Source organism: Tarenaya hassleriana, unplaced genomic scaffold, assembly GCF_000463585.1.
Source record: "Tarenaya hassleriana unplaced genomic scaffold, ASM46358v1 Cleome1, whole genome shotgun sequence".
NCBI classification, from domain to species: Eukaryota; Viridiplantae; Streptophyta; class Magnoliopsida; order Brassicales; family Cleomaceae; genus Tarenaya; species Tarenaya hassleriana.
Window position 1 is genome coordinate 9,129,519 of NW_010960187.1, and position 57,392 is coordinate 9,186,910.

Below are 57,392 nucleotides of genomic sequence, written 5' to 3' on the forward strand. Positions count from 1 at the left end.
GGGAAAGATCTTTTGTGGTATGATCTTGCATTTGGATGTTCCTGCACCAATCAAGACGATTAAGTTATACATCTATTGAGATTTCTTAATGCACACAAGATGTCAGGCAGTACTACACCTTGATATACGCATCCCAGAGACAGTGATCAGCCAGTACCATTTGCCTTGCTTCATCCCAAAAAAACCCTGGCTGCTTTAGTAAAGTTTTCATGTCGTTGAATCTTTTCCTCAGAATCAAAAATCGACTCTTCAACATGTCTCTGTCATGTCGATGTCCAAACAGGGAGATGAATTTTGTGGCCATAGTATCCCAGGCTATTTTGTTGAAGTCTTTATCTAACTTATTGCCTTGACGCACTTGTTCTAGCATTAGATCGATGAAATATCTGTCCATAGGCGGTGTCCAGTCTGTCCTTTTTGCGTAGTCATTCTTATGTCTGGGAGCTACAAACGAGACAATATAATTTATACGAACCCAGAGTGTCAAAATTAATCATCACCATATGCATTTAACCATTACACTTGGATTACCTATAGCATGAGAGGCTGAATCCCCATAAATCAGGAAAAATTCATTATAGTTTGGATATCGCCGGCCTCTGTAACATTTTGCATCTGGGTAATCCTACACGGGCAACAAGTTGGGCACTCACAATAGAAAGTGAAGATTTTAAAACTGAAAAGGATAAACTAAATACCTTGAAGAGCACATCCCAAACATAGTTGTTGGCCTTAACCGTCTGCAATTTCTCATCCCACGAAAATCCTTTCCGACTAAGAAGGTTCTCTAAGTCATCATATATTCTCTTGAAATGTTTGTGACGGGTTTTCAAGGGAGCTTTTCTCTGAGGCAGACCAAATCTGTCTACAAATGACAAAGACATCTCTGCCCATGACTCATCACAAAAAGAGGAACCTATTCGATTGCCAAGATAAACTTGTTGCAACATGAGGTCTATAAGATGGCGATCCATTGGAGGAGTCCAGTGATCCACAAAACGATAACTTTGTGAAGGACATTCGGATGATTCCCCTGTAGCATAAGTTACACAGAATCACTCAAAGAACAAACAATTGAGAAAAGCAAAGTAAGACCATGTGGTGACTGCAAGTCGGCAATAGGGTTTAAAAGTCAAGCAAATGGAGCTAAACATTGGCAGAGTGGCAAGGGAGAGAGCTATACTCTCAAGGTCAGAAAAATTCTTTGGTACACATGCAAAGATACCTAGGACCATTTTTCTTTTATCTAAGGTGGATATAAATGCTTACTGTTAATTTGATCCGGCTCACCATACTCAAGATCTGCATCACCCAACTCACTGCATCTCCTATGAGAATTTTCATCGAAAAAAATGACACCCAGCTTGTGATAGCTGGAAATTGATTTGTTTCTATAAACCGCAGCCTCAGGATGTTCCTGAAAAATTCACTAATTACATACTAAACAACAACGAACGGACTTGATACTATATTATAGCACATAAATGCAATTTACCTTGATATAGTTCCCCCAAATATGATCTTCGGCAACTACTGTTTCTCGAGTGTCATCCCAATAGAACCTGCTCTGCTCCAGGAGAATATTGATGTCATTGTATTGTCTATGCAAGACTTTTAACTGTTGCTTTAAAGAAACATTGTCATAGAAAGCTCCAAATTGGCGTGTGAAAATTGTGGTCATTTCAGTCCAAGCCTCATCAGTGAATGTATCACCAATTTGATTCCCTCGTAAAGCTTGGTCAAGAAGCAAATCAATCAGATAACGGTCCATAGATGGAGTCCAGCTTACTTTCAGAATCTCACTTCCAGCAGAAAAATGACCTACAATATCTTCACCAACACAAATAATCATAACTATTCATCTCTTGAATGCTCAACCCTTAAGATCTAATCAATGCAACATTCTCAACGGCAGATAGAGATGCTCGTAATAGAATGTGAGGAAAAAAACACATGCTATTGCTAGGTTGGTTTCCAGGACAATAGAAGATCATCAGCATAATTTTTTGTATCAAATTCTATAGAAACTGTCAAGAACTTACAAACAAAGGATTCATACAAACATTTTTCCTCATTTTTAGAAGAAGAGATCAAGCTTCTACCTGTAAACTTTTAGAAAAAAAGAAAGAAAGAAAACATACCACTCCTTTCAGGTAAGAAAACATCCTCAGCGAATTTATCATGTTGTACAAGATTCCTTGGCCCGTTATTTTTCTTGTTGTCATATATCAAACACAAATCTCGATAGCCCAATAACGTCTCATTTCTCAAGGATTGAGCCTCTGGATTCACCTAAAACGATGATAATGAGCATACATGCAATGAAATCGATTACAACTATTAGATGATAGCAGCACAGTACCTTGATATAGCTATCCCATACATCATTTTCAGCCAGTATAATCTGTCTTTCCTCATCCCAGAAAAACCCATTTTGTTTCAGGAGATTTTGTATGTCACAGTAATACTCGGAGAGCTCCTTATGACGGAGTTTAAGATATCCAATGCTGTAGTGGGAACAAAATTTGGAGTTCAACATCTCGCACATGTCCTTCCATGCATGCTTGTGGAATGTGTCATTATTTCTGTTTCCACTTCTAGTTTGGTCCATCATAAGCTCTATGAAGTATCGGTCCATAGCCGCTGTCCATTCTGGTTCTGCATGTTCCATTTTCACAAGAGCAATGTCATCGTCAACAGAACCTGAAAAAAGGATGGAGGTAGATGGGTCATGTGAGAAGACAACAAAAACTTTCAGCAGAGGAAGAAGAAAACATTGAAACAGCAGAAACTGACAGGGTATAATAAAATACCTCTGCTTTGGTGATCCTTACTTTTACTGAGCAACCTAAACTATTACCCACAACAGAAAGAAAATAAACTACCTCACAAAATCCTCACCTTTCAGTAAAAATTCAAAGACTAAGCTCTGAAGCTACACAATAACGGAAACAAGAAAACTGGGTTTAAAATACGAGAAATTCTGGAACAAGATCATAAAACATACTGGCAATCAGCCCTTGGACTTCATCATCAAATTCCAGGTCATGACTAGAACGGCTGTATCTCCCGTCTGCTTTTGTATACGCATAAATCAAGCACAAATCATCAAAATGTGGCATGGATTTCCCTCTATAAATTGCAGCATCTGGCTGACCCTGAATGTTAACACAGGAATAGTTAACCGAAACCGCTTTAGAATACACAAGACAAGATGCAGTAAGCATAATAGGTAACAGAAACTAGCCAAAAGAACCTTGATATAATCATCCCAAGAACATGAATCAGAAACCACCATTTTATGGGCATCGTCCCACATGAAACCATCCCGCACTAGAAGCTCCTTAACGTCATGGTACTGCTTCCACAAAACACTGTAATGGGTTTTCAGCATATCTCTGTGGTATTTGCATCTGAATTTAGCGTTAAACATCGCTGACATCTCGGTCCAGGCTTGTCTACTGAATGTATGCCCTAATCTGGTCCCTTTGTTCATCTGATCCAACATAAGGTCGATGAAATACTGTTCCATTGTCGGATTCCAGTTTACCCTTTCTCGTTCACCATTATTACATCGTTGTTCGAAAGAATCTAAACCCATTTTCTTCTCCTAAGATATGGAGAACATGTTTTCAGCCAAAATCAATATAAAAAACGATAACCCAAACCAAAACCTAAATCGCTCAACCTCATATCATACTTCATTTGGCAGCAGGAAAAAAGTTGACATTAACATATCGAAACTTTTTCATATAAATTTGACCTAAAAAACCGACAATGTCGTCGATTTGACCACACAATTCGCCAAGCGACAGCAGAACACGCGGGAAAACCTTGGCCCATCGCCATAGCTTAGGCGGTGCGAACCAACTACTCGAAGGAAATGCGAAAAGAGAAGAAGCTGTTTACCATGAAGAATCGATAGTCGCCGGAAAATAGCCGCCGGCGAGAGTGGTCGAAACTCGCGACAAGACGGAGGAGGACCTGAGGAAGAGATAATCCGGCGGTTGGGTCGTGAAGACGAAAATAGAGCAAGGAGGGAAGTATCATTTTTTGCAGATTCACCCCATCATCTTCAAAAATTCATTTTTTTTTCTATAACTTTTTACTTATTTGGAGGAAAATATTGAGTCTTTTAGTACCTGACTATTCACTGTTTCTAAAAATAAAATGAAAAAATCACAGTCACGTAGTCAAGGGAAATTCCCAAAAAAAAAATCATCAATGACAAATAATTAGCAGATTTATCATGAATCTTTAAAATATTTATATTTATAATGAATTTGAAATATTTTTTTAAAAAATCATTCGAAATTTAAATTTTAACAAAATTTTGAACCGAATTAATTTTGCCACATAGACGCTTACGTGATACCTCACCACGTAGAATACACGTCATATTAATAATAAAAAAATTATAAAAAAAATTGTAAAAAAAATTGTAAAAAATTGCAAAAAATATTATAAAAATGTCCTCATATTGAGACGTTCGTGACTTGTGTCATGGGCGAAACTATGGACTAATTCAGATGCAATATTAGTAGATTTAGGGTTACAAAATGCTTGTCATAGAATCTGACGTAGAACCCCGGTCTCGAAACCCTAGATCGGGTTTGAACGGAAACCCTAGTTCTTTTTTTTTTCGATTCCTCTCGCGTGTTGAGGTTGGCATATTTCTCTCCTATTGCTTCTTTGTCCCTTCGTTCTTTTTTATCATGTGGAGTGCTAAAATGTCCTCTTCAAACTTCTCGAAAGATACAAAACATGAAAATGAAGACATGAAAGAGTTTGATTCCATGAATATAAACAAAATAGTTACAAACATATTAGAAGTTGACAACATTATGCTTCAAACAAAAGAAACCAAACCCAACAACAGGAAATGAAGAGTGGAAAAAAAAATATATAAAAAAGCAAGAGCCGAACTTATCATCCAAATCTTCAATAAGATATCCCCATCACTATCACTATCGTTTTCATTCCTCGTCAGACGATGCTCTTACTCATCATCCAAATCTTTTAAGACAGTTACACTGTATTTTGTTATGGTGCCATAATCACTGGATCTGAACTCAAACAACAAATCCTTGCGGGCGATTTCCACCGCTTCAGTGTCACCGTCTACGGCTGCACAGAACCAGAAATGATGCACAGATGATCCGTGATTAGGGTCCGACCATAATAATCCAGGTCACCTGGAATTTTCTTGACCACCTACTGAAGTTATCGATAACCATCATTCCCATCGCCAAGACGACACGAAATGCTGACCTGCAGTGATCTGAAGGCCATAAATTTATCTTTGGCAGCAAACCTTACGCAAGCATTGAATTTGAAGGATGCAGGAGTAGGGATTTTATCTGAAGGGATGGCTAGAGAACTTCCTCTAGCTTGATAAACAAAGTGGGTAGGCATTTCTTTCCCAGAGAGTAACATAACCGAGTTTTGGGTATTTTTCGACATCCATAGATTTGGCGAGATGACTTCCACCCACACTTCATTCAAATTTAGGGCCTTAACACTACGAGGAAAGCTTTCGTAAGTCCTCAGCTTTCTACAACTTGATATGCAAACAAGCATAAGACGTCTCCAATGTCGAATTGACGAAGGTACTCCTCCTATGGCGGTGCCATCCATATGGAGCCTTTCAATGTTTCTTGAAATCTCTGGAAAGGTGTACAGTGTTGAGCATTCGTTGAGATTGACATAACTGAGAGATTCCAAGTTGATATTGTCCGAAGGAAGAGCCTCAAGCCTTTCGCATTCCCGCATCATCAAGCTCTCGAGTTTGTTAAGCTCTCGAAGAGAAGAAGGAAGTGTGACCAAGCTTTTGCAACGATCAAGGCGCATAGACTTGAGATTCTTCAGATTCGAAATATCAGGAAGTTTGATCAAATAAGCGCAGTTAGTAAGATCCAACATTTCGAGATTCGTGGCTTTCTCGAGATCGGGAAGTGATCTCATATAATTCGCCGAGAAAGTCAGCTCCGCATGGATGAGATTCCCAAGAGGCTGAGATGCAAAGCAGACACTAATCAAAATTATCACACACAAAAAAAGATATATGAATGGACACATTTTCAAGATTATATAATGATATATATATATATATATATATATATATATGTTCGAAAAATGATTACGGCGAACATGAAAAAAAAAACAGAGGTTAGGGTAATATGTCTCACTTACTTGAGTTCTTTGCCATGTCTCAAGCATAGCGTTTCTCATGACGAGTTTTACTAGAAATCGAGGATGAAACTTGGAAGGCATAGTCTTCATTGGATAACCCAACCACTCTAGAAACTGGAGTTTGGGTGGCAGATAATCGATGTCGCCTGATACCTTTAGTGTCGGGCGGTCATGTATCTTTAGAAACTGGAGGTTGGGGAATTTTACGAAGGTCTTCCCACTAATGAAAAACTTTCCAAATAAATCACGTGTGGATAAAGAGATGCCTAAGACAACTCTAGCTTCACTACCCTGAAACATTCATTACGAAAAAGAAGCAATTATTAGATCACCAAATAGAATTTGATTGAGATATAAACGAGCATACATACGTAAGATGCTTGCCTTGTCATGGTCAAGTATATCGTAGAAATCCTTTGCATCCAATAGAAATTGACGTTTCCAAAGATCTTGTCCACGGACGATTTCTATACCTAGTTGTTGTAGCAAGCTGTGCATTTCTATATGCCCATTTCCGTTTATACGTAGAAAAAACCTCTGGACTAGGACTTTTAAGCCAAAATCCACGTCCAGGTCACTATGGGCTAGAAGTTGGGATAGTAAAGAAGCTTGTTCACCGTTGAACATGCATGTGATGCGAAGAAATATGGACTTGTCTTTATCTGATAAGCAATCGTAGCCAGCTTGCAGTGTTTTCTTTATGTCGCCATCGAGACTGCTTCTATATCTACGCAAAGCGAGTTCCCAATCTTCCTTGCTCATTCCACGCATAGATGAACCCAAAACACTCAGACCCAAAGGAAGATTACCGGCAAGATTTGTGATTTTAACGGCTAAGTTGTAAAAACCGTCGGGGGGAGAGCTTTGTCCAAAGGCATATCCACAGAAGATCTGAAGAGCTTCGCGACTGGACGGAAAAGGCACTTCGTACGTGGGGTTTATCTGATACGCCATTAGGAGCCGTCTGTTTTGTGTAGTGACGACAATCCTACTTCCAGAACCAAACCATGTTTCGTCTTTCGCCAAGGCTTCGAGTTGCTCGGTTTTGTCTATGTCATCGAGAACGAGAAAGACTTTGTCGTGCTTCAGCCTTTGCGGTGCCGTTGCTAAGTGGTTTACCTCGAGATCCCTTTGACCGGTGATTCCAGATAGAAGTTGCTTCTATAGATCCTTTTTCGTTTCATAACCATATAGGGCACTTCCCTCATGTATCCCCTTTATATTCGCCATGAAATATCTCATTTGGAAACCGGATGAGAACCTTTCGTACAAAGCCCTGGCGATGACAGACTTGCCGATTCCTGCGGGGCCCCATATCCCTACGAATATCACTTCGCTAGATCCCATTCGCAACAACCTTGTTATGTTTGCCATATGAGATTGCATTCCAACTAGGCCGGTGAAGTCTCTCGACGGCGTAAAGTTCAAGGCGTTAGAGACATCGACAGCAATCTTCTGAATCATGTCAGATTCATAGTCCCTAGCAAGGAAACGAAAAAAAGATCATACCTTCAATCATATATATATATATATATATATATATATATATATATAAATCGATAAATAGATTAAATATGGGCATTATAAAAAATATCATCAAATTCTACATTTGATTCACCGTTGAACTACCCAAATTTATGTAATGATCAACAGATTTAAAGGAACATATCATTTCTCTGAATGCTCACCAGCAATGTTTGCGACCTCATTAAGAGCATCCTTCCACCTTTGCTTCTCCTCGGGTGTCTTGCCCTTGCAAGTTCTTCTGAAAGTCTTTCCGAAGATTTCTGTCTGCTTCCGTACATGTGAAGGATATATATACTCTGTGGAAAACCGTCAAAACTATCTGTCCCTTCGTCTCCCTACACTTGATGATCTCCAACAACTCATCGAAGCACCAGGTCGAAGAAGCGTAGTTCTCGGAAAGCATGACGACTACGACCCTTGACTCTTGAATGGCTCTTATGACTTCCGGGCCGATGGTTCGGCCTCTATCGATTCCGTTGTCATTGAACGTAATGATCCCCATTCGTTTGAACTCCTTGTGAACGTGGGACAGTAAGTGTTTGCGAACATCTGCACCGCTGAAGCTCGGAAAGACATCGTGGTAATAAGAAGAAGAAGAAGAAGAAGAAGAAGAAGAAGAAGAAGAAGAAGAAGAAGAAGAAGAAGAAGCCATGTGAGAGGGTGAAGAGAAGGAAGATGTTCTGTGGACAGAGCATAACCCTCTATCTCGATTTAAAGATCCTCGTTCACTAAGGAGGAAGCTTCAAAGCAAATTCTGCATTTTTTTGTCTTTATTTTTTAAGGAAATTGCAAGGAAGGGGCATAGGGAGAGATGTAATTTCTGGATCAAAAGACCCATATACAAAGGGTGGTCCTGAACCAATAGATTTACTTAGTCAACACGATCGAAGGTAGCCCGTTATAAAAAAAATATGTGAAGTGAATACCCTTCTTCTCCAACTTGGAGAAGGAAACAAGAAGAAATATTCTAAACGCGCTGACCACAACATTCAATTAAAAATTTTAGAATAAAATATAGAATATGTATTTGTTATGTTAAATTTCATAGATCGCTCATTTAAAAAAAATTATATTTATCAACTATCAAATATTTTTATAAAATGATGACGCGGCGCTGACGTGTCAACTCAGTCAACGTCATATCAATAATATGTCGTGTCACATCAGCAATTTTTTTTATCAAACAAATCAAATGTTTTATATGGAAGAAAATGATAAGTTTATAATTTTTGTGAAAGTTTTTACCAAATTCAGAGTTTTTTGTGGGAGATTAAAAGTTTAAGGTTTTATATGAAACATTTTAACAAGTTTGGGATTTTTTTGTGGGATTAACCATATTATAATTCAGAGAAATAGGCTTATTTAAAACAACTGTCGTTAGAAAATGGATTTCCTAAACGCGTTGTCATAGAAAATGACATTATGATTTTACTTACTATAGAATAACAGTAAACTGTTTTATAATTACAACTTATCTTTTAATATTAATTTGAAAATTTCAGGTAAAAAAATAGAAGTTTGACGATTTCTCTGTTATAACGTTGGGCAAGTCGTATTGAAAAATAAAATACGGAAATTAAATTAGAAAAAAAAAACAAAAGATAAAAGAACGGAGACATTTTTATTGCTACATCTCTTCTTTCTTCTTGAATTACAATGAAAATAAATCCACTATAAAAAAAACTGCATATAGCGACGGAATTTGCGACGGAAATTTCCGTCGCACCGAAAATTGCGACGGAATGTGACGATTTTACGACAGAATGTGGAAAAAAATTAGCCGTCGCAAACAGTCGCAAAATCCATCGCAATTTGCTACGGTTTGCGACAGATAATTCTGTCACAACAAAGAAATAGATGATATGCGACGGAAAATAAAAATTGCGACGGATTGCGACGAAATTTTCCATCGCAATGTATTTGGTTTCGTTTTTCGACGAAATTTTTTGAATTTTGGACGCGTAAATTAATTTTATTTTGTGACGGATTGCGACGGAAAATTCCGTCGCAAAACGCAATATAAAACCACGAGTCGCCTTCTTCATCAGACTTCAAAGATTTTCGGGAAAAAAAAACGCCAATTTTTTTCTAAATCTCTCCAAAGATCGTCAAGTTTCTCCCATAAGGTAATATATATGTATTTATGTATATATATATGTGTGTGTTTGATGTGTTTGTGTGTGTTTATGTATGTGTATGTGTGTGTATGTGAATGTGTATATATATGTGTGAATGTGTATGTGTGTGTTTATATATGTGTAAGTGAATGTGTATGTATGTGTGAATGTGTATGTGTGTGTGTTTATGTATGTGGATGTGTATATATATGTGAATGTGAATATGTATGTGTATGTATATGTGATTGTATGTGTATATGAATATGTGTATATGTGTGTGTTTATATGTATGTGTATGTGTTTGTGAAATGTATATGTGTATGAGTATTTATGTATGTGTATATATGTGTATATGTGTATATATGTGGATGTGTATGTGTGTTTGTGTATATGAAAATATGTGTATATATATGTATATATGTGTATGTGTGTTTGTGTATATGAAAATATGTGTATATATATGTATGTACGTGTATGTATATTTGTATGTATGTAATGTATATGTATGAATATATGTGTATGTGAAAATGTATATATGTATGTGTATATATAGTATATAATTTTTTTATATTTTTTTTAAATTTTTTAAAACATTTGTGACGAAATGCGACGGATTTATCCATCACTTTCCGTCGCAAAACGCAGATTTTTTTCGTCACAAAAATGCGACGGATTAACGACCGTTATACGTTTGCGACAGCGTTATACCGACGGAAATAAGTCCGTTGCATTCCGTCGCAAATTCTTAATTGCGACGGATTTCTTTTATATTTGCGATGAATTTTTCCGTCACTATGTAAGTGTTTTTTTGTAGTGATCACATATTTATAGGAAAACTATGAGACGAAATAAAAAGTAAATAGAAATAAATAAGATCGATACACAATATTTGATATAATATTATGTCCATTATTATTTCTAATCATATCTTAAAATCAATATTTGCTTCAATCACATATTAATTTTCTTAATTCAACACGTCGTTGATAAAAGAATTGGGACACATTTCCACCAAATTATTATTATTATTATTATTTTTTTATACATTGGGGAACCCGTGACTACCTACCCTTACAAACGGAGACGAACTGGCCACCACCCGCGCCTAACAGTCCCCATGAACCTCAGTCCGCCGGACCTGGCCACCAGACGCGCCTAACGTTCGGGCCGTAGTTGGGCTTAGCTAGGCGCCTGCGGGTCAAACCTCAAGCCCACGAGCACGAGCCTGCAACACACGCGTAGGAGGTAAATCAGCCTATTATGATAGGCTGACAGACGAGCAGGTCAGGGGAAGGGAGACGGCAGAATTCGAACCCCCCATCTCAAGGAGTTGCCCCCTACTCCCAACCAACTGACCTGACCCGAAAGGCACCAAATTATTATGTTATGACCACCAAATCCAATAATTACAGTTATATGATTTTTAATCCAATACTAATATTATTTATTTTGGCCACGGGGCGATAAAATTGGTAATGTGTACACACACTTTTTGTCATATGGGATCATATTAGAATTGATCGAAATTTATATATTCGATTCATTTTATTGCATTGTAAATTGTAGAGAAATAACCATCCAAGATTTAATGCTTCCTGATTGTAATAAAAATGAAACATCATATTATTCCTTATGTCAACAGTAATTTATGACAAACTATTTATTATTTTATTTGAAATTACGATTGAAAAACATTATTTATTTGGATACTAAAATATAAAACCATGATTTTTTTGGATTTCTTTCTCTCTTTTTTTCATTCGATCAAAATTGTCATATCATTTGATGACTGGGATTACCTATTTAGATATTTAAATAGTCATCACAAATATTACCAAACTATCCTAAATTTGAATGCCGATGCCGAGTCTATGGTAAATATCAAATATATAACAGTTTTTCATGCTAAATATCAAATATATGTAAGAAACAAAAAAAAGAAAATATAAAATGTGCAAAAAAGAAGCATTCACTTCAGATTTTCAATAATCATCAAAGACACGTGTCCAATGTGTCCGAAGACCGACAAGAAGCATTCAAGATTTGGAGACCGCATCCCTTTACCTTGTAAGGAGTGCAACTAAACTCGAGAAGAATCTCGCTGTCAGTCACCGCTTCTTGTGTTCCGCCGTCTCTGTCAATGTCGTCTAGCCATACATAAGAGCTGAACATACAGAGATGATCCGTAGTTAGGAGCGTATGGACATGAACAAGAACGTCCGGAAATTCGTACGTCCTGACGGCCGCGCCTCTGGCGACGGCGCGATAAGATATAACGATCGTTTTGGATAACGACGTCTCGGAAATGGTTTCGGCAGCAAGAACGACACAAGCCTTGAACCTCAAGAACTCGGGGAAAAGCCTCTTTTCGTAACGGATGGTCAGCGAGCTTCCGCTCGCCCAGTGGGGGAAGTATCCGAACACTTTTCCGACTGGCAAGAACGCGTGCATGCAAACAGATTCTTGAACAAATCTTTGCGATTCTTGATTTAGATTCAAGCAGTTGATGAAGTTGAGAGTGATTCCGGGGTTAGAGAAAGGGCGAGACACTTTCTCGAGCGAGACGCATCCGAATGCTCGAAGGGTGCAGAGCGAATCCGGCAGATCGGGCAACGATGTCAGTCTTCTGCAATTGTCGAGGAACAAAGCGTGCAGGTGACAGAGATGCTTGATGTAATCCGGAATACTCACGAAATCGCTATTGGCTAACGATAACCTCGTGAGAGACGTGACGTGAATCTTCGCTACACCGAGCCTCGGAGTGTTTGAGAAGCAAGAGTTCTTGAAGATCTCGGTATGAACACTCGCGATATTTCTAGAACCCGAAAACACCAGCCTTTCAAGATGTTCGAGGTTAGAGATATTCGACGAGATCCTCTTCAGGTTCTTGCAATATCCCATCTCAAGTAGTTTGAGCCGAGATAGATTCTCGATCCACGGAGGAACTTCTTCTATTCCCGTCTTACTCAAAAACAGAAACCGAACAGAATGCGGAACATGCGGAAACATCTTGAGCTGTCCGCAGTCGTTCATGGAGAATTCGAAAAGGCGAGACCACTGTCTAATGGACGACGGGATCTCGTCTATCGCGGTATTGTTCAGTCGAAGATGCTCAATATTCGTCGAAATCTCCGGAAAACTCCTCAACCGCGAGCATCTATTCAGATCGAGGATGCTAAGAGATTCCAAGTCGACGTTGTCGGGAAACGCCTCGAAGTTTATGCATCCCTCCATGCTTAATCTCGTCAACTTGTTGAGTTCTCCGATGGACGAGGGAAGAGCGATCAAACTCTCGCAGCAATCAAGATACAGCTTCTCAAGATTCGTCGCGTTGGAGAGATCTGGAATTTCTCTCAAGCTCCTTGAGTAACTCAAATCCATCTCCTTGAGATTCCTAAGGGGCTGAATGCAATGCAACACGAAGAACCACGTTAATACGTCTTTTATTCTTCATTTTAAATAAAAACAATTCACGTAAAACGCATGCAAAACAAATAAGAAAAGAAAGTTTAAAAAGAAAAATAATATACGATGAAAATAAATAAATTAAGAGATATAAATGACACCATCAAGATTTGATTTCTTAATCTATTGATGTCTCTAATCATATCTACATAATCACTTCTAGTCTAATTCAGTTTATTAAGTTAATTATTTGTTTATATACGCAATAAAAATAGAAAACCCTAGATATGAAAATGAACTGACCTGTCTTCCATCCCAGAGCTTCTGGAGCTTGCTCCCTCGCAAATTGAGCTCAACGAGAAATTCAGGTCGAAACCCACGAGGCATCGTCGCCATCGGAAAGGCATCCCAATGCAATAGCCTAAGTTTACGTGACAGATAATCAAGACCTCCGGAGAAACGCAACATCCTCTCGCCGTCATCCATGGAGCTATTGCAGAATCTTAGGAACTGAAGATTCGGAAATCTTAAGAATATCTTTTGGCTTATGAACAACTTATCCGGCAATCTTGATGCGTCTAAGGATATGCCCAAAACATTTCCTGTGCCCTGAAATATAACAAATTGTTAGACTTATCGTCACGAGGATCGAGCCGAACTGTGTCGAAAGTGATCATGAAAGCCGTGAGGCTTACCGTATTATCGGAAAATACGTCGTATATCTCCTTTGGATCCACTAAAAACTGGCGTTTTCCCGGCCCGTGAATGGATTGTCTGCGAACGATTTCTCTGCCCATCTGCTCTAGCAAGCAATGCATCACTATCCGTCCGTAGGTAGATATACGTATAAGAGACCTATCGGCAAGGACCTTTAACCCGAAGTCGATATCCAAGTCGCTATTCGCCAGCAACTGCGATATCCGATCGACGTGCTCGCCGTTGAATAGGCATGAAATGTGAAGAAATATGGATTTGTCTTTGTCATGCAAGTCATGGTAGCTAACTTGAAGTGTTTTCTCAATCTTTTTATCGAGACTTGATCTCAACCTCGGCAATGCCAGCAACCAATCCTCTTTAACCATCCCTCGCAGGCTCGAACCCAAGACCCCGAGGCCCAGAGGTAGATAACCGGCAAGACTTACAACCTCGGTAACGAGATCTCGAAAACCATCGGGCGGAGAGTTTTGTCCGAAAGCGTATCGGCTAAAGATTTGAATAGCTTTGTCCTTAGATGGAAAATCAACGTTGTATATACGGTCGATGTTGTGTGATCTCAGCAGTTTCACGTCTTTCGTCGTCACGATAACCCTACTTCCCGGACCAAGCCATCGAGTATGGCTAGCCAAGGCGTCGTCTAGCTGTTTGGCATCGTCGATATCATCAAGAACGAGTAAGATTTTCTTGCTCTTTAGCCTTTCCATCCCCACGCCCATGTGATGGTTCATTCCAATGTCCTTTAGGTCGAACATTTTGGATAGCAGTTGTTCTTTTAGATATAGTTTCAAACCATAATCGTCGAAATCAGTTTTCTTGTAATCTCGCTTCACGTTTTCGACAAAGAGACTTAGCTGGAAATTACTCGAGTGTCGGCTAAACAAAGCTCGGGCGAGAGTGGTCTTACCGATGCCCGCAGGGCCCCAGATCCCGACAAACCTCACTTCCTCGGATTCTAAGCGTAAGAGCCGAGCCATCGGTCCTGTATGAGATTCCATTATACGTATGTCATCGACATCCTCGGCCGATGTAGAACTCAAGTCACTCGAAATATCTACGACGATTTTTTCAATCATCTCTGCCTCGTTGTCCCTAAGAACGGAAACGATCGATCAAACAGATAGCCAATAGAATTCAAACACAATTTTGTAAGGAGCCCTTGTCATACATGTGAATTGTTTTTGTACATATTGGTGTAGGATTGAACTCCGGCAAGAGAAGATGTTAACTTTGTATAGTAGCAAAGAATATCATTATACACATGCATGGTACATACATATAGATATACACATATATTAATTCAACTTGCTGATATCATATATCAATTTTCAAAGGTCTTCCAACTACTTTTTTTGTTTGTTAAAAAGTTGGAACTCAGCCACAACCTTTTAGATATGGTGACGCAATAGACTGCAAACCATGTAGAACTAGTAAACCATCCAAAGAGTGATAGATTCATAGGAGATTGATATTGAACCCATAACCTCTTGGAGAATCACAAACGCTCAAACTAACTCACTTGGCTCCGAAGGACTTCGAGTTACTTGTTGAGATCGTTATAGATATTCAACTAATTCAAACTATAACTCATTTTTAAAAAATTTAACTCTAAAATACACATACGTATTTACAAACACATATATACATATAGATACCTGTATACACATACATACATGACATATTAGCAGGGCCCACAATTTGGGTGGGGCCAACATTTTTTAAAAATTTATTATATTTATAATTTACAAGTACTATTTATTAAAAAAATTAAAATAATAAATTTTTTAAGTTTTGTTTAATTCACTTAAAAATATTTTTTTACATTTTTTCAAATGAGGTGGGTCCTATTAAAAAATCAATTTTTTTTTATAAATTTATAGTATTTAATATAAAATTAAGACCATTTTTTCTAAATCATTTGTTGTAATAATCAATTCATAAATATTTTGAGTTATATGTAATCACCATATATTAAATTCATAATTTATTTATATTAATATCATTAAATTTATTGATTTAAAATAAAATCTATATTATTCTAGAATAACATTGATCTTTTAACTCTAATTATTAAAAAATTATTTTTTATATCATATCATTCATTTTAAATAATTATTTTTAAAAATGATAAATCTTTAAAATATAATTTTTTATATCTTTTAATCATATATTATGATTATTTATTATTTTAATAATATTATTATTATCACAATTATTGTTATTAATATTTTAATAATATTTATAAAACATTATATTTAATTTTTTAAAATTAGAATTAAATTTTAAAATTAAAATAAATAATTTTTTTTGTACAGGGCCGAAAAGGTTTAGGACGGCTCTGCATATAAGTATACATATACATACACACGAATCTATATACATACATACACACATATACATATAGCAAACTGATACTGTTTGATGGATCTCTATAGAAATCATATATCAATCTTCAAAGTTCTTCGAGTTACTTGTTGAGATCATATCAAATCAACTTAATTCAAACTATCACTAAAATCTCCCGCGAAATAAATCAAGATTGGTACCGATTACCGAAACAAAACCATGCAAACCCTAAACGACAGAAAAACAAAACAACAACTGGGGTTAGAAGGACAAACCAGTTCCGAGAATGTTCCCCTGCTATATTCGCCACCTCACTCAACGCTTCCTTCCATCTCCGTATATTCTCCATTGATGAACCGACACAAGTTCTCTCGAACTCCTCCCCGAAATCTCCTGCTTGTTTCCGCACATCGTACGGATCCACTTCGTAGAAAACGGTCATGACCTTATAATGCCCTTCGTCTTCTTCCCTACGTTTCATAATCTCTGACAATTCGTCCAGACACCAACTCGAAGAAGCGTAGTTCTTCGAGATGACTACGACCGATACCATCGATTCCTTTATAGCTCTTACGAGTTCGGGACCGATGGACCGACTTCTCTCGATTCTATCATCCTCGAAACACGAAATTCCCTTCACTCGGAATTCTTTTCGAAGATGGCTGAGAAATGTTCTACGGACGTCTCTTCCCGTGAAGCTTATGAATACGTCATGGTGAGAAGAAGGGGAAGCCATGAGAGAGAGAGAGAGAGAGAGAGAGAGAGAGAGAGAGAGAGAGAGAGAGAGAGAGAGGCTAAATTGAAAAGATCGTTTGGTCAAAAAGATTGAAATTTCTGCTGATATTAATAGGGAATCCCGTGTGGTCGTATATAATGGACTTGAAATTTTCTTCGTATTTGGAATTCGAATAAAAATATAATTGTATAGTTTAAATACGTCTTGACTAATTATATAAGAGGGGTACCTCTTCCATTAACCAAGGGTGTTGCTTTCTAAAATTGATATTTTTCTTGGATAGACGACTAGGTAGGCTGTAAAACGGGCTGCCCGTTCCGATCTGAAAATATTTTAGTCGTCAAATTCGATCTATTTTTTAGCGATACAAAGATTGATCAGTCCAATCCAAATAACGTTAGCTTGTAAACCAAACGAGTCGCCTCGCGAACCAAATATATAACTTTTAAAAAAATTTAAATATAAAAAATATTATAAAATATTTAAAAAATTTCTAAATATAAAAAAAATTAAAACAAAATAAACTAAATATCTAATAAAAATAAATTTTATGTTAAATAAATATTTTTTTCTTGATTCGCGAGTTAGTTTTTGGACTCACCGAACTGGCTCACGATGAATCCATCTCGTGACGAGCTGACTCGTTTGATCCATTTTTTTTAACTCAAATATTTTGAGCCTGACTCAAAAAAATATGGATCGGTTCGCGAACAAACCCATAAATCGGACTCGTTTTACACCGTTGCGACTAGGTGTACTGAAAGGTAAATATATTTTTCTAATATAGCTATTAGTTAGGTACTATTTTTTTCATTTTTGAAAGAAATATTTCTATAGAGATCCATCCAACGGTATCAGTTTGTAATATATATATATGTGTGTGTGTGTGTGGTTGTGAGAGAGAGAGAGCGTGTGAGCATGTTTTTTAATATGAATCTAACTAAGTCCCACCACCAAACTCAATCGCATTTATTTAAATAATTTTTTTCTATATTAATAAAGGTAAAAATATTACTTGTGAAAAATTTTTGTGACTAAATTTTCTACTTAAAAAGAAATCCATTATAATCCTTTTTTATTTCAAAAATTAGAACAAATTATAATTTTAATACAAATTATATTTTTTTACTATATAAACGTCAATATACTACAGAAAATGGGCCCGATTAGTGTAATGGATTCAATTTATGAATACTATAATTGATCTTATATGATGATGTGAAAATGCCTGTAAAACTTATATCCAGTTGAAGACTCTGTTTCTGCTAGAAGGTTCTACACAAGAAGAAGACTCTAAATGGAATAGAGGCTTTGGTTGTCTTCCTTATAAGGAGCTGTGAGTTTCTGGGTTGAGTAACGTTCAGAAAAATCACTTCATTCTTGATCTTGTAAACTGTAATCCGTTGATTCATAGTGAAATTCCCTCTCTCCCCGAGACGTAGGATCAAACACAACGTTTGATCTGAACTCGTAAATCGATCGTGTCTCTTTTCATTCTTGTAAATTCTTCGTTGTTTTCGGTATTTCGAGTTCGAGAAAGAAAGGTGTGCTTGAGAGAGATTCGCAGTCGAATCTGAAGTTCTACGACAACTACAGGTGGTATCAGAGCCCGGTTCGTTGGGGCGATCAAGTCTCGGAAAAGGTCAGGGCAAGAACTTGCATAGAAGAACAGAAATGACGGCTTCCCTGCAAAGGCTCGATGTTGAAAAGTTCGACGGAAAAAACGACTTTGTTCTGTGGAAAGAAAAGATACAGATCGGATTAGAAATCACGGGGTTAGTGGATACACTTGATGATGATCCATCGACTTGGATCATGAAGGAGGATACAAAGATCGGTGAAGAAATGAAAACTCCAGTACAGACCGCAATCAGTCCAGAACAAATGGGAGATTCTTCAGTCATCTCAGAGGTTAGTTCGCAAATCACTGCTGGTTTCGCAACAACAAAAGGCTCAGAACAAATCGGTGCAAGATCAATCCAAGAACGAGCAGATAGAAGCAGAAAAACAAGAAATCTGATAGTGCTATGCCTATCTGATCAAATTCTCAGGAAAGTGATCCAAGAAAAGACGGCTTTTGCCATCTGGAGATTGTTGGAACGAATGTTCCTGGAACATTCACTCCCTAATCGAATGTATCTGATGCAGCGAATCTCTGGATTCAGAATGGATGAGAAAAAATCCATTGAAGACAACCTCGACGAGTTTCAGAAAATTCTTTCAGATCTCCAAAGTTTGCAAGTGAAAGTTGAAGAGGAATATCAAGCAGTCTATCTCCTCAATTCTCTGCCTCCACCATATGAGCAACTTAGAGAGGTGCTCAAATACTCACGATCTTCAATCACAGCAGAAGAAGTAAAAGCAGCAGCAAGATCTAAGGAGCTGGAACTGAAGGCACAGGGAAAGCTCGGAAAAGGATCAGCTGAAGTTCTAAATGTGAGAGGAAGGTCACAATCCAGAGGACGAAATGGCAAGAAACCCAGGTCTAGATCGAAGTCAAGAGGCAGAGACACTGAATGTTGGCATTGTGGCAAGAAAGGGCATTTTAGAAAGGATTGCTATGCCAGAAAGCTGATATTAATAGGGAATCCCGTGTGGTCGTATATAATGGACTTGAAATTTTCTTCGTATTTGGAATTCGAATAAAAATATAATTGTATAGTTTAAATACGTCTTGACTAATTATATAAGAGGGGTACCTCTTCCATTAACCAAGGGTGTTGCTTTCTAAAATTGATATTTTTCTTGGATAGACGACTAGGTAGGCTGTAAAACGGGCTGCCCGTTCCGATCTGAAAATATTTTAGTCGTCAAATTCGATCTATTTTTTAGCGATACAAAGATTGATCAGTCCAATCCAAATAACGTTAGCTTGTAAACCAAACGAGTCGCCTCGCGAACCAAATATATAACTTTTAAAAAAATTTAAATATAAAAAATATTATAAAATATTTAAAAAATTTCTAAATATAAAAAAAATTAAAACAAAATAAACTAAATATCTAATAAAAATAAATTTTATGTTAAATAAATATTTTTTTCTTGATTCGCGAGTTAGTTTTTGGACTCACCGAACTGGCTCACGATGAATCCATCTCGTGACGAGCTGACTCGTTTGATCCATTTTTTTTAACTCAAATATTTTGAGCCTGACTCAAAAAAATATGGATCGGTTCGCGAACAAACCCATAAATCGGACTCGTTTTACACCGTTGCGACTAGGTGTACTGAAAGGTAAATATATTTTTCTAATATAGCTATTAGTTAGGTACTATTTTTTTCATTTTTGAAAGAAATATTTCTATAGAGATCCATCCAACGGTATCAGTTTGTAATATATATATATGTGTGTGTGTGTGTGGTTGTGAGAGAGAGAGAGCGTGTGAGCATGTTTTTTAATATGAATCTAACTAAGTCCCACCACCAAACTCAATCGCATTTATTTAAATAATTTTTTTCTATATTAATAAAGGTAAAAATATTACTTGTGAAAAATTTTTGTGACTAAATTTTCTACTTAAAAAGAAATCCATTATAATCCTTTTTTATTTCAAAAATTAGAACAAATTATAATTTTAATACAAATTATATTTTTTTACTATATAAACGTCAATATACTACAGAAAATGGGCCCGATTAGTGTAATGGATTCAATTTATGAATACTATAATTGATCTTATATGATGATGTGAAAATGCCTGTAAAACTTATATCCAGTTGAAGACTCTGTTTCTGCTAGAAGGTTCTACACAAGAAGAAGACTCTAAATGGAATAGAGGCTTTGGTTGTCTTCCTTATAAGGAGCTGTGAGTTTCTGGGTTGAGTAACGTTCAGAAAAATCACTTCATTCTTGATCTTGTAAACTGTAATCCGTTGATTCATAGTGAAATTCCCTCTCTCCCCGAGACGTAGGATCAAACACAATGTTTGATCTGAACTCGTAAATCGATCGTGTCTCTTTTCATTCTTGTAAATTCTTCGTTGTTTTCGGTATTTCGAGTTCGAGAAAGAAAGGTGCGCTTGAGAGAGATTCGCAGTCGAATCTGAAGTTCTACGACAACTACATATCATATTATATAAACAAATATAATTCAAAGATATATACAAATATTTGTTAGATTCTTACAATTTTTATTAGATTCAATTTATTTATTTATTTATTTCGTTCATCACAATTCTTTTCATATCAACTTTGCTAATACCAAATATAATTCGAGTATGAAAACCCACGTATGAATTTCTAATGTAGTTGATGTTCATCTTTGTTTCCATCCATCTCCCTAAGTCATGGACCGACCATTGAATTCATCAACTCGTAGTGCAAACAACAAATAACGTCACATGCATAAACAATTAGATTAAATTCAAATTACCATTAATTTTCATCTTCTTCGTCTTCATCTGTAACCCCCGAGCAATCGAAATACTCGTCCAGATGCCATGGGCAAAAGTCATTGAACTTTCCACGGCTGCCATCGACACGCCACTTCTGGTCTCTGATCATATCCTCCGACATTCCCCATTCCGACATCTCTTCCTCGGAGTGGTGAATGGCGAGGCTGTATTCTCCGCCCGACCCTAGTTCCAAGACTCGGAACTCGCAGTTGCCGAAATTGTTCAGATGCTCGAACTGTTGGACCGTCCACTTGAACCATTTCATCATGAAGACTCGAGAAGTGAGGCCGTGAGTCACTATCACCAGGTTCAGTTCGGTCGATGGGTCCACGTGAAGTCTGTTCATGTCCACGTCTCTCCATAGTGACTCCAAAAAGCCTTTCGTATCAAGATAAATTTCGTTATAAAAAAAGAAAGATAAATTTCATGTTATGATAAATGGCAATCGAATGGCATATATATATATTGGCTATAAGTTGCATTTGGCTATATCGCCAAAACAGGAATTTTTTGGTGAGCAAATCTTATATCTTTTTTTCCAAAAAAAAAATCTTATATCTTTTTATCTTGCTAAAACAATTGCAGTTTTTTTTTTATAATATGAAGACCTTAAAATGGATGTTGACCCTTGAATACGTATGTTGACCAATGAAGACAGAAGCCAAATTGGGCTATTTCTTGTAAAGCCGACCAAATTAAAAAAAAAAATCCGTTAAAATAGAAAAACGAATATATGATTAGAGGAAATATATAGATTTTGATAAATGATTGGAAATAATAATTAACACAATATTGTATATCTTATTTATTTCTATTTTATTTATATTCCATTTTTATTCGATTTGTTAGTATTCCTATAAATATAAAGATTATTTTCATTGTAAAACAAGAATAAGAAAAGATGTAATAATAAATTAATTCCATTTCTTTTCCTTTTTCTTATTTTATTTCTGCATTTTATATTTCTGAATGGTATTAGAGTCTGATTCGATTTGCTCTATATTTTTTTTTTTAATCTCTTCTTTTTTAAGTTTTAGATATTCATATATCTAAATCGTTCAAAGAGGAGTAAAAATCCAAAATCAAAGAAAGTGTTGTGACAAAAAGAAATCAAAATTAAAAACTTTAAAATTAAGCGAGATGCTATGACAAAAAGAGTTAAAAGTAGAACTTTAAAATCAAGTGAAGTTATTTGAAAATGAGTAATTTTCTCTAAAAGAGAGAGAGAGAGAGAATGAAGCTTGGTTAACCTCTTTTCCCAGTAGCCACGCAACTTTTCTTCCACCTCATCCATCGGATCACTCCCTGTATATAATCACTCTACAGCCCCAAACAAAACCGATCCCAAAACCCTTTAAGCTCTTCAATTATATCTTGGACCACCCTTCTTTCCTACCTACTATGTCACTTTCCTGGCACATGGCGGGACATGGAGCCTCTACACTATCGGAGCTCCACCACAAACTAAGGAAGCAAAAAATCACTCTCAAAACTCTCTGTAAGGAAAATTACAGTGAACTCCAAAAAAGGGTTTCTAACGCACATTCCTCTCTATTATTTGCGCAGGAAAATGCCTTCCGTAACCCCACGAATATTACCTTTGAAGAGGAGCAGAGGAGCCTATACAGATGGACACATCTCAGAGAGATAGAGGAGAAATATCTGAAACAAAGGTCACGTGTGCATTGGCTCCGTGTTGGCGACCAAAATTCCAGGTTCTTCTACAGATCCCTACTGATCAGAAACTCCAAGAATACTATCCGACATCTCATCTCCGCGGATGGACAGCGCATTACTGATCAAGATAAAATCAGTACGATGGCAGTTGAGTACTTTAAGTCCATAATGGGACCAGCTAGACAGGATCGTGGAACTTCGAACCTGCTGACAAGATTGCAGCACCTCTGCCCCAGAGCCCCTCACAATGCTCTTCTCCAGGTTGCGAGGCCATTCACAGATTCGGAAATTAAAGCTACCCTTCAGTCCATGCCGTCAAATAAAACCCCTGGCCCTGATGGTCTAACGACAGAGTTTTACTTGAAGACATGGGACATAATGGGGCCGGAAATCATACAATCAGTCCATCACTTCATGTCAACAGGTTTTTTGCCCAGGTCAGTCAATGCTACTACGTTGGTTTTAGTGCCTAAAGTAGAAGGGGCTGAAAAGTTGAGAGATTTTCGCCCTATCTCTTGCTGTAACACACTGTACAAGGTGATTAGTAAACTACTGGTGAGTAGACTGAAGCTAATTGTGGAGGCTGTAGCTCCACGAACTCAATCAGCTTTTGTGCGGGGTCGGAGTATTACTGAAAACTGTTTGCTCGCAGCAGAGCTCTTGGAAGGCTATCATAGGAAAAACATCACCCCGAGAACTACCTTCAAGCTGGATATAGCAAAGGCATTTGACTCCATTGAATGGGATTTCTTGTTGGCTGTTCTGCAAGCCTTTGGTGTACCGGACTGCCTCCTCCGCCCAATCCAATCTTGTATCTCTTCCACCCATTTCTCGGTGGCAGTGAATGGCGGCATATATGGCTTCTTTGTAGGTTCAAGAGGATTCCACCCGAGCTGCAGGAATCTGGGAATCACACACCTGGGCTTTGCAGATGATTTACTAGTGTTCAGTGATGGATCAGATGTATCAATGCAGACCTTGATGCGAGTTCTGAATGAATTTGGAGAGCTCTCTGGGTTGTACATCAATAAGTCCAAGTCAAGTCTCTATGTAGGAGGCTGTAATCCGGATCAGATTGAACATTTGTCAAGGATCACATCCATACAACACTCATCCTTGCCATTCAGGTATCTAGGGATCCCTCTATCTTCGAAGAAACTGTCTTACAATGATTGTTCCTCTCTGCTTGTGAAAATCAGGAATAGGATGGAATCCTGGTCTGCAAAAACACTATCATTCGCAGGGAGACTGCAGCTCCTGAACTCAGTTATTTCAGGGATCATTGGTTATTGGTGTAGTGCCTTCATATTGCCTAAAAGGATTATTAAACAAATCGTCTCTATATCTTCTGCCTTCTTGTGGAAAGGGAAAACTGAACCGACTAGAGGAGCCAGAGTTGCATGGGAGAGGATTACGAAGCCAAAGAAGGAAGGGGGACTTGGAATTAAAGATCTCACTAAGTGGAATGATATGGCAGCATTAAAACTTATCTGGAGCCTCTTTTTCCGAGGCGGGTCTTTATGGGTGGGATGGATAAAAAGCAAGTACCTGCAAAGAGGCTCCTTCTGGTCTATCACTAGCAAATCGATCCAATCTTGGACTTTCAGGAAGCTGCTAAAACTTAGAACATGGGCATCATCCTTCTTTCGTTTCCGATTTGGTAATGGATGTCAAACCAGATTCTGGTTTGACCCATGGACACCCATGGGTCCGCTGATCGCTTTCTTGGGTCGAGGAGGGCCAATGATGTTGGGAATTCCTCTCCGCGCCACTGTTGCAGAGGTTTACTCTAACGGCTCGTGGTCAATTGCTCCCCCTAGATCAGAAAACTCTCTTCAACTTGCCATTTACCTAGCCTCGACTACTCTGTCTGATAGCCAGGACGAGGTAACATGGCAAGTCGATGGAAAGGTAATGACTATATTCTCCTCTAGAGAAATCTGGAAATCGATGTGTCATCCATCCGACAATATATCTTGGACTGATGTCGTTTGACATAAGCATCATATCCCGAAGTTTGCTTTCACCACTTGGCTAGTCAACTTGGACAGATGCCCGACAAGAGATAGATTGAATTCATGGGGACTGAATATAGATCCGAGATGCCTTCTCTGTCAGGATAGTGTGGAAACTAGAGATCATTTATTTTTTGAATGCCCATATTCTTCAAGGATTGTTGCAGCCTCGTTGGGTACTATGATCCAGATCCCTCCTAACTGCTCTTGGAATGCGATTCTCCACTTGTTAGATCGTAGCCTTGGTTGCAGGGTTAGAAGATTCACAGTCCTATCATTATGGCAGATAATAATCTACATGATTTGGAAAGAGAGGAACAACAGGCTGCATCGAAGTTACTTCTCAGATGTCTCCTTACTGATCAGGGATATTGACAGGGTTTTTCGGACACGTATTGCTGCCCTGCGCTCTTCCTCACCTGAACTGGCAAGCTTAAGTCTGCAGCTTTGGTTCAACAGTAACCCGCTACCTACTCCACTGATACAGACCAACTAATAGAGCCAATCTCTGTTAATTTTTTGTAATGGTGTTCACCCACTATGTATCGACAACTATGTATCTTTTTCGTTAATACAAATCTTTATCAAAAAAAAAATTTCTCTAAAAGAACTAAATTTGGTGTTTGTGGATTTTTTCTAAAGACAATAAAAATATCTATGGTTTTTTTATCACTTTCAAGATTAACTTTTGTATTCTTTCAAAATTAATCTTGAGGAGAATGTTAAAATAAGAAAAAATATATTGATTTTGATATATGATTAGAAATAATAATGAACACAATATTGTATCTTATTTACTTCTATTTTATTTATTCAATTTGTTAGTTTTTCGATAAATATAAAGATTATTTTGATTGTAAAAAAGTATAAAATATTTTGATTGTAAAAAAAGGATGCAGGAATGAAATAATTTCGTCTTTTTTTTGTCTTATTTTATCTGCGCATTTTATATTTCACGGTCAAAAGTCCAACGTAGACAAAATCTTAACATTGAACCACAAAATTCTGACTTTTTTTTTCCGCCGCCTAAAAAGTATGAATTTAATATTTATATTTAAAAAGAATAAAACCATAACATATTACATTATGTTGGGTTCAATTTCAATTCCAATTTTGGTTTTAAATTTGATCAAATATAATTTTGAATAAATATAATCCGACGAACTTACTAGAAACACGATCGTAGACGTCCGCCGCCGATTCACCCTCCGGGAACCGGAAATAGAACCTTCCAAACCTTTCTCTTGTCTCCTTCACCACTCTCATCCTCTCCTCCACCTGTTCAAAAAAAATAAATTAAAAGCTCTTGAATATGTTATTTAACAATCCCATAAATTAATAAATTAAAAAATAGTTTAACAAAACAGTGCTACGGAATAAAATATACCTAGAGAACCAAATACATTCTATCCGAATAAATTATATAAATCAAATCTAACATAAAAAAATCAAATAATTATAATCAATAACTAGAAATGACCGCGTCTAATCATACCTGAAAATTCCCAAAATCTTGTTCCCTGATCCGACACTCCTCCCTGACTCCGATCACGCGCCGCCGGGAGAATCCTCTCCCGACCTCCCTGAGCGTCGTTCTTGTCCTCTCGTACGGCGACACGTAGAAGAACACGCGCCACCTCTCTCCGCCGCACGCGCTCGATATCAATTCCCTCATTTTCTTCCCGGCCTCACGCGCCTGCACGCGCCCCTCCTCCGTTAGTGGGATCTTGTGGTCGGGCGTCGTGGAGTACGCCGCCGCGTCGATGTTCCCGGCGGACTCGCCGTGACGCATCAATATGATGCGCTTCGGGAGCAGCTTGTTCTCCTGCACCATCCCGCACCTTATCCTACCTCTCTCTCTCTCTCTCTCTCCCCTAAGTTATGGGTTTCTTTCTTGGACTTTGCCTGTTTGCTTGGGTTTGGTCTTTATAGTTGAACTTGGAACGACGAAAACGTGTTCAAATGGTCAACCAACCATCGTATGCCACGTCATCAAAAGTAAGGCAGTGATCTAACTCGGATTCACATTAAAAATATATATCATCTCAAGATTGATTTGAAAATTATTTAACGGACAAACTGAATGATTGTGGAAAGACAGGATCTTTAATTAAGATTTTCTTTTTTATTTTTTATTTATTTAGCTGTTGTTATTTTGATAATTGTTGCGATTTATTGTAGTAATCTTTGTTTTTTTTTTTAGAAAAAGAAAATGGTACTAAAGGCGTTTATTGGGTCAAAAAGATAGAACCACACACCAAATAAATATTACAAAATAATAAAAGGCTTCAACTTGTCTACATGTCGATTTTGCTTCATATTTATATTCTGCTTTTCATTGATTATGTCAACATTAAGCCATGCTCTAATCATTTAATTATTGTGCCTTTTTTTTTTTGGAGAAAAGATATTAAAGACGTAGAAATTGAAAAAAGCCCAACAAAAGCCCAATGGGTCAACAATAGCAACATCAAAGGCCCAAATGTGGGTAACGTTTTCACATTTTTTTTTAATTATTTCGACTCAGTTATTTAAATTTTTAAAAATTATGTTTATTTGATACTATATAATCTGGTTCTATAATGATTTTTTTCAATTTAATTAACATTCGTTTTCATTTAAAAAAATATTCATTATCTAAAACGATTTTTTGTTTTTATTTGGTTTATGTAATTATTTTCATATTTTGTTCCGATTGAATTCCACGTTAAACCAAGATCTTACACTCTTTGATTTGGAATTTTAACAAAAACAAAAACCCTTTACATAAAAAATATAACAAATAATAATTAATCAACCCGAAATAACTTTTATTCAATCTATTTCCCCAAAATCACAATTCGCACAACCACAATAATCGATTTTATGACATGAAAATGGAATATGACATCAATTTCTATATATATATATATATATATATATATATATATATATATTTATGATACTATCGAAGAAAATTTGAGAACGATGCTTGTATTTCTTCGAGGGTCTTCCCTTTCGTTTCGGGAACCAACATGTAAACAAACACGATCGAAGCAGCGGAGACGGTCGAGAAAACCAAGAACGTTCCTGAAAATAAATTTTATATAAATCGGTTATTTAAACAATGTTTTTAATTACATAAAATCGAATCATTGTTATTAAATGCGTGGTTTACCTGCCGCGTTCCATTGCATCAAGAAGTTGAAAGCGTATGTAATGATCCAACCAAAGGACCAGTTGGTCAAGGTCACTAGGGTTCCCGCTGAAACTTTCACGTTCATAGGAAATATCTGCAAAAAAAATAAAATTATTCGATTTATTATATATTAAACCATAGTTGGAATAATTTACCAGTCAATTTCCTGAAAATAAAATACGAAATTGTGTATTATAAATTACCTCGGACATTATAATCCACGGTAGTCCTCCCATTCCCATCGCAAACGTCACGATATGTCCCTAATTGAAACCAAATATACATTGCAATAACGATTAAACAAAAAAATATTTGTACGAAAAAATCATATAAAAAACATGATTGGTTTAGAAAGTACATTTTATAATCAATTATATACTAATGTATCTTATTTATATTTTATTTTTATTAATTTATAATTTTATAGAAACTCTACTATATATTTAAACAATATTTTATATAATTTGACAATGCATCTAAATTGATTTACCAATACGCCTATGCACGTGAAGATCGGAGTCAGCTCTTCCAGGACGCCAAGTGACTGTTCATCATAAAAAAAATATATAAAAGAAATATATATTACTAACAAATAATTATATATTAAAACATTTTACCAAAAAAAGGATTATATATAAAAAACATATTATTATTATTATTAGGCCAAAAAATTATGCCTGTTTATGTAAATCAATGCAGATCTATGTATAATTAATTACCTGAAAGCAGAAGGAAACGCTTAGGAGCAAGGCAAACAAACACATTCCAGCACAAGAGCCCTGCAAAAAACAAATTATTTCACCAAATCTTTTAGAAATTTATATATAATATTTTAAATAATAATAATAATATAATATATTACTTAATTCAATATAAAAATGAACAATTTCAATTTTAGGTCCGACCATAAGGAGTGCTCTTCGTCCCATTTTCTCGACTAAGATAGTTCCCATCATTGCTTTTGGTATCTGTAAAAATACAAGAATTATAAACATATAGAAAATGATACTTAAATTTTTTAAATCTTTTGCGCAAACATTATTTACTTTTATTTTCTAATATATTATTTACCATGATTATCGCCAAAACGGTTGTGCCAATAGCGCTTGGAAAACCTGAAATAAAAATTGCAAATAATCATAAACCGGTTATCATCATTACCATCAATTATCAATCATCGTGACCATCATCATGACCATGAATAACATGACCATCATCATCATCATCATCACGATATCATGATCATGACCACCATCACAGAAAATGAAATTATTTGAAAATAAAATAAATATACCTCCCCTTTGGAATAGGCTACTAGCATAATAGGTAACTCCCGAGCTGCCAGACAATTGTTGGAAGAGCATCAAACCAACTCCGATCTGATTTTAAAAAAAAAAAACAATTTAAAAAGAATAACGATGATAATATTTAATTATTTGTTATTTTATAACAATAAAGCAAAAAAATTGTGACATTTATTATATATATATGTGTGTGTATATATAATTGATTTTTTACTAGATTATTCAAAAACATTAATATTGTCAATTTGTATAACAAAATACAAAATCAATGTAAATTTAAGCACGATAGGGACACGAACACATGATAAACTAAATAATTAATTTTATACCAAAACTTTTACGAAATATGTGTAATTTTTTTTTTATTTACTTACAAGCATTGGATAGGCATATCGTTTTTGAAACAAGTCGGTCATTCGAGATCCACCACCTTGTAACGATGATTCAACCGAATCCTAGGGAAAAAATACAGAATATTTTTAAAATAAAATAAAAATAGAAGAGTTGAATATAATATTTTAAGAAAATATTTAAATTATTAGTGATTAAACAAAATATTCGTACCTTAATTGCGTTTGCCTCGTAAGAAATATCGGCGTCGTGGCCCCTGAGGCGTTGCAATGCTATTCTGCATTCTTTATCTCGACCGAATTTTGCCTTTAAAAAAAACAAAACATAATAATAAATTTCATTGAAATATTAAATCTCGTGAAAAAATACCGATATTATCCAGATGTAAATGGGAATATCGATTTCTATTTTCAACGGTTTAAAGAAAGATCGAAACAAAATTAAATTTACAAAATACAAATAAATTAATTTGATTTTGGAATAAAAATTAAATTTACCAGCCATCTTGGAGATTCGGGGATGAAGAACAAACCGAAAACGTGAATAACACACGGGACCATACCTGGGAATATGGCAATTAAAATTAGACGAAATTAAAGAAAAATAAAATAATTAATAATTAAATTAAGATAATCAAATTAAAAAGCCTACCGATTATTGATAATATTCGCCAAGGAATGAAATTTCCGACAATGAAAAAAAGCGAGATCCCACAATTTTGCATCAGCTGCAAATTGTTTTAAATTTGAAAAAAAAAAGTATGATTAAAAAAACTATATAATCTTAAATATATATACATATATGAGTGAATCAAATCAAATTTTCACTACAATATAAAATAGAAACTTTTAGTCCAAGATCACGGTTAGGTTCAATTTAATTTAGTTGGTTTAGCGAACTAACCCTTTTATTAATGCAACATTTTAATTCCAACTATATTATAATAATTTACGCACCTGATTGGCAAACACGAATGACCCTCGAACATGTTTTGGTGAAATTTCTGCAATATATATAGGAATCTAAATCGAAAAATAAAAAATAATAATTGGATCAGTATTCACTAAATATTCCATGGAAAAAATATATTAGAAATCCAATAATTTTGAAAGTAAAATAAGTATTAATTACCACGTAGCTAAATAAACCAACGCCAACTCCAAGTAGCAATCTTCCACAATCGAGCCACATTGCATCCTTCAAATGTTGTTAACTAATTAATTTAGTAAATTAGAACAAAAATTATAAAAAATAATTATTCCGAAAATAATTAAGTTAGATATAACAATAGTAAATATTAAAAACCTGAGCTAATGCTATTGCAAGCCAACCGGCTCCACAGAAGATTTCAGCAAACAACATTGCCTGTTCCAACCCATAAATGATAAACCAAATAAAAAAATAACGTTAGAATGAACCGATTTGGTGAACGATAACCGGTCACATCGGTTTACAGATTCTCAATTTTGGTTTGGGAATGGCAGAATTCGGAACAATTTTGCCATGCCGAACTAAACTAAAATATATTTATTATTATCTTTATATTTGTTATAATTGTAATTAGGCATTTGGATTTGGATTTCACTTTGGTTTAGTATTTTCCGTTATAAATATTATATTAATCGATTTTTATATCAGGTTATTTATTTTATTCGTATTTTTACTCAGATTCAGATTTTATTTTAAAATATATTTTTTTTCATTTTTAATTAATTTTTATATTTAATTCAGATTCATTCTTCTTTAATTATATAATTTCATATGAAACAAAATATACTCAATCTAAAAAAATAATTTTATTCATTTTAATCATATATTGATTATCTAAATTATATTTTCTAATTGTCATTATGTTTTTTATATCATTTCTAAAAATATATTTATAAAAAAATATCCGTGTTTACCCGTTTTCTTCCCAAGACGTCGGCGATTTTTCCGCTGAATATCGCACCAATCATTCCTCCAAAAGTCAAAATGGACCCGAACATCGAGTACTATACAATTAAACAAATACATTAGATTATAAATCAAAATGACAATGGCGAAATTATAATACAAACTTAAGGAGAACAATGCAAATTGAAATTAAAAACGTAAAAGATAATTACTTCTGCGACGGAGAGGGATAACTCTTTTGTGATGCCTGATTGAGCAGCCGATGAATAACCGACCTACAATACAAATACATACTCGTCAATCAGGCCGGTTTAGCTAAACCGGTGGTTCAATACATTAACCACGACTGGAATCACAGGCGAAAATTTCAGTTTTCGACCTTTTAATAATCAAATACAAAACTGACTAAACTCGGAAAAACCTTTTTTTTTTCTTCTTTTTTTTAATAACCCGCCAACTAATTAACTAAATAAAAAACAAAGTTTAGACCGGTTTGGAGCTTTCAATAGCCGAAAACCGGTTTATATCCAACTAAGCTATCAATCGGACCAGATTTATTGCGTTTAAAGCTTTTAATAATCGCTCAAATCCAATCTGGATAACCACAATAAAATAATCGGAGTGCAAACCGGTTTAGGCTCCGAAGTGCTCACTCGAACCTTGAACGGTTGAACCAAACTAAACCGGTTCAAAATTAAAAACCGAGAAAATAGAACCCACCCCACAACCGGTACAGAAGGAGCCCGAGACGGTGACGAAGGTGCTGAGAAGAACGGAACCGGTAACGCGACATTCAACGTCGTCGTTTAGGAGTTTCTTGGGTCCTCTCGGTGTCGGCGCCCTTTGTGAAATCCCCGACTCGAGAGAAGCGTCGTCGCTTAGAAGCTTCTTGGCCTCTCTCGGTGTCGGCGCCCTTCGTGAAAGCCCCGCGTCCAGGAAAACGTCGTCGTTATGGACCCTTCTTATGCTTAGGTTTTTTCTCAGCAACCCTGTTTCCAGGTTACTAACCTGTCTCTCCATAGCTTTCTCTCCCTTGTTTTTTTTGTTCTTTAAAGAGTCTTGATGGAAAAAAAAAAATCGAGAAAAGCTATGAGCAATATGAGTTTTTTTGGCTCGATGATAGGTTAGATGTTTGAAGTTTTCGAGAGATTATATATATATATATATGCAAATTCACAAGTGGAAGTTGTAATCTATCAAGAAATAAATATTTAAATACTTTGCTATATGGTATATATAACATCCAAGTTGATTTGGTCATACGTGGGTTTATTCACAACATTTCCGCTCTTTATATAATATTTGGTCTTTAAATAAAACCTCAGAATGGGTCGTCGTCCCCCATAAACGAAGACTTTTTTCAGAAAGAGACACACACACAAATATAGATACATGCATGTATGGATGTATGTGTGTGTGTGTATATATATATATATGCGCAATGTTGGATCTAGAAAATTTTATAAAAAGGAAGCAATAATCTAATACATATCATTTTATAAAGATAAATTTTATTTTTATGGAGCATCTGATAAATTTTATAATAAAAAAATTATTTTTTAGTTAATGAAACGGGGGTTATGAGTCATGACCCCACCTTGGTCGGCCCCTGGCTATATACAGGTATGGATCTTGTATGTACGCATTTATGTATGTATGTATGTATACGCGGGCGTCGTCTGACCAACAGGGTGTACTGAGAATTTGGATAATATGCAAGCTGTTTTAAATATTTAAAAACCCTTTTTTCTATTATTGATTTGCAATAATTAATGACAATTTTCATTGCTGCGGTTGTTATTTAAAATTCATTCGCCAAGTTTGATGGATCTCTCTGCCTTTGACCTTCGGTTTCCCATGAACCGATAGAACCGGGTCCGGTCGATCGGTATTCAGTTTTGAAAACCGAATCGGTTTATGAACCGAATCGATTGTATTTTGTGATCCTAAACCAAAACGAATTGGAGTTTTAGCTTATAAAAAAAAGCGGACATAAAAATTGGATGAATAATGATATGATTATTTATAAAATCGAAAAATCCACACCAGAAGATAATGTGTAAACTTTGTAAGAACGAATAATTAATTTATGTAGTCTACGTGGCAGTGCAAATCCTCGTCTCATTTGGTTGAATGGACTGTTTCTGAATGAAGAGGAAGAATTAATTTTCTTGTAACAACAAATCATTTTCATTAAAACCTTGACCACCGTAATCTGTGAACACATTGAAGCAGCCACGCATCCAAGGATCTTGTCCAACTCCGGTCAACTTGACGATATTAGTATTTAGGGTAAAACTCCTAAAAAACTTCCAACTTGCAAAAATATATACAAATAAACTTTCAACTTGAAAAACTGTCATTCAATCCCCGAACTTATAACTTGTCACTGAATAAAACCTCGAACTTGCAAATTATTGTTCTAATAAACCTTTGACCGGTTTGACAACAATTTCAAACGATCGGAAATCCACATATTGACGGATTGCTGATATCATTTTTTAAATTGAAATTGATAACGTGTATAAGGTGACATCAGCAATCCGTTAATACGTAGATTTCCGATCGCCTGAAATTGTGGTCAAACCGGTCAAAGATTTATTAGAGCAATAATTTGCAAGCTCGAGGTTTTATTTAGTGACAAGTTACAAGTTAGGGGATTAAATGATAGTTTTTCAAGTTGAAGGTTTATTTGTATATATTTTTGCAAGTTGGAGGTTTTTTAGGGGTTTTACCCTAGTATTTATAACAAGAAAATTACGACCGTCCAAATCTTTATTAATAAAATTTTGTTATTACATAATTGTTCAATTAATTGGTTACAAACAATAGGTTCAATTTGCAATATTTAGCTTTTAACTAATGCAAATATTAAAAATTATTATTTTTCATAAACCATGCTTACTCGCATTCACATCTCTCTCTCTCTCTCTTGGGAAATAAATGCATCACTAGAGTTCAACTCTTCAATACAAACGTAAAATTATTTCATATGAGACACCCCTAATTAACTGCAATTATGATCTGCAAAAGAAATTATTACCATATAATGTATATTAAAATAAAAAGGAAACTAACATGTCAATTATTCTGTTTCCTTTATTTGGTTGATACTAGGTTTAGAGATTATGGTTGTAAAGTCTGTATATATGTTCGTCTCTGCATTCATGAATAACATCAGAAAGTTTTCGACACTCCAGAGTCTGTACCGTGACATGGTATCAGAGCTCTAAAACACAAACACAAAACTGAATCTCGTCCGAATGGCTTCCGGCAACAACAACGACTCGACTCGACTCATCCGACACCGATTCCCGACCCCTCGAACATGACTGCGCCAATGAACACTGCTTTCCAGACATCGGAACCAGTGGTTGCTCAGCGGCGCACAATTTCACCGTACGACCTGACACCGAGCGACAATCCTGGTTTGGTTCTCTCCTAGCCTTTGTTGCGTGGAGAAAACTACGACGAATGGTCCATCAACATTCGTCAATCTCTGAAATCCCGAAAGAAATTCGGTTTTGTTGATGGATCGATCTCGAAACCGAACCCGACATCAGAGGATTTTGAAGATTGGGATACAAATAATGCTTTGATTGTATCTTGGATCAAAAATACACTCGAACCGCATCTCCGTTCTGATGTCCTGCACCGAGAATACGCCACAGACTTGTGGGATTACCTGAAACGACGTTTTGGCAAAACCAACGCTCCACGGCTTCTTCGCATCCGATCTGATCTTGCGAACTGCCGACAGCATGGGCTGAAAATCGAAGTTTACTTTGGCAAGCTTACCAAGCTTTGGGACGATCTTGCTAATTTCAGATCTTTGAAAACGTGTCATTGTGGACATTGCTCTTGTGACATTGGTGCATTACTCGAAAAGGAACGAAATGAAGACAAATTATTTGAGTTTCTTTTGGGTCTCGATGAAAGCAGATACGGTACTGTCCGCTCGAATCTGCTCTCTCGACAACCTTTGCCCACATTGGAGGAAGCCTATAATGCTGTTATTCAAGACGAAGAAACACGCCAAGTTTCCTCTGTTCTGGATGATAGAATCGATGATGCTGCCTTCTCTGTAAGGACAGGACAGAAACCAAAACCGAAACTGGAAGAACGAGATCGCGACAACCAGACTATCTGCACGAACTGCGGACGCATGGGTCATCTGGCCGAGGTGTGTTTCCAGATTGTTGGTTTCCCTGATTGGTAGGGAGATCGCCCTAGACATCGAATGGGGGCCGGTCGCTCCAAGGGAAAACCAACCGGAGACAGAATCATCGGAAAATCTGCCAGCGCGAACGCTGCCTTTGCTGCACCTGTCATCACAAGTGCTCCTCCACCAGTTCTCGAAGCAGACAAACAGAGTCTCCCTGGAGTCACAGCGGAGCAGTGGCAAACTCTGATAAATTTGCTCAAGACCAACAATCACGGAGTCTCTGCACCTCTATCGGGTAAGCAATCTCTTTGGATCCTTGACACAGGTTGTTCGCACCATATGACAGGAGATTTTTCCTGCTTGTTCGACGTTACCACAGTGTCACCATACTCTGTTATCTTACCTGATGCCAGAGAGGTTTTCTCGGTTAAGTCTGGATCAGTCTTTTTGGGTCAACGTCTCAGACTGACGAATGTTCTGTTCGTTCCGGGTTTAAAATGCAATCTGATCTCAATCTCTCAGCTCTTGGACGATTGTGACTGCTTTATTACGTTCGTTCGTACTTTCTGTGTTCTTCAGGACCGGACTACCAAGACGCTGATTGGAGTGGGTGAACAACGAGCGGGTTTGTACTATTTTCGGGAAGCGGCAACTGTTGCAGCGACTCGGGCACAAGATCTCCAGTTTTTTGATTTATGGCATCGACGTTTGGGTCATGCTTCACCTCAAGTTATTTCCAAGATTTCGACTTTGGGTATTCCTCGTAATGTTTGTTCTGAAACGAAACATTGTGATGTCTGTTTGAGAGCCAAACAAACTCGAGATTCCTTCTCTTTGAGCACTAATAAAGCTACGGCAGTTTTTGATTTGATCCACTGTGACGTATGGGGCCCGTATCGTACTCTTTCGTCCTCGGGAGCTCGTTACTTTCTGACCGTATTTGATGATTTTTCTCGAACTGTTTGGATCTATTTGTTACCAAACAAATCCGACGTAGCCACCAAACTCCGACATTTCATTGCCATGGTTGAACGACAATTCAACACTCTCGTCAAGAAGGTTAGATCTGACAACGGTTCTGAATTCATGAGTATGACATGATTTTTCTTTGAACACGGCATTGTCCATGAAACATCTTGTGTTGGGACACCTCAACAAAACGGTCGAGTTGAACGAAAACACCGACATATTCTCAATGTTGCTCGATCGCTACTGTTCCAAGCTCATCTTCCAGTTAAGTTTTGGGGCGAGAGTGTACTTGCGGATGCGTATCTTATTAATCGCACTCCCTCGTCATTGCTTAATGGTCGAACTCCTTACGAGGCTCTCCATGGCACTGCACCACCATATGATAATTTACGGGTTTTCGGTAGTCTTTGCTATGTGCACGATCAAAACCGAGGAGGAGACAAGTTTGCTCCAAGAAGTTCTCCTTGTATTTTTGTCGGATATCCCCCTGGCCAAAAGGGTTGGCGTGTTTACAGCCTTGACTCGCAGAAATTTCTAGTATCTCAAGATATTGTCTTCTGTGAGACTAAGTTTCCATATTCTGAAACTGTTGTCGATGTTGTTCCAGTGCCAGGTCTGATCACCTCTCCTTTGCCGCCAGTTCATGATGCTGCTGATGATGTTTTTCGCATCCTCCCGTCTCCATCTACATCATCTGTTCCACATTCCGAAATACAAGCTACCTCTCCAGTGAACGACATTGCTGCTACAGCCTCACCTTTTTCTGATCAATTTGATGTGGACTCTCCGAATTCGATGGCAAGCTCTCAGTCGGTTTTGCACAGCCCACATTCTCAGTCTCTCGAACTCGCTATTTCACCGACCTCTTCTCCTATTCTCTCATCTGAAATTCCGACAGCATCCACCGAACTTGGTAGAGGTCAGCGCCAACGATTTCAGAATGTGAGATTAAAGGATTTTGTGACAAATGCTGTGAGAGTTTCGTCCCTAATGAACTCTGCTCCCTCAATTTCGAGCTCTCAGTTTCCGATTTCAGATTTTGTCTCCTACAACAATATTCTTCCGCAACACAAAGCTTTCTTGGCTGCGGTCGAGTCCCACACTGAACCTCGAACATACAAGCAAGCTGTTAAAGATCCGCGTTGGCGAGACGCAATGCAAACTGAGATCGCTGCACTCGAACAAAATCAAACCTGGACGATTGAACCTCTTCCTCCGAACAAGAAAGCGATTGGCTGCAAGTGGGTGTTTCGAACCAAATATCACTCTGACGGTACTATTGAACGCCACAAGGCTCGTCTAGTCGTTCTCGGCAACAAACAAACTGAAGGTGTAGACTACGACGAGACTTTTGCTCCGGTAGCAAAAATGGTGACGGTTCGCACTTTCCTCGCCATTGTCGCAGCTCGAACATGGGATGTTCATCAAATGGATGTGCACAACGCCTTTCTGCACGGTGATCTTGGGGACGAAGTTTATATGAAACTTCCTCCCGGTTTCACTCCTTCAAGCCCGAACCAAGTTTGCCGTCTTAGGAAGTCGCTTTACGGCCTCAAGCAAGCTCCTCGATGTTGGTTTGCAAAACTGTCCTCGGCTTTGCTCGGATATGGGTTTCAACAATCACAATCTGATCATTCACTTTTCGTTGTCAACACGGTTCAGACTCAGCTCTACGTTCTGGTGTATGTAGACGACCTTCTCATCACGGCTAGCTCGTCCTCTGTTCTGAAAGGGTTTAAAGATTATCTCAGCACATGTTTCAACATGAAAGACCTCGGACCGTTAAAATATTTTTTGGGTATCGAAGTTGCACGCAGTCCTCGAGGAATTTCGTTGTCTCAAAGGAAATACACGCTCGACATATTACAGGAGACTGGTCTTCTCGCTGCCAAACCATCTTCTTTCCCCTTGGATCAAAATCACAGGCTCGTTGTTTCGAAGAGTCCGCTTCTTCCAGATCCTGAGCCTTATCGGAGACTCGTTGGCCGTTTACTGTATCTGTTGGCAACACGCCCAGATATAACTTATTCCGTTCACACACTATCGCAATTTATGCAGGAGCCGCGGACTGATCATTGGGACGCTGCGTTACATGTGGTTCGGTATTTGAAACGCAACCCGGGACAAGGTATTTTGCTCCGCGCAGATTCGGATCTTCGGCTGTATGCTTGGTGTGATTCTGATTGGGCGGGCTGTCAACGCACTCGTAAATCTTTGTCCGGATGGCTGATACAACTTGGCACCTCGCCGGTTTTTTGGAAGTCCAAGAAACAACACACCATCTCTTTGTCATCTGCCGAAGCCGAATATCGTTCGATGGCAGTAACCATATGCGAGCTCCTCTGGCTAAAAGGTTTGCTTCGTGCTCTCGGTGTAAATCACTCTGACTCTATGATCCTTCACTGTGACAGTCAAGCAGCTCTTCATATCGCGGCTAATGATGTATTTCATGATCGTACGAAGCACATCGAGGTCGCATGTCATTTTCTACGTCACCATATTGCTTCCAAGGCCATCGTCACCAAGCATGTTTCGTCTACCAACCAGCTCGCCGACATCTTTACCAAGCCTCTCGGCAAAAAGGAGTTTGACACATTCTTATCCAAGTTAGGCATATACGATTTATATGCTCCAACTTGAGGGAGGGTATTACCATATAATGTATATTAAAATAAAAAGGAAACTAACATGTCAATTATTCTGTTTCCTTTATTTGGTTGATACTAGGTTTAGAGATTATGGTTGTAAAGTCTGTATATATGTTCGTCTCTGCATTCATGAATAACATCAGAAAGTTTTCGACATTCCAGAGTCTGTACCGTGACAGAAATAATTTTTTTTGGTCTTATGTTTGCATTATCTATAGGCAAACGTACGTACAAAAAAATGTTGGTAATATAACAAAACTGAGAAATAAAAAATGTTAAATAGATATGTTACTAAATTGGTTAATTTCTAAACGGAAAAAAATTATAACTTTATTTTGGAATTATTCCAATTTTCCAAGTAATTTAATAGAGATCAATTTAAATACGCACATATATTTACATTACCCATATGCGGAATTCGCACGTGCCTCATATTGTTCTCGCACGTGCCTCATATTAAATGATTCGAAGCTGGTAAAAGAAGGAAAAACGTGGAACGGAAAAGAAAAAGAGATTCAAGTTTAGCGTTGGAAAATCAAGATCGGATTAGGGATTTAGGGTTCTTCGACGCCATGAATGGGCATAGGCCAAAGCTGGATTGTGTAAGGGACAAGAAGACGAAGAAGATCGAAGACCGTACACAGTCTTCGAAAAGATTGGAGGAACTAAAAAACGCAGATTCGATTCCTCAGGAGCTGAAGATGGAGATTCTGTTGAGGTTGCCTGCGAAAACCCTAGTGAGGGTCGTCTCTGCGTCGAAGCTCTTTGTACCAATCATTCGTCGTCGGGATCTCATCAACTCGTTCCTTTCTCAGTCACTGACTCGCCCACGTTTTCTCTTCACATTATCAAACAGAAACAGTATGTTGTTCTTCTCCTCTTCGCCTTATGACAATGCCCAGCCGTCGCTAGATCGTAGGAAATGTCTGGTTCCGGATTCGTTCTACATGGCGTCTCGCTCTGTCGGTGGCTTGATCTTGTCTAATGCTGCTGCTCAATTGCTAATATGTAACCCCACAACAGGACAGGTCAGAACATTACCCAAAATCAGATCTAGAAGAAAGGGCGTAACAAGCTTTTTCGGATATGATCCGATCGATCATCAGTACAAAGTGTTGTGTATGACGCAGTTAAGGATTTATCATCGCCACGAGAATAAGCACGTTGCAACGGGGGAGCATCAAGTTTTGACATTGGGAGCTCAAGAAAAGTGGAGAATGATAGAATGTAGTGTTCCTCATTGTCCTGCGACTGATGGGGTATGCATCAATGGAGTTGTATATTATGGAGCTTGCACTGGTAAGGATATGAACGAACTTGTGTTGGTGAGCTTCGATGTGAGGTCTGAAGAGTTTGGGTTTATCAGATTGCCGGGGGATGTAGAAAAGTCACGTCTTTTCCATCTAACTTTGATAAACTACCAGGGGAAAGTAGCCGTTGCTGATGGAGGACCTTTTGTTGGTTATGATTTGTGGATTCTGGAGGATGCTAAGAAGCACGAATGGTCGAAGATACATGTTTGGCATAAGTACTTCGATGATAAAAATCTGTTTGTCATTGGCACGACTACTTCCCATGAAATTATCTTTGCACCAATGCATTTCCGTCGTCCGTTCTATGTTACCTACTACAATGGCAAGGGAAACAGTATCAGAAGAGTTAAGATTGAAGGCATCGACGATCATGGATATAGAAATAGGTACTTGGGATTATCGAGTGATTTTTGTAGGCATGTGGGATTGTCAAGCGATTTTTGTAGAATCTGGACCTTCTCGGATCACGCCGAGAATATCATGCCTTTGTGAAGAGAGTCCTCTATCGGGTCAGACCTCCTACTGGTTCCTGGCCTCCCCATTTCCTCGTAAATTTTCTCTAACCCGATAGGAGATGGGATTATCCGGAATTTAGAGATGAACGTATATGTAGACAGTTTTCATCTGTAGTATCTCGTAACATTTTCACTGTGGATGTCTGCTTCCATGAATGGAGGTTTGCTCCTACTACATATAATGGCATTTGCAGCCTCCCCTATTCTAAGCTCACGTTGTGGATACAATATGTTAGGAAGTGTGGGAAATCTAGCATGAGGCAAGTGCTACAAGAATACCATATATATATACACACACACACATATATATGTATGTATAACATCTGTTTTATTGAAGGCTGTGTATGTACTATGTAGGATTCCATTTGCAGTTCTTCTGATTCAAGTCGGACTTAGTTTCTAATCGCTAGGCATTGTGTAGTTCGTAATGGTTTGCTGCCCTTGAAGGACCAATCAATGTTCCCTGTTGCTTTGGCCATTGAATCTTGAGACAATAGAGTTATTGATCCTGGAATCCATCAGTTAAAAGGTTCCACTCTGTTACAAGTCAAGTGGTATATGAGAATTCTATATATTACAATACATATATGTGTGTATATATATATATATATATATATCTACTTCATTGGAGTGGAACATTTTAACATTATACGGAGAGGGAAAAAGGAGAGAAGGAAAAATAACTTGTGCCCCAAGAAATTGGTATATATGCAAATTTGGATCACGAGAAAGTATTATGGGTGACCATTTTGGTTACTAACCGAATAGTTGTACCGAATCGAATAAGACATAACCGTAATCGAATAAGACATAACCGTAATCGAATCGAATCCGATAGAAAAATCGAATGGTTATGATTCCTCTAAATGTGAAAAAAATTGAAACCGAACCGATTAAAAAAAACCAAAAAAATTTGACAATTTCTTTGGAAAAATGAGTTTTTCATAAGAAAAAACCGAATTAGAACCGAATTTTATATAAAAACTGAATGATTATAATTTTCTGTAACCAAAATAACAAAACTCGAATATAATCAAAACCGAAATCGAAATGGCCACTCTATATAATATCACCAAACCATCTTATCACTAAGCATTCTTAGCCGACCAGAAGTGGGCTTGTGGTTCAGCAAAATACTGCACATGACAAGTAGGGTTGGATAGATATTCGAATTAATTATGTAAAATCGAATCAAGCTGAATCTAATGGAGTGATATGAAAAAATAATCGCCTTTTTCTAACACTACCTAAATATGTAAAATAAATGACAGATAGATCAAAGCAATTTTTATAAATAGATTTTTTTTATAAAAAATGAATTTTAAGAAATTTTAATCGACACCTAAAAATTCAAAACAAATATAAAATTGGACGAATAGTCTAGTCGGTAAGAATTTTTATCTATATAATAAATCTTAGAAAGAAAAAAAAATGTTAAATCAATATGTAACTAAATTGGTTAATTCTAAACGAAAAAAAATTGCAAGATTTTTTTTTTTAATAATCTGGAAGTTACTTTAACCCGACTACATCTCCCATAAGATTGGGGAAAGTCCATGTGAATGTTCATCTCCATGCTTGATTTGAACCCAGTATAAAAGATACTTTCCGGACTTTACTTTGGACTCATTATACTTTTCTAAATACTTTAATGGATTAGACGAGATCAATTAGATGCGAACGTTTACATTATCTAAATGCAGAATTCGCACGTGCCTCACATTAAAGGATATTCGCACGTGTCTCATATTAAAGGATTTTCACACGTGAAAAAAATACTATTTCGAATGTAAAATATAAAAGCTGCAAAAAAACATGTAAAAGAAGAAAATAATCAGATTGAGCCTAGGGATTTAGGGTTCTTCGACGCCATGATTAGGCCAAAGCAGGATTGCATAAGGGAGAAAAAGAAGATGAAGATGAAGAAGAAGGTCGAAAGGAGTACGCAGACTCCGAAAACCTCGGGGGAACTAAAAGACGCAGGTTCAATTCCTCAGGAATTGAAGATGGAGATTCTGTTGAGATTGCCTGCGAAATCCCTAGTGAGGGTCGTCTCTGCGTCGAAGCTCTTTGTACCAATCATTCGTCGTCGAGATCTCATCAACTCGTTCCTTACTCAGTCACTGACTCGTCCGCGTTTCCTCTTCACATTATCAAACAGAAACAGTATGTTGTTCTTCTCCTCTTCGCCTTACGACAATGCCCTGTCTTCGCTAAATCGTAGGAAATGTCTGGTTCCGGAGTCGTGCTACATGTCGTCTCGCTCTGTCGGCGGCTTGATCTTGTCTAGAGTCTTGTCTAATGCTGCTGTTCAATTGCTAATATGTAACCCCACAACAGGACAGGTCATAACATTACCCAAAATCAAATCTAGAAGAAAGGGTATAACATGCTTTTTCGGATACGATCCGATCAATCATCAGTACAAAGTGTTGTGTATGACGCAGTTATCGGCTTATTATCTCCACCACAATAAGCACGTTGCAGCGGGGGAGCATCAAGTTTTGACATTGGGAGCTCGAGAAAAGTGGAGAATGATAGAATGTAGCGTTCCTCATTGTCCTGGAACTGATGGGGAATGCGTCAATGGAGTTGTATATTATGGAGCCTGCACCGGTAAGGATATGAACGAACTTGTGTTGGTAAGCTTCGATGTGAGATCTGAAGAGTTTGGGTCTATCAGATTTCTGGGGGATGTAGAAAAGTCGCGTCTTTTCTGTCTAACTTTGATAAACTACCAGGGGAAAGTAGCTATTGCTGACGGAGGATCTTTTGTTGGTTATGATTTGTGGATTCTGGAGGATGCTAAGAAACACGAATGGTCCAAGATACATGCTTGGCATAAGTACTTCGATCATAAAAATCTGTTTGTCATTGGCATCACTTGTTCCCATGAAATTATCTTTGCACCAATGTATTTTGATCGTCCGTTCTATGTTACCTACTACAATGTCAAGGGAAATAGTATCAGAAGTGTTGAGATTGAAGGCATCGAAGATCGTGGATATAGAAGAAATAGAGATATTGGATTCCCAATTGACCTTTGTAGAATCTGGACTTTCTCGGATCATGCTGAGAACATCATGCCTCTGTGAAGAGAGTCCATCGCACCGCGAGAAGCCGTGTTTGTTTTTGTCTGCATGCTCCCGATTTCCTCGTAAGTTCTCTTTAAACTAATCTTGTAGCGTAGTTCTTTTTGTGGGTTCTTTGAGGTAGTTCTATTTAGAGATGAAATGAAAGTATATTTAGCCAACTTTCATGATTCGATCCTGTGATGTTGGATGTTGGGTTCAGTATGCTTTGTATAAGTCATGACATTTTCACTCTGATGCATGACATGGGATCGGGAACTTAGATCTCGGCTTTGATGAACGACGGTTTGCTTCTAATGTATATATACGGATGCCTCGTGGATACAATGTGTTGAGGAAGTGTGGGATATTTATATATGCAAACTTGAAACTCAAAGAACTCTTACAAGACACTATCACTAAACCCTCTTACACATATATATATATATATATACACATACATACATACATACATATATATATATATGTATATATATAAATCGTCTTGTGGCCCTCGATTTTCAAGAGCAAAAGAATGAATATAATCAATAACCGAATCTTAAATTCCATGCTTAAGAAATTTCTCATTGGAGAAAATCCGAAAGAGAAGATTGTATATCTTCCAGTGTTCTTCCTTTGGTCTCAGGCACCAACATATACACAAACGCTATAGTTGCGGCACACACACCAGCGAAAATCAAGAACGTTCCTGCAAAACATTTCACACCCATTTCAGATTTCAGACAAAATAACTTGTTGAATCTGCAACATCATGTATTTGATCGTATACATACATTATACATATATATATATATGTTTACCTGATTCGTTCCATTGCAGCAAGAAATTGAATGCGTATGTTACGATCCAGCCCACTGACCAGTTGGCAAAGGTAACTAGGGTTCCAGCCGAGACTTTAACGTTCATCGGAAATATCTGAACGCAAGGAAATGATTCAGACACTCGTTTCAAGGACCGAGTTCCAGAAATGCCCGGATGAAAAAACGAGGAAAAGTTCCGCTTACCTCAGACATTATGATCCATGGTAACCCTCCCATCCCCATGGCGAAAGTCGTTATAGAACCCTAATTTTCGGAGAAACAACGTCGATTAGAATTGATTTATACGAAAGGGAAACACGGATTTTAGAGGTTGCAGTAGTTTGTTTTCTTGAAGGATGATCAAGACTTACCAATACGCCAACGCATGTAAATATCGGAGTGAGCTCATCAAGAATGCCAATTGACTGCACATGTTGATTACAAGAAATTCGTTCATATAAAACCCGAGGGCCGAAAACCGTATATTCGTTCCATTTAAGGGTTTTAAGGTATCATTACCCGGAACCAGAAGGAAGCACTGAGGAGCAAGCCACAGAGACACATCCCAACAGCAGAAGCCTGTAAAAAACTCTTATTTGTTATAAAAGATTCAACCTTTTTGTTGTTCTTCGTTACATAATTATGATCACTCGAGGATATAATGTCCAAAATCGTTACCATGAGAAGCGGTCTCCGTCCCATTTTCTCCACCAAGATCAGACCCATCATGGATTTTGGTATCTGTAATGGAGGACATATACATTAACACACACGCATACATAACATATCTTCTATTGAATCTGCAGCATGTGCAAGGGGTAGAAAATGTACCATAATTATGGCAAGAATGGTCGAACCTATGCTGCTCGGAAACCCTGTAATGAGAAGAAGGGGGATTACAGATTTGTAAGGTTAAAGATTCATCATCATGTTAACTCAAAAAAAGAAAAAATCGGTTATTTTGCTTACCTCCACTTTCAAATAAGCTACTTGCATAGTATGTAAAACCGGCGCTTCCAGAGAGCTGTTGCAGAAGCATAAGTCCAATGCCAATCTGAAAAATATTTACAAACATTCATTATTACGGTGTTGCAAATAAACGTGTTTTTTTAGGATAATAGTTTATTCCGAAAACTTACAATTAGGGATGGAACATATCTTCTCTGGAATAAGTCCATAACTCGGGATCTCGGCCCTTGACCAAACATGTCCATGGTGTCCTATAGGGAATTTGAGAAAGAATTAGTTATTTCCGATTCATAGACAGTTAAATCTAAGGCAACTTCTTCGGGTACTTCTTTGAATAAACTCTTACTTTGATAGCATTGGCTTCTCGAGATATATCAGCATCACGTCCCCTGAGACGTTGCAATGCAGCATTACATTCTTTTTCTCGTCCACATTTACCCTGCGGAAAATTTAAACGAAAATCATGAACACCGAGTATTCGTTTCTCCAAGAAGATAACGGTTTCGGGTTTAAAACTCTGAAGGGTCTGATGATTTCGGGCTTACCAGCCATCTTGGAGACTCCGGGATGAAAAACAAACCCACAACTTGCAGAGCACATGGAAGGAATCCTGAGATGAAAGAATCGTGAATTTAGGATACTTTAGTCTTTAACCACTCTTAAGTAATTGACAAATCCCCGACGAAAGGCTAAGCATACCGATAAGCGCCAATGTACGCCAGTGAATGACGTTCCCGATGATGAAGAAAAGTGAAATCCCACAGTTTTGCATCATCTACATTTTAAAGAAAATCACAGAGAGATATAAGCAAACTGTGAAATTATATCTGAAATAGTTGGCCCGTATTTGTCTCTTCCTCACCTGATTTGCAAAAACAAAAGCTCCTCGGACATGTTTTGGTGTTATTTCTGCAACATAGACTGGTATCTGCTTGCACAGGAAGGAATCTCTTAGTAAACATATACCTACAGAAACCAGAGACAACACAAAGACGACCAACTTACCACGTAGCTAAATAGACCAACTCCGTATCCTAACGATAATCTTCCGACATCCAGCCACAGTGAATTCTATACATAGGAAAACAAATTGTTTTTGATAAGAGTTACAATCTTGAAGTACCATTAGAAAGATCATTTCCATAGGAAACAAAATGCAAGATGGAGATGAACGACGTAAAAGAGAATATCGTAATTGCAAACCTTGGCAAATGCTATTGCAAGCCAACCCGAAATGCAGAAAATTTGAGCAAACCACATTGTCTGATTTTGCAAGAAACAACAGAGAAATCAAATATTAGTAACTTAAAATCAAAAGGGTATTTCTTCGTGATTGTCTGGAAAGTATACATTCACAAATATATCAGTCTTATAAGTTACAATAAACTTACCCCTCTTCGACCGAGAATATCAGCAACCTTCCCACTGAATACAGCACCGATCATCCCTCCAAATGTCATTATTGACCCAAACATTGAATACTGCAGAAAGAATAGATACATATACGGATGCATCAGAAGATAAAATTCTAAAAGAAAAGAATGCTCCAAGTAATACTTTACCGATATTTAAACATCGATTCAAATAAAATAGCATAAAAGGAGAAGGAATTGTGAGAAAACAGTTGTGATGGCATACATCTGCAACAGAGAGGCCTAAATCTTTTGTGATTCCAGAATGAGCAGCCGATGAGTAACCCGCCTGCGAAAACCGACCACATGTTCATGAGTTTGAAGTCATATTCTACAGAAACCAGTTCATGTTCATTCATTCCATGTACAGATGGAGATATTTACATGTACATTTACATACATCTGCTTGTATACACTCAAAGATACATATTTATACGCTTAGATAATCTGCAGATAGAGAGCAGGTTCTGAATGAGCTACTTCAATGGAACAGTAAACAAAATCCAAGAACTCTTCGTATATGTACATGTCCGAATACGTATCAACAATGTGAAACAGTTGCAAGGAAAAGCCAAGAACTTTTCGTGCGATTAAGCATTTGATTTGGGATTTGGAAAAAAAAAAGGCAAACAGAAAATAAAAATCCCAAATTGGCATTTCGTCAAATAGTTCGCAGACATTATAGAACACTCACCGCACAGCCGAAGCAGAATGCGCCAGCAACAGCAACAAACGTGCTGAAGAGCACAACGAGAGTGATACGACACTCCTCATTGTCGCTTTGATCCTTCTGCAGCAACCCAGCTTCCAAGTTACTCTCTTTCTCCGCCACCGCCATTTTCTCCGACGACCCAACACAAGAACCGGCGAGAAAAATGCACAGAGAACGATTCTCCGGGAAATCCTCCGGTGAAAGGTTGAGAATTTCGAGATGGGTTTTCTTGCTTGCATCTTGAACGCAGTTTATTTATACCAATGGAGGAACGTATGAGGAAAGACAGGAGGGACTCTGGCTTTTCGTCTGCATTTGAACAGTGGAATCTCTGATTCGGTCATGGACGACTTTTCTCGCTTTGATTAATCCCATTTAATCGAAAATTTTCTTCATTTTAATTATCGTGGCTGAAATGTTGTATTTATATTTTCTTTCTTTCCTTTTGGAATTAATTACAAATTTTGCTTAAGATACATTGGACCTCGTCAACTTGTCGATTGATTTATATAGTTTATTTATATAAAATCAGGAAAAAAATAAACGCCATTCTCTTTTTTTATAAAATGTTTTTCATGAAATATCTCTAAAATTCTAATCGGCAAAATAAACTGAACGGATTAATCACTCTTTCTTTCTTTTTTCGGTTTTATAGTAAAAGTTGGCATTAGAGATGGTTTAATATTTTTTCTGATTTACTTGTAACATATGTTAATTTACTATTTTACAAATATGATAAACACAAAAAAAAAATTAAGAAATTTATTTTCAAAAAAAATTTATATGATCTTAATTGGTATATGTTATAGGATTTCAATGTTTTTCTATTGTCCCAAAAAAAAGGTTTCATTCAAAACTGACAAATACATTATATTAATAAAATATATATACTTTTTCAAAGTACTAAAAAACTATTTTCCGATATATAGAGGAAAAAAAACCTTTTTTCTTTTGGGTTGCAAAGTTCATTGAAGTGGATTCCATTCGGGAAAAAAACAAGCACAAGTGATTCTTGAGATATCACATCTGATCTGCCAGTTCTATTCCACTAATACTTACAAGTACAAAAAAAAAATAAAAAATAAAAAATAAAAAATAAAAATAAAGTAGATTTCAAATCACGTTAAAGTATTTAAAAGAAAATATAAACTAATGTAAGTAAAGGACCTGACATGTTGTTAACCATTAACTATTAGTTTGTCACAATTTAAATTAAAGTAATCACTTTAGTTTGTGTACAAAAATAGATTACTATATATAGAATTAAGACCAAACAAACATCATGTCTTTCTAGTTGATGACTTTGACAACGACACAACCAGAGTTTGATATACTTTCAAATTTCAATTACTCTTTATCAAAAAAAAAAGATATACTTTCAATTACCAAATCCATAGTTTTTTTATAAATAAAATTAAAAATATTAAAAAAAAAACTATAGATAAATTTGAATATCACAAATGAAATAAAGTTTAAAAGTTTAAAAAATATTACAAAATAATGGCTTTGTAATAATAACGATTCATATGAATATATTTTAAAATTTGTATATTTTTTGCTTATATATTTTAGGAATTTGATTATCTATCCTATTATTTAAGTGACATTTATTATTATGACAAGTTATTTATCTTTTTTATTCATAATGAGTTATCTATTTTAATATTAAAAATAAAACTATGGTATTTTAGATATTTTTATTTATCAAACAAATTATTAAATAGTATTTTTATAACAAAAATTAATTCATGACTGAAAAAGAAAAGAGTGATTTTTAATTACATAATATTTTGTGGAAATATATAGCATAAATATAGGGAAAAATGGTCTTTGCTATGGACAGACGTATATATCTAACTTTGAATTTTCCAAATTTTATATGAAGAAGCAACGGAGAAAGAGAGTAAGCCATCCTTTACAAATTAAAGAGAGTAAGCCAACCATCGTTGACCAAATAAGAACAAAAAAAAAAAATACTACTATTAAAATATATATAAAAAATATTATTACCATTGGTCATGGCACAGTTCACTTAATTGTTTGAATTTTTTAGTACATAAAATAATATTCAGTCATTTAGCATATGGTTTCTTTACATTTTTATTCAATAAATTTAGTATATTACTTTTGTGCATTTGACGATTACTGAGCTTCTATTTCCGTCATTCCTTCGCCATGTTAAATTTATTTTTAGGTGATTTCAGTTTAGAGATCTACTTTTTCTACTTCAGAATATAATATTAGATCATAATAAAATATATTATTATTCTCTGAAAAGTTATATTTCATTAGTCTACCTAAGCAATAAAAATCGACCACTGTCACTCTATATTTAAATACATCGAATTACAGCGAATAAAGTTATTTACACTTAAATTTAATATATATATATATATCGACTAAATATAATTTTTTAAAATAAACATTTTAATGAAAACTAAAAGGAAAATGAAACTAAAATAAATTGAAATATGATCTAAACATTATATATAATCTTTTAAAATAAAAATTTGAACTTAGTACTAAAAAGTGATCGATGGACAATTAATTGCTCAAACAATATTCTTCTAAGAAATTTTATTTTATTTTAAATTGGTAAATAAGAATAGAGTTAATGCATTTAACAATTAATACACATTGTATAACCTTAACACTATTATTGTTATGATCTAAGTGTAAGAAAGTCAGGATACTTTTCTTTTCTGATATATTTTTTCATTAAAAAATATCATAAAAAAATAATTACATGATTCACTTGCTAACCAAAAGAACTGTTGCACTATATACAAAGGAGCTAACAGGTGATGATACAAGAGCACTTGCAGTTGCAGAGAGGCAGCTTTGGACCCTCTAATGCATTGTGAACCCTTCCTTCTTGCATCAAATGTGCAAACAATAACCCAAAAAAAAAAAAAATCGAAAACCCATTTTCGGGTTAATAGTATGTAGTCATTGCAGAAAGTCTGCAAGAGATGCTTGAATCTCTTCGAGGGTTCTTCCTTTTGTTTCAGGTACCAAGGCGTAAACAAATGCAATGGCCACAGCACAGAAGCCAGAGAATATCAAGAATGTCCCTGCAAAGATTATCATGTGGTTTTGAATTGTATGAGAAAAATGACATACTGGGTCCATGGATTATGGCTATGCCTCTGCATTTGCATATACAAATTACATGTGTATGCATGTATGTGCACCTGATTCACTCCATTGAAGCAAGAAATTGAATGAATATGCAATGATCCATCCGAAGGACCAGTTAGCTAAGGTAACTAGGGTCCCGGCGGAAACCTTGACGTTCATTGGGAATATCTGCAGAAGAAAATGATTGGATCACCAGTTTTAGGACAAAGACTTGTCTCTCGGAGAAGTTACCGTACGGCCAAGCGAAGAAAATTTCGTTTCTTTTTTCTTTTTACCTCGGACATTATGATCCATGGTAAGCCTCCCATGCCCATGGCAAAAGTGGTGATAGATCCCTAATTGTGAAACAGAAGATGTAAAATCAGATGATTTATATCCAAGAGAACACGGGTTTTGGCTGTTTATCTGAATTTGATAGACAAGGGTTAACGATATCTTTCTTGAAGAGTGATCATACGTACCAATACACCGATGCATGTGAAGATGGGAGTTAGCTCATTCAGAAGGCCAAGTGACTGTTCATCAAAGAACAAGGATGACACTATTTAATATAACAAATAACACGCTGGGAAAGCTTTACCAGAGTTTATACATAGTTTGGTAATTATTGAGCACTTCTGGTCATTACCCGTAAGGAGAAAGACACACTAAGGAGCAAACCGCAGAGGCACATCCCAACAGCAGAAATCTACAAAAATTCACTTATTTGTTAGAAAAGATGCAACTTTTAGATGCTGTGTTTGTATTTGATGATAATATTTCAAATTTTACCATAAGAAGTGGTCGCCGTCCCATTTTCTCGACCAAAATCAGACCCATCAAGGCTTTTGGTATCTGCAAATATGCACATGAATATACCTTGAGGGAATGTTTCCCCAAATTCAGAGCATGCTCAAGTGAACGAAACAGTGCTAAGATGTACCATGATTATGGCAAGAACAGTTGAGCCAATGCTACTAGGAAATCCTATCGCGAAAAAAGGTAAATCAAGGATTCATTAGTCCTCTTATAAGGAGAAAAAGTTTGCCACTCCATAAGATGATTTGTCGATCTGTATGGTGAAATGAAAACTATATCGGTTCTTTATTTTTACCTCCTCTTTCGAATAAGCTGTTAGCGTAGTATGTAATACCAGTGCTGCCAGATAGTTGTTGCAGAAGCATTAGTCCCACACCAATCTGTAAACAAGTAAAGAGCTCCAGGTACTCGTATATTTCTCAAAGATACGAGTAAATAACATTTCTCACTCCAAAGTCTTACAATGAGCGATGGAGCATATCTTCTCTGAAACAAGTCCGTAATCCGGGATTTTGGGCCTTGTTCGAACATGCCCATGGTTTCCTGCAGGAGAATTTGAGAAGAAGTTATTAAGAGATCCGTCACCTCAATACCAAATTTTACAAAAAGGACAACAGGACACAAAAGAAGAAAAAAATGAATTTTGAAAAGCTGTTGTACTTTGATAGCATTGGCTTCTTGAGAAATGTCAGCATCTTGTCCTCGGAGAAGCTGCAATGCAGCTCTGCATTCTTTTTCTTGTCCGCATTTCCCCTGCAAATCGTTTAAAACAGAGCTGAGGCATCAGTTAACTGACTTTATAAAAGATCAAACATTAGGTGATCTAAAGGATCTATTTGGTAATAGATAAGATCGGGTTTTTTGTGACGAGTGCATACCAGCCACCTCGGAGATTCTGGGATGAAGAACAAACCCACAACTTGTAAAACACATGGAATGAAACCTGAGATGAAATTCATTAGAAAGCAAGAAAGTTGGGTGAGTTATGTTAGAGAGAAATTCCAAAATTTATCTACAGAGAAGATCAAGAAGAAAGTTAATCTTACTGATCAATGCCAATCTACGCCAAGGAGTGAAATTTCCGATGATGAAGAAAAGCGAAATGCCACAATTCTGCACCAGCTGTTATGTTCAAAGGAAGGAACGAGTTAACACCATTATTACTGCAAATACAAAAATCTACTAAATTCTTAGTCCTCATCATTCTTATGTACCTGATTCGCAAACACAAATGCCCCTCGGACATGTTTTGGGGTTATTTCCGCAATGTACACAGGTATCTGCTTGTACACGAATCTTTTAGTCAACGAGATGTAAATGTGTGAATCGAAAAAAAGAGAAAGATAGAAAATAGAGATGATCAAATTACCACGTAGCTAAACAGACCAACACCAATTCCTATTGACAGCCTTCCAGAGTCTAGCCACAGAAAATCCTTTACACGAGATGCCAAAACATTACAATCTCGAAATAAATATGAAACAGCGTTTCGAAATAATCCATAAATTCATGGAAATGATAAAAGGAAAAGCAAACCTTGGCAAATGCTATTGCAAGCCAACCCGGAATGCAGAAAATTTGAGCAAACCACATTGTCTGTTATTCAGGAAAAGAGAGAAAATCAATTCACCATAACGCGAGACTGGCATGCCTCTGTTTAATGTATAGCACAGGGACTAACATGAACTGTACAGTATATTCGATCAATAATTTTATGAGTGATGATAAATTACCCCTCTTCGACCAAGAACATCTGCGACTTTCCCGCTAAATATGGCACCGATCATCCCTCCGAAAGTCATGGTTGAGCCAAACACAGAATACTGAATCACAAACATATATACACACACACACAACATTAGCACGTAGTGATAAAACTAATACTTGAATGACTTATTGCCAATAAACAACTCCGGGAATAAAAGATAAAGGACGATGTGTGATTGCTTACTTCTGCAACAGAGAGGTCTAGGTCTTTGATGATCCCAGATTGAGCAACCGATGAATATCCCACCTGAGAGAAGCAAACCCAGATTCTCATTTCATGGCTATAAGGCAAATCCAGACCCTCATTAAAGCTACTTGAATGGAACAGTAAAAATGCCGAGAACTTGTTACAGCCATAAGTGTGCATATACGTAAACATTATTGCCGAAAATGGAATGAAAGCAAGCCTCAATCCCTAACTGGAACCCATTTTGGGCTGAAAGAATCGAAATTAGGCAAGCGATCGGTTAACAAGACCAAGAATGGGGTATTTCGTCGAACACTTGATGAACACTCACCGCACATCCGAAGCAGAACGAACCACCAACAGCGACGAGCGTACTGAGGAGCACGACAAAGGTGATACGACACTCTCCGGTGTCGTTTTGATCCTTCTTCAGCAACCCAGCTTCTAAGTCACTCTTTTTCTCCACCACCGCCATTTTTTTCCGGCGACCCAACACAAATTCCGTCGAGGAGATGTGCGAGGAGGGTTTCACGGGATGATTTCCGGAGAAAGTTTGCGAATTTTTTGATGGGTTTGCTTCCATTGGAAGAATTTTGCGGAAGCTTTATTTATATTCTTTTAACGGAGGAGGAATCTTGCACCGAAACTTCTTCGGTGCGCAACCATGAGCTGCATATGTTTCTTGTGGCCTTTACTTGGAATAAATTAATCAGAAACGTTATTTTGTTCTAAAACAAAGACAAAATTGAAATATTTTAGTCACAATTTGAACTTGTTTGAATAGTTGGCTCGGTGGATAACAAAATAGCAAATATTTTTATTAGAAAATATTCCTATTAAAACGTTTCTAAATAAATACACATTTTTTTATCAGAAATAAATTATTTATTTAAATCTTTTACATAAATATATACTATTAACAGTAGTATCAAATTTGAATAATAATAATAATAATGAAACTTTTTAATTATACCATAATTCAGTTTTTTATTTTAAAATTTTACATATTTATTATTGTATAATATTATTATTATAGTGAAAATATGATAATATTTGATTTTTTTTGTAATTCAATAAAAGTTTTAAACAATTGATGTAAATAATAATATTAAAGGATCACCTAGAAAATTATATATTAAAATAACAAAAGTAAATATTTCTACTTGAAAAATTAAGGTATTTTAATATTTCTAATCTTTTATTTATTTGAAAATCTTAAATAGCTAATAAATTTATGTAAATATAAAGTCATATACTTGTGTAAAAAATTCGTATCTCCCGTAATAATATATAGCAGCAAGCATTTGAGTGGATTAATCGTCTTACCTCCTACATGATCTCGAATTTAGTTGGCAGAAGTTTAACGGAATTGAATTTTTCTAGACTTGAAATAAACGTTCACGTCACCACATTGCTTTGGAGTATTAACTTCAAACTCATCACAAAAAAAAAATAATAGAACACTAATTAGATCTGTTAATCCAAGCCACGTGTCGTTGCTTCTATCGCTAATTACACTCAAGATTTTAATTTCTGATAATTCAATAGTGAGACACTTGGATTGTGTGTGTCATTGACTTCAAATGAAACTCCTAATCCATGAGATTAAAACAATGCTTTATAATTAGAATTGGACTTTCGGCAATAACGCTTTTTAATGAAGTTGGACTTACGGCGTACGTAACAAATCGAATCACAGTGAGAAATGTTATAAATCTTACCGTGCTCGGGTAAAAATTTCCAAATTTAGGGTTTTAGATTATACAGAAAATGAAACGAAATAAGCAAAAAGAACTAAATAATGTACACATATATATAAACTGTTACATATGTTGGTATTAGAAAATGCTTATATATTTCACCAAAAAAGAAGAAAATGCGTATATATATATAAACATAAAATGGAAAAACAAACAATAAAATCAGAATTTTTTTTTTGCATGAAATGCATGAATTATATATATTATTACTTTTTTTTTTCTTCTTACGATAACTACTAATGCGCATTATGAGGACTCATGTAGTGGGATACTAGATCTCGTTTCTTTCCATATTTTGAACGCAATGGAACGAGCTGTCGTGCAATGGAAATTGGAAGAAAATATAATTAGCGAATCTAATTATAATCAAATTTCATTTTCAGCTTACCAAAAAAAAAATCATTTTCATACCAAATTGGTACGCTATTGCAGGCAGGGCTATAGGGAAAAAAAAACCCTAGTTACTACGGTTGGTATATGCTATAGTCAATAGATTTCCCTTTTTCATATATGCTATTTTTTGTTGTTTTTCATATTTTTTTACAAGATAATAAACATGTAGAATCAATAAATAAAATAAAAAAAACTCTTACGAAAGAAAAGTTGTCGTAACAACTCAATAGGACATATTGAATATGTTCAAATATTTTCTCTGACCATCGCTATCTATAGTCTTATTATTCTTTTAAATCTTAACACAAAATATTTATGTTCGAATTTCAAAACTAATTTAAATGCTTGGTATTGCATAATAAAATATCTACACAGAACCCAATAATTGGTGGCCTAGTGGTGGGGAGAGATATAATTTCTGGACTAAAAATGGTTCATATACAAAGACTGATCTCGAGCCTATGGTGGATGTAGTCAGGTCGAAGATCCGGGAAACATCATGGTTTAAAAAAAAAATAATAATATCTACACAGAAATGTTTGTATGATAAATAATTTCTGTCTGTTTATTTGAACAAAAAGTAACCTCTTTTCACAAAGTTATATTGATAAAGGAAAAAATCCTAAAAATTTCTGAATTTGTATTTTGGAATAATATTGATTTATAAACTTGTAGAGGTGTCTATTAATTTTTAAACTTACAAAATTGAACATGTTAAATCTTGAACTTGTTAAACGGTTTCATAATCATCTATAATGTTATTTGATCAAAAAATAAATTGACCGATCCTACGTGGCGCATGATGTGGCGACAATTTTCTGAATTATAAATTTAAAATTTAAAATTTAATTAAAATTAATATTATTCTAAATTATAAATTTAAATTTTTTTAGGGCTT

At 36.3% G+C, this 57,392-nt stretch overlaps 8 protein-coding genes and 1 pseudogene across 13 annotated transcripts in view; 2 read left to right on the top strand and 7 right to left on the bottom strand.

The window, feature by feature from the left end:
• LOC104820967 overlaps positions 1-4,051 on the bottom strand; it is a 5,996-nt gene extending 1,945 nt beyond the window's left edge. For 2 of the 6 annotated variants that reach the window (XM_010551676.1, XM_010551651.1), the window contains exons 1-11: positions 3,910-4,051; positions 3,257-3,610; positions 3,008-3,158; positions 2,363-2,703; positions 2,142-2,292; positions 1,496-1,830; positions 1,270-1,417; positions 699-1,033; positions 532-625; positions 119-444; positions 8-41 (exon numbers count right to left, since the gene is read on the bottom strand). In XM_010551676.1, the coding sequence (XP_010549978.1) occupies positions 8-41; positions 119-444; positions 532-625; positions 699-1,033; positions 1,270-1,417; positions 1,496-1,830; positions 2,142-2,292; positions 2,363-2,703; positions 3,008-3,158; positions 3,257-3,610; positions 3,910-4,050 (2,410 nt within the window). In that variant the 5' untranslated portion in view covers position 4,051. The other 4 variants (XM_010551686.1, XM_010551668.1, XM_010551692.1 and 1 more) reach the window with 4 other exon arrangements.
• Positions 4,052-4,999: 948 nt separating this feature from the next.
• LOC104825354 lies at positions 5,000-8,323 on the bottom strand (annotated as a pseudogene).
• A 3,505-nt stretch (positions 8,324-11,828) lies between these two features.
• Positions 11,829-17,037, bottom strand: LOC104825364 (disease resistance protein TAO1-like). The gene is made up of 4 exons (XM_010557689.1): positions 16,577-17,037; positions 13,937-15,047; positions 13,545-13,850; positions 11,829-13,238 (listed from the first exon to the last, which is right to left on the bottom strand). Exons 1-4 carry the CDS (start codon positions 17,035-17,037, stop codon positions 11,829-11,831), a joined length of 3,288 nt encoding a protein of 1,095 aa, XP_010555991.1.
• Positions 17,038-21,245: 4,208 nt separating this feature from the next.
• LOC104821003 (phosphoglycerate mutase-like protein AT74H) lies at positions 21,246-27,008 on the bottom strand. The gene is made up of 3 exons (XM_010551714.1): positions 26,620-27,008; positions 26,294-26,402; positions 21,246-21,810 (listed from the first exon to the last, which is right to left on the bottom strand). The coding sequence occupies exons 1-3, from the start codon at positions 26,956-26,958 to the stop codon at positions 21,413-21,415; spliced, it is 846 nt and encodes a 281-aa protein (XP_010550016.1). The 5' UTR covers positions 26,959-27,008; the 3' UTR covers positions 21,246-21,412.
• A 905-nt stretch (positions 27,009-27,913) lies between these two features.
• Positions 27,914-32,993, bottom strand: LOC104821012 (sugar transporter ERD6). Its single transcript, XM_010551726.2, has 18 exons — positions 32,574-32,993; positions 32,066-32,128; positions 31,862-31,951; positions 31,263-31,322; positions 31,089-31,154; positions 30,914-30,979; positions 30,609-30,684; positions 30,455-30,519; positions 30,171-30,263; positions 29,981-30,061; positions 29,597-29,681; positions 29,374-29,417; positions 29,208-29,270; positions 29,022-29,081; positions 28,793-28,846; positions 28,506-28,565; positions 28,282-28,396; positions 27,914-28,193 (listed from the first exon to the last, which is right to left on the bottom strand). The coding sequence occupies exons 1-18, from the start codon at positions 32,871-32,873 to the stop codon at positions 28,069-28,071; spliced, it is 1,566 nt and encodes a 521-aa protein (XP_010550028.1). The 5' UTR covers positions 32,874-32,993; the 3' UTR covers positions 27,914-28,068.
• A 7,138-nt stretch (positions 32,994-40,131) lies between these two features.
• LOC104821034 (putative F-box protein At1g26515) lies at positions 40,132-41,829 on the top strand. Its single transcript, XM_010551761.1, has one exon. The coding sequence runs from the start codon at positions 40,208-40,210 to the stop codon at positions 41,438-41,440; it is 1,233 nt and encodes a 410-aa protein (XP_010550063.1). The 5' UTR covers positions 40,132-40,207; the 3' UTR covers positions 41,441-41,829.
• Positions 41,830-43,276: 1,447 nt separating this feature from the next.
• On the top strand, positions 43,277-44,877 carry LOC104821025 (putative F-box protein At5g15670). The gene is made up of 2 exons (XM_010551749.2): positions 43,277-43,629; positions 43,804-44,877. Exons 1-2 carry the CDS (start codon positions 43,335-43,337, stop codon positions 44,556-44,558), a joined length of 1,050 nt encoding a protein of 349 aa, XP_010550051.1. The 5' UTR covers positions 43,277-43,334; the 3' UTR covers positions 44,559-44,877.
• A 9-nt stretch (positions 44,878-44,886) lies between these two features.
• Positions 44,887-48,791, bottom strand: LOC104821020 (sugar transporter ERD6-like 3). The gene is made up of 18 exons (XM_010551737.1): positions 48,431-48,791; positions 47,963-48,025; positions 47,716-47,805; positions 47,528-47,587; positions 47,330-47,395; positions 47,187-47,252; positions 47,024-47,099; positions 46,870-46,934; positions 46,671-46,763; positions 46,495-46,575; positions 46,325-46,409; positions 46,187-46,230; positions 46,034-46,096; positions 45,875-45,934; positions 45,727-45,780; positions 45,560-45,619; positions 45,356-45,470; positions 44,887-45,243 (listed from the first exon to the last, which is right to left on the bottom strand). Exons 1-18 carry the CDS (start codon positions 48,572-48,574, stop codon positions 45,119-45,121), a joined length of 1,410 nt encoding a protein of 469 aa, XP_010550039.1. The 5' UTR covers positions 48,575-48,791; the 3' UTR covers positions 44,887-45,118.
• A 2,350-nt stretch (positions 48,792-51,141) lies between these two features.
• On the bottom strand, positions 51,142-55,084 carry LOC104821045 (sugar transporter ERD6-like 3). Its single transcript, XM_010551772.1, has 18 exons — positions 54,673-55,084; positions 54,339-54,401; positions 54,121-54,210; positions 53,924-53,983; positions 53,757-53,822; positions 53,602-53,667; positions 53,434-53,509; positions 53,266-53,330; positions 53,048-53,140; positions 52,850-52,930; positions 52,683-52,767; positions 52,512-52,555; positions 52,361-52,423; positions 52,218-52,277; positions 52,051-52,104; positions 51,865-51,924; positions 51,643-51,757; positions 51,142-51,522 (listed from the first exon to the last, which is right to left on the bottom strand). The coding sequence occupies exons 1-18, from the start codon at positions 54,922-54,924 to the stop codon at positions 51,398-51,400; spliced, it is 1,518 nt and encodes a 505-aa protein (XP_010550074.1). The 5' UTR covers positions 54,925-55,084; the 3' UTR covers positions 51,142-51,397.
• Positions 55,085-57,392: the final 2,308 nt, after the last annotated feature.

What these genes read in the sequence shown, in the direction of transcription:
- LOC104821003 (XM_010551714.1), bottom strand. Translation starts at nt 26,958, where the DNA reads ATGGTGCAGGAGAACAAGCTGCTCCCGAAGCGCATCATATTGATGCGT. An exon ending in AAGATTTTGGGAATTTTCAG is followed by an intron (nt 26,403 to 26,619) that starts GTATGATTAGAC and finishes TTTTTTGAACAG; the next exon opens with GTGGAGGAGAGGATGAGAGT. An exon ending in CGTCTACGATCGTGTTTCTA is followed by an intron (nt 21,811 to 26,293) that starts GTAAGTTCGTCG and finishes TTGATACGAAAG; the next exon opens with GCTTTTTGGAGTCACTATGG.
- LOC104821025 (XM_010551749.2), top strand. Translation starts at nt 43,335, where the DNA reads ATGATTAGGCCAAAGCAGGATTGCATAAGGGAGAAAAAGAAGATGAAG. An exon ending in CACATTATCAAACAGAAACA is followed by an intron (nt 43,630 to 43,803) that starts GTATGTTGTTCT and finishes ACCCCACAACAG; the next exon opens with GACAGGTCATAACATTACCC.
- LOC104821012 (XM_010551726.2), bottom strand. Translation starts at nt 32,873, where the DNA reads ATGGAGAGACAGGTTAGTAACCTGGAAACAGGGTTGCTGAGAAAAAAC. An exon ending in TATCCCTCTCCGTCGCAGAA is followed by an intron (nt 31,952 to 32,065) that starts GTAATTATCTTT and finishes TTAATTGTATAG; the next exon opens with TACTCGATGTTCGGGTCCAT. An exon ending in CCGTTTTGGCGATAATCATG is followed by an intron (nt 29,271 to 29,373) that starts GTAAATAATATA and finishes GTATTTTTACAG; the next exon opens with ATACCAAAAGCAATGATGGG.
- LOC104821045 (XM_010551772.1), bottom strand. Translation starts at nt 54,924, where the DNA reads ATGGAAGCAAACCCATCAAAAAATTCGCAAACTTTCTCCGGAAATCAT. An exon ending in TTGCAATAGCATTTGCCAAG is followed by an intron (nt 53,823 to 53,923) that starts GTTTGCTTTTCC and finishes TCTCGTGTAAAG; the next exon opens with GATTTTCTGTGGCTAGACTC. An exon ending in CATTTGTGTTTGCGAATCAG is followed by an intron (nt 53,510 to 53,601) that starts GTACATAAGAAT and finishes TGAACATAACAG; the next exon opens with CTGGTGCAGAATTGTGGCAT.
- LOC104825364 (XM_010557689.1), bottom strand. Translation starts at nt 17,037, where the DNA reads ATGGCTTCCCCTTCTTCTCACCATGACGTATTCATAAGCTTCACGGGA. An exon ending in GGGGAACATTCTCGGAACTG is followed by an intron (nt 15,048 to 16,576) that starts GTTTGTCCTTCT and finishes TTCCGTTCTTAG; the next exon opens with GGACAACGAGGCAGAGATGA. An exon ending in AGCTCTGGGATGGAAGACAG is followed by an intron (nt 13,239 to 13,544) that starts GTCAGTTCATTT and finishes CATTGCATTCAG; the next exon opens with CCCCTTAGGAATCTCAAGGA.
- LOC104821020 (XM_010551737.1), bottom strand. Translation starts at nt 48,574, where the DNA reads ATGGCGGTGGCGGAGAAAGAGAGTAACTTGGAAGCTGGGTTGCTGCAG. An exon ending in GCGTACATTGGCGCTTATCG is followed by an intron (nt 46,935 to 47,023) that starts GTATGCTTAGCC and finishes CTTTCATCTCAG; the next exon opens with GATTCCTTCCATGTGCTCTG. An exon ending in TTACATGCGTTGGCGTATTG is followed by an intron (nt 45,620 to 45,726) that starts GTAAGTCTTGAT and finishes TCCGAAAATTAG; the next exon opens with GGTTCTATAACGACTTTCGC.
- LOC104821034 (XM_010551761.1), top strand. Translation starts at nt 40,208, where the DNA reads ATGAATGGGCATAGGCCAAAGCTGGATTGTGTAAGGGACAAGAAGACG.